Source organism: Mesoplodon bidens (genome assembly GCF_964165515.1).
Source record: "Mesoplodon bidens genome assembly, chromosome: 11".
NCBI classification, from domain to species: Eukaryota; Metazoa; Chordata; class Mammalia; order Artiodactyla; family Ziphiidae; genus Mesoplodon; species Mesoplodon bidens.
In genome coordinates, this window is record NC_138167.1 from 84,694,572 (window position 1) to 84,766,660 (window position 72,089).

A 72,089-nucleotide genomic window follows, 5' to 3' on the forward strand; every position below is an offset into this window, starting at 1 on the left:
GTCTTGAAATGTCCTTGAATTGTACTGGTTTAGGTCAGGTACCCACTCAGGAACACATGTGCAGGCTGTCTTGGGCCTGGGTCATGGCTCCACTCGAGGTAGGGATCAGAATGCCACTGAGGCCTCACAGACTGAGAGTGGGGAAAGGGTAAATCCCCAGAAGAAAATTGGAGGCTGATTCTGCAAGGAGAGGTAGGCAAAGAAAAATGATGGAATGCAATGATTAACACTACCATTGACGGCATTGGATGATTACAAGCATTGAACCAAACCCAGATTCTTTTCAAAGAATGCAGCCATTAACCAGCTTGGATAGCTGTCCTTGAACTCAGCAAATGTCTGGGTAAACACAAGGATTAGGGTTTCTACTTAGCCTTAAGGACTAGAAAAGCTAATAGAGACAGTAAAACCTGTTAAAGTAACTCTTCATTAGAGAAAATGTAAGCTTGAGTAGGCACTTGGGAAGTTGTTTGTAAGTAAAGGAAAGAAAGATTATTTTCTCTTACAAAACTGATTGATTTCTTGTTGCTTTACAAAAGGAAGTATTTGATAAAGTGACAAGATAATACACATTCAGTGTAATAGTGATGGGGGAGGTAGGAATGGAAATACAATTTAAACTAAGGTTGCTAACAAGAAAGAGATCCTTGGGACACTGCGTGGATAGGTGTTCTAATGTTAGGCATAGATAGAAAAAAACCATTTTGGACAACTGCTACTCTTATCAGGAAAAATACAACAGCCGTTTATGGTCACTTTATTTCTTACCATTTTGGGTGGGATGTTTGAGATGCTTATCAAAATGAAGTTAACTTTTGACAATATAAGTGAAGTTAGCTTTCGACAATGTCAGTTAAACCCAGATTTACTTGAAGTCATATGAGTGCGGTCTCTCTCTTTGGGTAAAAAGTGACTGAAACCCACATCAAACTAGCTTAGGCAAAAAAGAATCTATGTGGGAAGGCTCAGATAGTCCTGAGATGGCAAGGGCACACCTGGGCCTCACAGACAAGGAATCAGAGATTCAAACACCACCGAGTCTTCTCCTTTAATCCCTTATCTCTGTTTCTCGTATGCTGGCTTTATTCCTAGGAATTATGCCAAAAACAAATGGAATGTTCCACTTCTCAATTTGTCTTAGGGAGGGAGTAAGCCTCTTTGCCCAGGGCCAGTTTTTCAAATCCTGAAGAAGGACTCTCATTGGCCTGGTTTAGGTTATCTGCAAACTCAGGACCAAAACACTGTATTTTGATCAGCCCTACTTGATATGGTTACTCATCTCTAGTCCAATTTGCTAAGGCCAGGAGTTAGGACTCCCTACAAGATGTTTGTGTTAGAAAAATAAGCATTTTCCAGAAGAGGGTTGAAACGCTAGGTCAACAAAACCAGAGATGTTCACATCAAACATCCAATTTTTTCCTTAATAATAAGGGATATTAATGCCAATAAACATAATTATCACTTTAACAAGTAGAGAGTTACAATTTCAATGCTAAAGACCACACACCAAGATAAAATGCTTGGCACAGGTAGATAACCCAAACATTTCACAGGTGGTGTCAGGCTTTGCTCGCTGTCCACCCTTGTCAGATGGCCTCCCTACCCTGCTGAGATCATGTAATGTCTGTTCAAAGTCAGAGCTCTGCTCAGATTTCCTAAAATGAATCCTAACCTTAACCTCGGAGTTCTATGTGCCACTCTGGGACTCAAGATCAAATCATCTTTCACCTGCTTTTGACCTTAAGTTTCAATTCTAATAATCAGACCTCTGCTTTGCTCATCTTTACCTAAGCCAATTTTCCCCCTCTCTCCGTCCTTCCATTCTCCTACGTGACACTGCATAGCCACAGCCCTTCACAGACATGCTTCTTAAAAGGAGCAATATGCAAGATCTCGGTTTCTAAGTACCATTTTCCACTCAAAGGAAACAGGAGTCCTTAGAAATGGCTGATTCCAAAGCTAGAGGAGGGAAGTACAAGAGGAGCCTGAAACATCTTATTGTACCAGCAGATACAGAGGCGCTCAAAACTGATGGGGAATGTCAAAGAGCTTGTAGGGCTCCTTATCTTAACTGAATTCTTAGCAGTATATAAAACTATTAATCTCATCCTCCTTCTTGAAACTCTCATGTCCTCTAACTTTTCGTCATTTTCTCAATAACAGCTCCTTCTAAGAGCCTTTTCTGGGTATCTCATTTTCTGCCCACCTCATAAATACAGGTGTTCCTTGGGGTTCTGTCCTCAGCGCTTTTCTCATTCTATTCCCTCCCTGGGTGATCTTAGCTAATCCCACAGCTTCAATTATTATATAAACAATGGCTCTCAAATATACACTTCCAAGTATATTTATGTGTAGGTAGCAGAGGAGAGATAGATTTAGCACAGACAACTCCCTTAAAGCTCCAGAACCATAAGTCCATCCAATTGCCTCCTGGATATCTCCACTTAGTTAACCCACTGATATCTCTAAGATAACCTGTTAAAAACTGAAGACATTTTCGTCACCTCGTCTAGTATTCTTTATTTCTATTACCGATACTACCAACGCCTGACTGTCTAAGCAAGAAACTCTGGGGTTATTCTTAATGTCAGTGCACTTCAGCCAGAGATCACCAGAAACACATCTCTAGTTGAACAAACTGAATTTATTACTCATTGTAGTGAAGGAGGATACACAGCCTAGGGAACCTCAGGACTCAGAAAGAGAGTGTTTGAAGGAACCTATTAGAGAATTTGAGATTTGGTTGAGTGATTTGAGAGAGGGCTGAGGAAGCAGGGGTCTGCTCTAGATCAGCCACTGTTGGAAAGAAGAGGCATTTTATGATCAGCATCTCAATACATCTTATCTACAGGAAGGACGCCCCAGAGCAAGGATAGCACTATATATTGGTAAAGAAGTAGCTGTCACTCATTTTAGCCGAGAGAGGGGCGGGGCGTTTTGTGTTTTGTGGATGGCGCAGTGACCCTGTTTTTGTCTGTGCTTCGACAAAATTATCAACTGGACTTGTTTTGTCTCATGTTGTGATGGTCTCAGAATAATCTTATCTGATGCTGGTATTCTGTGAGATTCTTATGCCAACAGAAAATAACATGGCTTAACTCTGAATGCCAGGTCAGATTCTGGATGTCAACAGCTGCTTTTTTCCCCCTCTTTCTCATTCATTACTCTCTGTCATTCACGTATAAATTTCTTACCAAGTCCTCTTAACTTTACTTCCTACATATCTCTAGAATCTGTTCCCTTCTCTCCATCTTCTTTTCTGCTTCTCTAATCCAGGCCATTATCATTTGTCATCTGAATTACTACGTCAGTCACCCCACATTTCATCTTGCTCCTGTGCCAGTCCATCCTCTACCCTCCCCCAGTTAGCCAGAATGAAGTTTCTAAAAATATCATCCCTGCTTAAAATCTTCTTTTGTTATTACATTATCAGTCATGTTGCTAACATTTAAATGGTAAAATTAAAAATCACTGAGGTTAGCACTGAAATAAAACTTTTCTTTTCTCCCTAAAAGGAATTAAGAAGGGTGGAAGAATTTACTTTTACACGAGGATCAGCTGAATTTAGACACTATTTTGATACGCCTTATGACTCAATACAAATCAACAGAGTGACATGACTGCTAAAAAACAATGCATTATTGACACCATTAGCAGAAGTATATTGTCCAGAACAAGAAAATGATGTTCAGTTCAGTTCTAGGTAATACATTTTAAGACATTATTTTTAAAATATGTCCAGAAGAGGGCAACCAGGACAGGGAAACCATGTCATATGGATAATCAGAAAAAGTGGAGCTTAAAGAAAAATAGGGATATGACAAGTATTTTCTAATATCCAAAGAGCTGTCATATGTAGGAGGGACTAAATATATTTTGTATAGTTCTGAGGACAGGATCAATTCTGAGGATTACAAATCATAGGAAGATTGATTTCTACTCAGTATAAGGAAACATTTTCTAATAATTGGAACTGTTCAATGAGTTAGCTGTCTGGGAAAGGTAATGAATTCCTGGTTACTAAAAGGGTTCAAGCCAAAGCTGAATAACTGTCTGGAAAGAATGCTATAAAACAGGAGATGTCAAACCATCTGTGATAAAAGTACAGTTTTTTTAATCCATTGTGGTCCAATACTTTTATAAATTATAATAAAACTAAATTAGTAGAATGAAAAGAAAAAAATTAAAAGTACAAGCTCAAAAGTTTTATTACCTAATTCAATGAATATAAACTTAAATTTTAATAAATAGAATTAGAACAAACATAAAGGAAATTAAAAAAATGATAAAACTTGTTCATTGAACATGTACATTTAGGATTAATATAGAAAATTTCTAACTATTAACATTTTTTTGTTCAATTGTAACTGAAAAAAATTGAGTGAATTAGCAGTTTTCTAGATTAGCCCAATATATGCATACTTTGAATAAATGCCTTGCATATTAATATTTTAAAGTTTTAATATTTTAGAACACTGTGTGACAAATGAGCTTGTTTCTTTCTTGTTAAAATATCTACAACAGGGCTTCCCTGGTGGCGCAGTGGTTAAGAATCCGCCTGCCAATGCAGGAGACATGGGTTCGAGCCCTGATCCGGAAGATCCCACATGCCGTAGAGCAACTAAGCCCGTGAGCCACAACTACTGAGCCTGCGCTCTAGAGCCCGCAAGCCACAACTACTGAAGCCCGCATGCCTCGAGCCCATGCTCCACAACAAGAGAAGCCACCGCAATGAGAAGTCCGTGCACCACAACGAACAGTAGCCCCCGCTCACCACAACTAGCGAAAAGCCCGTGCGCAGCAACAAAGATCCAACGCAGCCCTAAATAAATAAATTTATTTAAAAAAAAAATTTAATCCAGGTTGGGTTGACGACAATGGTACTTTCAGGGAATGACGTACATCTAAACTACTTCTATAAGACGTTTTAATATCATTCATAAGAAAGAACTGAGTTAAAAAAAAAAAAACCTATGGCTCATACCATTAAAAAAAAAAAAGAACTGACTTTATAAAGGGATGATGATGGGAATGGAAAAGAGAGGTTTTAAAATAATTTCAGCATGCTCAAACTATTCATTTTTAACTTTTGTCCAAAATGAAGGGAGTGATCCTGCAATTTCAAATTTTATATATATTATTTTAATTCTTCATTAGTTGACAGTTAGAACAATGTATCCTGTAAGTCTATAATTAAACTTAAATCATCTTTTGATGAAATAAATGGATACCACATCTAAGAATTTACTGTCTGGACATTCTTTTAATGGAAAATAAAATTCAAAGCATTCTGTCAAATTAATAATAGTTTGATGATAACTTTTTGCAGATGTGCAACATCAAGATAATCACCTCTTCCACTGACAATTGTTAAATTATGGAACATGTAATCACAATCTGTAGAAACCCTGTTCTTCCAGGCTTCTACATTTTGTTTTTTCCCTTTGATTTTATCTTCCACTGAAAAACACCTTGCGTTCCTCCTTTGAGTGGACAAATTCTGAAGATTAAAATTCTGGAGATATCAAACAAATTAATAACTCTAGCTGGCCAATTTGTATCTAAAAAGTTGGGACCAAGCTGGTTTCTTGCAATGATGCTAAATATTCAAATATACTCAATAGAATTTTCCCCCAGATAACCATCATATCTCAGCATGAAATCATAGTTCTTTATGATGTTCCCCAATTATCACATAATAAAGAGTAATTTCAAATTTATTGCATTAGCCTTTACATAATTTATAATATTTACTAAGTCACTAGCACACTTTAATTCAGCTGATGAACTTTTTATACTAAGACTTTCTGAAAGAAAGGAGTGGTATGTTAACTTATATTCTGAGTCAAGGTCCTTAATTTAAGCAACTACTCCAGAATGTTTTCTTATCATTGCAGCTATGCATCTAATTGTATTCCTACTCAAAATTTCAAACCACATTCATTGACAATGTAATCTTTCACAGCTTTCTGTTGTTTACAGTTAGTTATGTTTGTCACAATGAAGCTGAAAAAGAGAATTCTTTGGACTTGTCTCTGATTGTCTAAGGCTGGGAGTTGGGGAGGACAGACAGCAAAAGGGGCAAGAGGTCAATCTGAGGGATGATGGAAGTGTTCTCTATCTTGCCAAAGCAATCTTAAGAAGAAAAGAGCTAGAGGAATCATGCTCCCTGATTTCAGACTATACTACAAAGCTACCGTCATCAAAAGAGCATGGTACTGGCACAAAAACAGACACATGAAACAGAACAGAGCCCAGAAATAAACCCACACGTTTATGGACAATTAATCTATAACAAAGAAGGTGAGAATATACAATGGAGAAAAGACAGTCTCTTTAACAAGTGGTGCTGGGAAAACTGGACAGCTACATGTAAAAGAATGAAGTTAGAATGTTTTCTCACACCACATACAAAAACAAACTCAAAACAGATTAAAGACTTAAACGTAAAACCAGAAATCATAAAACTCCTAGAAGAAAACATAGGCAGAATACTCTGACAGGCGCATGTAAAGATGCTCAACACTGCTAATCATCAGAGAAATGCAAATCAAAACCACAATGAGAAACCACCTCACACCTGTCAGAATGGCCATCATCAAGACCACCAATAACAAATGTTGGTGAGATTGTGGAGAAAAGGAAACTCTTGTGCACTGTTGGTGGAATATAAATTGGTACAGCCACTATGGAAAACAGTACAGTATGGAGATTCCTCAAAAAACTAAAAATTAGAACTACCATATGATCCAGCAATTCCACTCCTGGGTATATATCTGAAGAAAACAAAAACACTCCGTGGAGAAGATACACGCACCCAATGTTCATAGCAGCATTATTTACAATAGCCAAAATATGGAAGCAACTTAAGTGTTCATCAACAGGTAAATAGAAAAAGCAGATGTGGCATATATATATATATATATATATATATATATATATATATACACACACACACACAATAAAATATTACTCAGCCATAAAAAGAATCAAATTTTGCCATTTGCAACAACATGGATGGACCTGGAGGGGTAATATGCTTAGTGAAATAAGTCAGACAAAGAAATACTGTAGATTATGACTTATATGTGGAATCTAAAAAAGTAAAAGAAATGAATAACAAAACATAAACAGACTCACAGATGCAGAGAACTAGTGGTTACCAGTGGGGAGAGGGGAGTGGCAAGACAAGGGTAGGAGATTAAGAGGTAAAAACTACTATGTATAAAATAAATATGTTATGCCGCGGAGTGGCTGGGCCCGTGAGCCATGGCCGCTGAGCCTGCGCGTCCGGAGCCTGTGCCCCGCAATGGGAGAGGCCACAACAGTGAGAGGCCCGTGCACCACAAAAAATAAAAAATAAAAAAATAAATTAAAAAAAATAAATGTTACAAGGATATATAGGACAGGGAATATAACCAATATTTTATAATAACTTTAAATGGACTATAATCTATAAAAAATTTGAATCACTGTGTTGTATACTTGAAACTAATATTGTAAATCAACTATACTTCAATTTTTTTAAATGTTCTCTATCTTGATTGTGGTGGCAGTTACATCAGTGTATACATTTATCAAAGGTCATTAAACCCTATGTTTAAATATGTGCATTTTATTGTATGTAAATAATACCTCAATAAGGTGGATTTTAAAAATGGTTCGCTAAGAAACAATCTTCCCCAACTAATGTAATCCTCAGTGACTGCTTCTTTTCCTGAACTTGAATGATGGTACTCAATTCATCAGCTGATTACTTAACATCTTATTCTGGCCTCCAATTGTTAAGCAGACCATGCTGTCTTATTGTTTAGCTCTCTCCCACCCCCACCCCACCCTTAGCTAACCAGTGTGTGTGGAAAAGAGACACTATTAAAATATATGGTTTGGGCTTCCCTGGTGGCGCAGTGGTTGAGAGTCTGCCTGCCGATGCAGGGGACACGGGTTCGCGCCCCAGTCTGGGAAGATCCCACATGCCGCGGAGTGGCTAGGCCCATGAGCCATGGCCGCTGAGCCTGCGCGTCTGGAGCCTGTGCTCCGCAACGGGAGAGGCCACAACAGTGAGAGGCCCACGTACTGCAAAAAAAAAAAAATATATATATATATATATATATATATGGTTTAATTGAAGGAAATTATCAGTTATTGAGCATATCAGTGAGTGATCATTCAAGGAGAGCTGGTTTATAAGTAAAAGAAATTGTCTCAATTTCTTCTGGACATTGGGAAAGAAAACTTCAATTTCTTACTAAGAGCCAACCATACCATGTGCATTCAGCTCTGTCCTACAGACACATGATGATCTAAACGCAAAAGTAAATCAGTTAAGATTAGTGATACCTATTGTGATGGAACGGCCATCATATTTGCTGCTTCTCTTTTCAAAAGGCAGAGTCTCTTTCCCCACTCCCTGAACCTGGGATGGCCTTGTGGAAGTGATGCTGAGCCAATTCAAAGGCTTGGACTTAAGAGACTTTACAGCTTCCAGTCTTGTACCCTTGAGACCCTGAAGCCATGTGAACAAACCAGGGCTGGCTTGCTGGATAATGAGAAACACAAAGGTCCTCTTATTGCCCCAGCTGACAGCCATTCAATTGCTGTTGACATATGGATGATGCCATCCAAGACTAGCCAGTCTCATCAACCCAATTAATAACTTCAGATGTATAAGCCCAGCCTACACCAGAAGAGGACCCAAAAGAACTGTGAACTAAGTTGTCATTTTAAGCCAATGAGTTTTCGGGTAATTTGTAACTTAGCAATAGATAACAAATACTCAAGGATTCATACAAAGTTCTCTTAAAAGACAGACCAAATAATTTTAGACGCTTATCAACAAGTCATTAAATCCTTAAAAGAAACTGAAAGTGAAGGTTGAAGCTGCCACGTAAGGAATAGTTTATTTCTCCCTGGAAATATTAATCAGAAAGTAAGGTAAAGTGTCTCTGAATAGATAACTAGAATGAGTGAGGAAATAATCTAATGCTTTAATAGTAAGTGTATGATTTCAGGGGCACAGCCAGAGGAATGCTAGAGCTAGTTCACACCAACCTGTGAGATCCAATTATTAAATTTTCAGAAATTCTGTGAGCCAGTTGCTCAACCACTGGTAGATTAAATCAGCCATGATGAGTGTATTTACACCATGGAAATTGGCAAGCACTCCCAATCAGAGCCAGTTGTTAAACCTTTACTAGTATACCACTGGGCACATCTGCTATTGGAGGCAAATTTCATCAGCAGGTGTATACATACATATATACATTAAAACATCCTTAGGGTTTCCCTGGTGGCGTAGTGGTTAAGAATCCGCCTGCCAATGCAGGGGACAAGAGTTTGATCCCTGCTCCGGGAAGATCCCACATGTCATGGAGCAACTAAGCCCATGAACCACAACTACTGAGCCTGCACTCTGGAGCCGTCGAGCCCACAACTACTAAAGCCCACGCACCTAGAGCCCATGCTCCGCAACAAAAGAGGCCACCACAATGAGAAGCCTGTTTGCCGCAACTAGAGAAAGCCCGCGTGAAGTACTGAAGACCCAATGCAGCCAAAAATAAAAAATATATATAAATAAATTAATCTAAAAAAAAAAAAGACGACGACATTGGTTGGTTCTGCCATGATATATGATCTTGGGCAAGTCAATTAGTCTTGCTGAATCTGTTCCCATATCTGTAAAATCAGTCCGTGCCCAAAAACTATCTTTAAGGTTTCTTTCAGGTCTACTATTCTATCTTCTATGATCCTAATGATGGTAATTATACCTGGATGGCAATGACGGAAAAGGCCAATGGGAGCAATTCAAATGATCACAATGACCACGCTACTAACCACAAACTTGGCTATAATTCAATGCCAACTAAAGTGATGGTATAGTAGTAATTAAATGTGTTTTGGGTTATGGAGGAGGAAGAGGTGAATTCTGAGTAGAGGGGAAAGAAGAGAAGGTCTGGGCAAGATATTTTATCAATCAGGAATGAGATCTCATCTTTGAATCCACAGTGGCTTGAACTCTGTAGGTGCTTAATAAAATTTGCTGAAATGATTAGCCCCTGGATAAAACTTTAGAAAAGAAGATAAAATCCTGCTGAAATGAAGTTCTACTTGAGATTACCATGTGTAACAGTGAGATTCTGCCTCAGTTTCTCCATCTAAAAACAGGCACTCATTTTTTAAGCAACATAACAAAAATTCAGGCAATCATGGCTGTGAAGTATTTTAGGCTTCCTGCAGGAAGATGCCATATAAATGTGAGGTGATGTTACTAAATCTAACTGGATGCCTTTCTGCAGAATTAGAAAACACAGTACATACTCTTTCTGAGCATTTCTTCCCAGTGCATTTAACTGTTAAACTTTCAAAGGTTAAACAGCACATTAGAAAACAGTAAGGGGCTAATAGCTGAGCTGTAATAGGGAAAAATGTCTTTAGCACTAGAATATTTGCAAATTACTTTGGTAAAAATATTAGCAAGTAATTTTGAACTTCCGTGGAAAAAAAAATCTAAGAAATCATTCCCTTTGACTATAAGCAATGGAGATATTTATTTATGCCTTCAGCAAAAGAAATGGTTTGCTAACTTCTTGTGTTTATGCACTGATATCCAAGCTGACTCATTTCCGAATACACATCTGAAACTGGAAAAATATTCCTTGATGGAATTATCCCATCCAAAATGAAGGCACATGATGTCTTGTTTTCCTCTTTTCTTAAAAATGCTGGAATCTAATTAAGGTTGCTTCTGAGAATATGTGGAAACCACACTTTCTTTCAGGCATATCAATATCATTCCAGTACTAATGTTACTATGTGCTTAGCTGCAGGCAAATAAGAACTAGGGCATAATGTGACACAGTCTTTAAGGAACTGCTGAAAAACTATTCCCAGGAAAAACCACAGATACAAAATTCTCAAAATTCTACACAATTTCAGGAGTTTCATAGATAATCCCAACCCCAAATCCCATTTACAGAATCCTTAGGTTAAAATCTTCTGCACTAGGGCTTCCCTGGTGGCACAGTGGTTGAGAGTCCGGACGCCTGCCGATGCAGGGGACACGGGTTGGTGCCCCGGTCTGGGAAGATCCCACGTGCCGCGGAGCAGCTGGGCCCGTGAGCCATGGCCGCTGAGCCTGCGCGTCTGAGCCTGTGCTCCGCAACGGGAGAGGCCACAACAGTGAGAGGCCCGCGTACCGCAAAAAAAAAAAAATCTTCGGCACTAGAGTAATTTCTTTCACAAATCATATTAAGATGCTTGTGGTACAATGAATGTACCAGGCCATATTAGGCTCTAGGGACATGGTGGTACACATAGCCACTGAGGGTCTTTGCAAGTCATGGAGTTTACAGTCTAGTAGGGAAGATGGACATTTATCAAATAATCACACACATGCAAAAATTCCTAATTAAAAACTTTTATCAAGTATTATGGAGAAAAGAATTACATCTGACCTCTCTTCAGACACCATGCAAGGAAGAAGAGAATGAAGTGAAATATTTAAAATGCTGAGATTAAAAAATCCACCAACCTACCCTGCAATATTATCCTTCAAAAGTAAAGGATAAATACTTTCTCAAACAAAAATTGAGGGAATTTGCTGCCAGTAGATCTGCCTTGTGAAAAATGCTGAAGAAGTTCTTTAGAGAAAAGTAAAATGATATAGGTCAGAAACACAGATCTACATAAAGAAAGGAAGAGCAGTGGAGAAGGAATAAGTGAAGGTGAAATAAAAACTTTTTTTGGAACTAATTAAGACTCCACGCTCCCAATACAGGGGGCCCAGGTTCAATCCCCAGTCAAGGAACTAGATCCCACATGCATGCTGCAACTAAGAGTTTGCACGCCACAACTAAGGAGCCGGAGAGCCACAACTAAGGAGCCCACGTGCTGCAACTAAGGAGCCAGAGAGCCACAACTAAGCAGCCCACCGGGAAGCAACTAAGACCTGGCGCAACCAAACAAATAAATAAATAAAAATAATAACGATGTATTTGATTATGCATATATATGCTTGTGTATGAGAAATGAATGACAGCAATGATATAAGGGATAGAAGGGAGGAATTGGGATTATTTTGTTATTATAAGGTTCTTGCACTACCCATGAAGCAGTATAGGGTTATGGGGTAGTGCAAGGACCTTATAATAACAAAATAATCCAGCAGTAGGGGGTGGACTTGGCTTAGTTGCAAATATGTATTGCAAGCTCTATGGCAATCACTATAAAAGATCTTTAAAAAAAGAAGTATGAGAAATATGCTAAGAAAGAGAAAACAGAATCATGTAAAATTATTATTTAAAACAAAAGGCAAAAAAGAGTAGAAGACAAAATAAGAATAAAGAACATGGGCGGGCTTCCCTGGTGGCTCAGTGGTTGAGAGTCCGCCTGCCGCTGCAGGGGACACGGGTTCGTGCCCCGGTCCGGGAAGATCCCACATGCCGCGGAGCGGCTGGGCCCGTGAGCCATGGCCGCTGAGCCTGTGCGTACGGAGCCTGTGCTCCGCAACGGGAGAGGCCACAACAGTGAGAGGCCCGCGAACCGCAAAAAAAAAAAAAAAAAAAAAAAAAAAAAAGAACATGGGCGACAAATAGAGAACAGTAACAAATATGGCAGATAGTATTCCAACTGTATCAATAATCACTTTGAATGTCAATGGTCTAAATGTACTGATTAAAAGACAGACATTTTCAGAGTGGATCAGAAAACAAAACCAACTATATGCTGTCTGCAAGAAACCTATTTTAAACATAAAGACATATATAGGTTAAAAATAAAGGGATAGAAATGACAACAACAAAAAAACAAACAACCCAATCAAAAAATGGGCAGAAGACCTAAATAGACATTTCTCCAAAGAAATACAGATGGCCAACAGGCACATGAAAAGAGCTCAACATTTCTAATTATTAGAGAAACGCAAACCAAAACTACAATGAAGTACCACCTCACACTGGCCATTATCAAAAAATCTACAAACAATAAATGCTGGAGAGGGTGTGGAGAAAAGGGAACCCTTCTCCACTGTTCGTGGGAATGTAAATTGGTACAACCATTATGGAGAACAGTACAGAGGTTCCTTAAAAAACTAAAAATAGAACTACCATATCATCTAGCAATCCCACTCCTGGGCATATATCTGGGGAAAAACATAATTCGAAAAGATACATGCACCCCAATGTTTACTGCAGTACTATTTACAATAGCCAAGACATGGGAGCCACCTAAATGTCCATTGACAGAGGAACAGATAAGGAAGTTGCGGTACATATATACAATGGAATTTTATTCAGCCATAAAAAAGAATGAAATAATGCCATTTGCAGCAACATGGATGGACCTAGAGATTACCATGCTAAGTGAAGTCAGACAGAGAAAGAAGAATATCATATAATATAGCACATCTATATGTATAATCTGATTTTGAAAATGATACAAATGAACTTATTTACAAAACAGAAACAGATTCACAGATCTCAAAATCAAACTTATGGTTACCAAAGGAGAAACATGGGGGGAGGCGATAAATCAGGAGATTGGGATTAACATATACACACTACTACATATAAAATAGATAACTAACAAGGACCTACTGTATAGCACAGGGAACTCTTCTCAATATTGTGTAATAACCTATATAGGAAAAGAATCTGAAAGAGAATGGAGATATATATATATATATATATATATGTATAACTGATTCACTTTGCTGTACACCTGAAACTAACACAACATTGTAAATCAACTGTATTAGAATAAAATTTTTACAAAATGAAACAGCTTTCAATAAAGAGTATCTACCAGGATGTTAATAACAGCATTCTTCCTAACAGGGAACAAACAGAAACAACGATTATGTCTAACAGTATGGAGTTAATTAAATTATGACAATCTAGATTATAAAATAATATGAATCCATTAAGTGAGAATATTTACTGATATGGCAAGAAAATTCATGATATTAAGTGAAAAAGCAAGTTATAAAACAACATGCATAATAAATACAATTATTTTTGAAATATATTTATGCAGCAAAATAACAAGAAAGAAAGGTAGCAAAAATGTTAGTGTTATCTTTAGCTGGGGCAATTATGGGTAATTTTATTTTCTATTTATTTAGTCTCTAACTTAAAAAAATAATGATGCTTTATATTCAAGGTTAAAAAGCAACATCGGACTTCCCTGGTGGTGCAGTGGTTAGGAATCCACCTGCCAGTGCAGGGGACGCGGCTTCAATCCCTGGTCCGGGAAGATTCCACATGCTGAGGAGTGGCTGGGCCCATGTGCCACAACTACTAAGCCTGTGCTCTAGCGCCCGCGAGCCACAACTACTGAGCCCACGTGCCTATAGCCCGTGCTCCGCAACAAGAGAAGCCACCGTGAGGAGAAGTCCGTGCACTGCTACGAAGTGTAGCCCCCATCGCTGCAACTAGAGAAACCCTGTGCGCAGCATCAAAGACCCAACGCAGCCAAAGATTAATTAAAAAAAAAAAAGAAAAAGCAACGTCATTAGAAAAGTTAAGTAGCTCAATAGATACTAGTTAAGTAGATACTATGCTCCTTAAGAAGGACCCATTTTTTGTTATTGGCCTGCCAAAAAGTATAATGCCTCTCCATATGTAGTAGGGGTTCAATAAATGCTTACTGACTAGATCAATAGAATGAATACAATAACGGCCACACTTAATTTCACTAGGTCATTTACTCTACTAGTCATTCTTACCTAAAGAAATCCACATATTGGCTGTTGAATGTTAAGAGACTATCCTTTGGTTGAGGCACGTTCAAATTAAACCCTATGTGAGAGTGCCCTCTGGTGGTTTCACTGACAATGCTTTTTATGAATTTGAAGTGTGTTAATCCACATCACCAATGGAAGGAAGTATGAGAGTAAGAACCGGGCAGGAAGATTTTCATGAAGCTGAATTTATTCCATTTAAAGAACCATCAGCCTTTATGTACTTTTTAAATTTCTGAAAAAGACAAACTGACCTTTCGTAACGTGTTAGTGATAGCGGGTAACAGGTTACTCCTCTGAGGTGGGGACGCAGAGGGGAGGTGACAGTGGTGATGAAATACGCACTTATCCAGCAACTCATGAAGACCAAAATTCCAGGGACTACAGCCTTAACTACAATGTACTGTATTTCCAGAACAACCAAAACGAAGTTAACTCTCCAAAGCACTGACATGTGAGTGTGTGGTTTGGGCAGCTTACAACTGAACAATCTCTACGTAGTAGATCCTTGTACTTAGAAGAAGATTTGTTATTTAATTAATTTAGTTTTTATTCTTCCTACTTTTAATACATGGCATATCTCAATCTTTGTAAAAATTTGGATATAAATCAACCAGGAAAAAACTGTTTTCGAAGCGATGTCACCAAACACAGCCAGTTAATATTTCTCATTATCCAATTCTATCGACTTCTTTTTCCTTCGATCTTTCCCCCCAAATGAATAATATATTAATGAAAAGAGCATAAACCACTTAAAAACACTTCCTTTCAGGCTTCCCTGGTGGCACAGTGGTTGAGAGTCCCCTGCTAATGCAGGGGACACAGGTTCAAGCCCTGATCTGGGAAGATCCCACATGCCGCGGAGCAACTAGGCCCATGAGCCACAACTACTGAGCCTGCGCGTCTGGAGCCTGTGCTCCGCAATAAGAGAGGCCGCGATAGTGAGAGGCCCACGCACCGAGATGAAGAGTGGCCCCGCTTGCCACAACTAGAGAAAGCCCTCACACAGAAACGAAGACCCAACACAGCAAAAATAGATAAATTAATTAATAAAAAACTCCTACCCCCAACATCTAAAAAACCCAAACCAAAACAAAAAAAACCCACTTCCTTTCTGTAATAGAGGGTGGCCATTATTAATTATTTTCTTTACTCTTTCCTATTCACTATTCATTACATTTTACTCAACACTTGACCCTTCACCTTCCTTTATTCAAAGAACTAGATTAAGCAATAGACTTTGAATGTGAAATCATTTTTCACACCAAATTTTAAAATATCACAAATATTGCACAAGTTTGAATAAAGCACCTTTTCACCTTCTTAAGAAAGACTCCTCACCTCCTAAATAGAAATCACAGGGGCATCAATGCTATTAAGGATCATATATCAGCTGGTAGGGATAATCAACAGAATAGACTATTAACATTTTTGTAAGACTAGTTTAGTAATATTAACTTTTTTTTTTTTTTTTTTTTTTGCGGTACGCGGGCCTCTCACTGTTGTGGCCTCTCCCGTTCCGGAGCACAGGCTCCGGATGCGCAGGCTCAGCAGCCATGGCTCACGGCCTAGCCGCTCCGCGGCATGTGGGATCTTCCCGGACCGGGGCACGAACCCGCGTCCCCTGCATCGGCAGGCAGACTCTCAACCACTGCGCCACCAGGGAAGCCCTATATTAACATTTTAATCACAGAGTTGCATGTGCTCTGAAGCAAGCATAATTTTTAAGACAGCCAGAAAAAAAACCTCAAAATGAATAATATAATATTCTTTCTAGGAAAGCACATTCTTGGGTGAAAGAAAACACCTCTTGTCATAGTGATTGATGCCTTGTAAAAAAGGCTCTGGACAGTTTGGATCCTGGCTCTCCCACTTGCTAGGTAGGTAGGCTTCAAGTCACTTAGCCTTATCTGTAAAATGGGGATGATGCACTTTCTTCAAAGGACTATTGTGAGAATTTAATAATAATGTAAACTAAGGACCTAGCAGGTAGTAGAAACTGATTAAAATGTAACTAATTATTTCCTAGAGCCACAAAAACGGAAACATTGTAACATCTATTTTCTGTGTGGATCTCATGAGTTTCTTTTCAAAGGCAGTGTAAAAATCTTCAGGAGAATCATGCACGTTTTTATTAATCATACTTATACTACTAATATGGCTGATAATGTAAAAGTACTTAATCATACTAGGCACATAAAAATAAATAGTAGACCTTAATAACTCAAAAGGAAAATAAAAATAGGCTTCCGTAAATAAGAATGTGAAATCCAGAATTACTTAATATATATAAAGAAATACACATTCTAATATATGAGCAGACATTTTATTATTTTACTATGTAACATATTAGTTAATATACCCAATTGTATTTTCTCAAATGGCAAATGAGATGCAGGATAACATTTCTCTTTGATTCCTGAAAACCTCAATATCATCTGTCTTTTGGAGGATTCAGTTTCCTACGACGTCTATGATACCTTGAAAAGAAGAAAATATTTAAGATTATTTTAATAAAAGTCAACTGTTCCTGATAGAAATATCAAATTTCTATTACCCTGCTGTTTACTGGTATTCAAAAAAATCAGTGAAACCTAATACACACACACACACAGTTAGACACACCTCAGGTAGAAGATACTTCTTAATAATAAGTCACATTTTCCTGCTGTGAAAATTATCTTCTATTAATTAAGCATTTGGAAAGTCTTTTTTCAGATCTTGAGGTAGTTTCAACATGGCAATCTGGATGACTGTTCCTTAAACATTATGAACATGCAGAACGTGCTCTATTAAAGTTTTATTCAAAAGGGGATGATCAGCTCTAAATGGAGGCCTCTAAAGCTGCAAGATCATGTTTTAATAATAAAATACGATTAGTAATATGTATATGGAAAAATGTGCAATATCACAAAAATGGAAGAAATGCAAATTAAAACAGTGAGAAACGTTTTTTTTTTGCAATCACAAATATTTTAAAAATTATAATGCACAATCCAAGTATGAGTATGGTGAAGCAAGTAATATCAGACCCAACTGCTTAAAGTATTAATCAGTATAACACTTTTGAAAACCAGTGTGGCAATATTTTAAAAAGTTTTTTTTAATAATTGTAATTTTTGACCTAGTAATTCCTCTTCTGGAAATCTATCCTAAAGCAATAAGTAAGCAGTTAAAATATTAACTATTTTAATATTAAAATATTAATGAGGAAAGGGATGATACAGGATGCAAATTTATATATACAGTATGATTAAAACCATGTAAAAATTTATGCAAACTAATAAAATTTATGTATAGAAAGAAAAAGAGAAATAAAATGCATTGTTAGCAGTGACTAAGTGATTTCGCCATGGAGAATTCTTTCTTCTTCTCAACATTTCCTTATTTTCTTTATTGAGTTAAGAAAATGTCTGCATAGAGTACATTTGCTTTCGGTGATGAATTCTCTTCCAAAATTCCCTTAAGGCCAGAGTCTTGCAAGTTGATCTGAGCTAATTTTTAATTTTTTTTTGCTAGTGTGGACATTCAATGTAAAGATTTCTACACCATAAATGATAAGACATGTTCTTATGCTCTTTAGTTGTGATTAAGATGATCTGGGGGGACTTCCCTGGTGCCGCAGTGGATAAGACTCTGTGCTCCCAATGCAGGGGGCCTGGGTTCAATCCCTGGTCAGGGAACTAGATCCCACATGCATGCTGCAACTAAGAGTTTGCATGCCACAACTAAGGAGCCCACATGCCACAACTAAGGAGCCAACGTGCTGCAACTAAGGAGCCAGCAAGCCACAACTAAGGAGCCCACCTGCAGCAACTAAGACCTGGCACAACCAATTAAATAAATAAATGAACTAAAAAAAAAAAGATGATCTTCAGTATTTTTTGCTTATTTTAAGGTTTCATAAGGCAACTTTCCTATACACTGTTTTTTGATATTGATTTTTTGACAAATTGCAAAATACAGAAATTAACTTAAAAAAATGAAGCATATCTGTATATACTAACATGGAGCCCTAAGTTGTAGAATAATACCTATAGCATAATATCACTTATCTAAATAAACATTTCTACATGTGCTTATATTGGCATTGAGAAAATTATGGTTTTCTTAAGGGTTCCAGTTATGTGTCAGATAATCAAGGTTTTACTAGTGCAACAGTATCCCTGAAAGGTGTTCTCTCAAAGCAGTTAGATACCAGAATAGGGGGGTTTGGGAAGTCACAAACTTCCTGAAATTATTTATAAAAATTTTCTATATGTGTTTTTCTGGGCAGTGGATTCATAGGTTTCATCAGATTCTCAATGAAGTCTGTGGCCCTAAAAATCTAAGCATTATCCTATAAAAATGTGATTCAGCTTACAATGCTCAACCATTTTCACTACTCAAGACTGACTGAAAATGCTTGAGACCCTGATAGCCCTAAACCTAACAAAGTCAAACTCTGAAATATGCTCAATAAATGTTAAATAGCATTTACAGATTTCTTATCATGCATGAATGTCAATATATGCTATAATCACTCAGAAGCAAGCACCTGAATTTTAGGGTGCCCCTATAACTTATCATCCAAACTGGGATCCTTTAAAGAATAAAAACCCACTCTATTAATAATTAACAAAAGAGTTAAACTGAGACTGTCCCTGGCAAACCAAAACATATTGTTACCCTTCTTAAATTACACAATGACTCAGTGATATCGAAAAGATTTGTCTACAGTTCTTAGTCCAAGACAGAACTTCACCACCTGGTTCACAATGCAGCTAGATGTTCAAATGTCTCCTACTCATGGTGGTAGCTAATTTTTGTTGCCTCCATGGAAAAATATTAAAGTAGTCCTTTAAATAAAGTTGTGCAGCTATTCATACATTTATAGAGTTGCTTTATATTTCAGAAATTTAGAATTACTTTCCAGATCCTTCTTACTTTCTATCCAGACTTCTTTCAATCCTTCCATCCTTCTTTCTTTCAACATAACTTTACATTTAGTGGAGTTATGTTAGCTATTTTCTTTTTTAAGAGATATTATGAAAATCAGAATCATGTGCTCATTCATTTATTCATTCATTTTTAAATGTGTGGAGCATCTACCACATGCCAGGCACCATTTTTAGGTGCTAAGGTTTCTGTGGTACACAAAACATGACAAAATCCCCACCCTCATGGAGATTACATTCCAGTGTATTAGATAGAAAAACAAGATAAACAAGTTGACCAGGGAAGGCTTCAGTGAGTAAAAACGCAAAATAAGTAAGACAGCTATCTTTGCTGATATCAGTAGGAAAAAGTATTCTATGTAGAGTAAACAGCAGGTATAAGGGCTCTGAGGTAGAAGGAAGGGCATGTTCAAGGAACAGAAAAGAGGTCATGTGGCTGGAACAGAGTGAAGAAGGAAGAGAATAGTAGGAAATGAGGATGGAAAGGTGAAAGAGGGTCAGATCACATAGGTTCTAGTAGATAATAGTTAAGGCCTATAGCTTTTCTCTAAGTGAGATGGAAAGCTGTTGGAGGGTTTTCAACAGAAAAATTATAAGACCTAATGGAACTTTTAACAGGATTACTCTGGCTGTGTGCTAAGAACAGACCGCAGGGAAGCAAAGGCAGAAGTAGGGAGACCAGTTAGAAAGCCACTTCTATGAACCAGGCAAAAGATGGTGGCGTGTACCAGGATGATGGCAGACGGAATGGCGATAAATGGTCAAATCTGGATACATTTTGGAGATAGAGCCAACAGGATTTGCTGATAGACCAGATGTTGGGTGTGAGACACAGAGAAAAGTCAAAAATGGCACCAAGATTTCTGGCCCAAGCAGCTAGAACAATGGAACTGGCATTAACTGAGACAGGGAAGGCTGCAAAAGAAGCTGGTTTGTGAGGGACCACGAAAAGCTCAGTTAGAGACACACTAAGTTAGGGGTGTCCATTAGACAAGTAGGCCCGTGGATATACAGGTCTGGAGGTGAAGGGACAGGAAGAGATACATTTGGGAGCCAATGCAGATGGTATTTAAAGCCATGAGACTGGATGAGATCACTGTCTTAGGGAATGGGACAGAAAAGAGGAGAGAACCAAGGACTGATCCTTGGGAAACTCCAAAATTTAGAGCAGAGATAAGGGAAATGAAATGGAATCAGCAAGAGAAACCAAGATAGTATATGAACTTTGAGTACATAAAAAGAGTTTCAACAAACTTATTAAGGTTGAATTAATGAGAAAAATAATGGAAAATTCAAAGAAAACCATTAGGAACTCTGCCATATTGCTGAAATGATGTATTTTGCAAAGAATTATAATGGAAGGAATGCTCCACTGACTTTATTTTTTTCATGCCAATTGAGGAAGACTGAAAAAAGGAAAAAGAGCTTGTACACAGGTGCTGGCAAGTGAGGGCACTGATATGTCCTGCTTCCTGAGTACTGGGCAACACGAGAGGCCGACATGAGATACCTCAGGGGTTGCAGAGAAGGGCAAAACAACTCAGAATCATGTCCCCAGCAACTATTTACAGAGGAGCTATCTAATGCAAATTGCTACAGGAGTACAAAAAAATTGATTTGCATAAGGAGCACCTTTCAAAGAATATGTTCGAAGCCCCATTAGTTCAGGTAAATTATAATGCAGTGGCTAAGCTAGTCTAATTTGCTTTCATCACCTGTAATATCATCAAACAGGAAGTAGCAGGAGCCTCATGGTTACATATGCTATTTTTTTTAAATCAACCTTTGCACAACTGAATATAAAAATAGTCATTCAGGCGAAGGCAGAGAGCAGGGAACTAAAAGTTCAATTTAACCTCAAACCCAATGTCCTGGATTTCCTCACCACTAATCTCTCACACTAAAAATTCAAACAGTTCTAGTATCCAGTTTCAGTATAAAGCCTAAATCTAAGACTTTTTGAATTGCCATCCTAAAGCAAACAGGATCACCAGGATTAGGAAACAGTAATATCCAAATCATAAATTCAGTGGTAACAATTTTAACCTTTGATCTCCAGACTTGAGATAATCTAATCTCCAGTGTTTATTGCCTACTAGACTATTTCAGCATCAATTCTGTATAGTCATACTACCTATACTCTCAGTCCACCCCACCTTGGGTGAGGCCAGTAATTCAATGCAGGTAGGTTCGGGATTGGATGAGGTGGGCAACAGCCTGGGATCATAAAGCCTCTGCTGACCTTGATTCAGAATTTGATAATGAAGAACATCTTAATCCACAGGTGACCTACCTAGATAAAATGGAAATTAGGTAAATCCACATGACTTGATAGCTGAACTCTGGGAATAAAACTTCCAAGAATCACTGGGAAATTTACCAGCGGACCAACCCAAAGACTAGCATAGGGCTTCCCTGGTGGCGCAGTGGTTGAGTCCGCCTGCCGATACAGGGGACACGGGTTCGTGCCCTGGTGCGGGAGGATCCCACATGCCACAGAGCGGCTGGGCCCGTGAGCCATGGCCACTGAGCCTGCACGTCCAGAGCCTGTGCTCCGCAATGGGAGAGGCCACAGCACTGAGAGGCCCATGTACCGCAAAAAAAAAAAAAAAAAAAGACTAGCATAAAGTATGGTCTCAAAGGAAAACTGAACACCTTCAAGAAGCTGTGAAGATAATTAGGTAAGATAATATTCCATCAGACAGTAACTTAACACACATACACTGTATTAAATAAAGATATTGTATTAGAGGTCTTCTGGAAAACTACAAAACAGAAGTTGCATTCCTGATAAAGACAGAATAATCGAGAGCAAACGATGAAAACAAAAAATTACCCACAAATATAACATTAACAGATCTCTAATAACAGATATCTAATATCTAATATGTTGCATATAGTTATGCCAACAGGGGTATAGTAGCTATTCAAAGTGACTATAATCAAATTAAGTTTCATGAAAAAAGTGAGCTAAGAGCAAATGGCAGAGGAAGAGTGAAAGTCCTGAAAATCAAAACAGAAAGCACTTAAGATGACTTGACACTGAAATGAGAAGTCACATTGGATAAAAAAGCAAAATCCAACTATATTCTATTCATTAAAAAAGACCCACTTTAAACTTAAAAAAATTTTACACAACGAAGGAAACCATGAACAAAATGAAAAGACAACCCACAGAATGGGAGAAAATATTTGCAAACAATGCAACCAACAAGGGACTAATCTCCAAAATATACAAACAGCTCATGCTGCTCAATATCAAAAAGCAAAAAACCCAATCAAAAATTGGACAGAAGATCTAAATAGACATTTCTCCAAAGACAGACAAACAGATGGCCAAAAAGCACATGAAAAGATGCTCAACATCACTAATTATTAGAGAAATGTAAATCAAAATTTCACTAAGGTATCACCTCACACTGGTCAGAATGGCCATCATCAAAAAATCTACAAACAGGGCTTCCCTGGTGGCGCAGTGGTTGAGAGTCCGCCTGCCGATGCAGGGGACACGGGTTCGTGCCCCGGTCTGGGAAGATCCCACATGCCGCAGAGCGGCTAGGCCCGTGAGCCATGGCTGCTGAGCCTGCGCATCCGGAGCCTGTGCTCTGCAAGGGGAGAGGCCACAACAGTGAGAGGCCCGCCTACCGCAAAAAAAAAAAAAAAAAAATCTACAAACAATAAATGCTGGAGAGGGTGTGGAGAAAAGGGAACCCTCCCCCACTGTTCTTGGAATGTAAACTGGCACAACCATTATGGAGAACAGACAGAGGTTCCTTAAAAAACTAAAAATAGAACTACCATATCATCTAGCAATCCCACTCCTGGGCAAATATCTGGGGAAAAACGTAATTCAAAAAGATACATGCACCCCAATGTTCACTGCAGCACTATTTACAACAGCCAAGACATGGGAGCCACCTAAATGTCCATCAACAAGAGGAATGGATAAAGAAGATGTGGTACATATATACAATGGAATTTTACTCAGCCATAAAAAAGAATGAAATAATGCCATTTGCAGCAACATGGATGGACCTAGAGATTACCATGCTAAGTGAAGTAAGTCAGACACAGAAAGAATATCATATAATAGCATATCTATATGTAGAATCTAATTTTAAAAACTATACAAATGAACTTATTTACAAAACAGAAACAGACTCACAGATCTTGAAATCAAACTTATGGTTATTAAAGGGGAAACAAGTGGGAGAGTGATAAATCAGGAGATTGCAATTAACATATACACACTACTACATATAAAATAGATTGACAAGGACCTACTGTATAGCACAGGGAACTCTACTCAATATTCTGTAATAACCTATATGGGAAAAGAATCCGAAAAATCTGCACACACACACACACATAACTGATTCACTCTGCTGTACACCTGAAACGAACACAATATTGTAAGTCAACTATATTCCAATAAAAACTTTAAAACTTCAAAAATAAATAAATAAATATTATACCATGTTAAAAAAACACAACACTCTAAATATAAAGACACATGTAGGGGGCTTCCCTGGTGGCGCAGTGGTTGAGAGTCCGCCTGCCGATGCAGGGGACACGAGTTCGTGTCCCGGTCTGGGAAGATCCCACATGCCGTGGAGCGGCTGGGCCCGTGAGCCATGGCCGCTGAGCCTGCACGTCCGGATCCTGCGCTCCACAATGGGAGAGGCCACAACAGTGAGAGGCCCGCATACCGCAAAAAAAAAAAAAAAAAAAAAGACACATGTAGGTTAAAAGTAAAAGAATAGAAACAGATATATCATGCGAACCCTAATCAAAAGAAGGCTGAACAGGCTATATTAATACTAGACAAATTAGATTTCATAATAAGAAATATCAGTGGAAATAAAAAAGAACACTTCATAAAGATAAGGTGTCGATTTATCAAGAGAATATAACAATAATAAATGAATATACACCTAATAACAGAGCTTCAAAATATATGAAGACAAAACAGAACTGGGAGGAGAAACGGAAAAATTTGTGATTACAGTTGCAGATTTCAACATTCCTCTCATAATAACTGATTAAACAAACAGAAAATTAGTAAGGCTGTAGAAAACTTGAACACTACCACCAGCCAAGTAGCCCTAATTAATATTTTTAGAAAACTACCCCCAACCATGGCACAATATATATTTTCTTTTCAAATACACATTCACTAAGGCAGACAATAATCTGCGACATTAAACAAATCTCAATTAATTTAAAGACTGAAACCATACAAAGTATGTTTCGTGATCACAACAGAATTAAAGTAGAAACCAGGAACAGAAAGATATTGGAGGGACTTCCCTGGTGGTCCAGTGGGTAAGACTCTGCACTCCCAATGCAGGGGACCCAGGTACGATTCCTGCTCGGGGAACTAGATCCCACACACGTGTCGCGACTAAGTAGCCCGCATGTCACAACTAAGAGTCCACACACCATGATCCCGCAGCTAAAGATCCTGCATGCCGCAACTAAGACCCAGTGCAGCCAAAAGAAATAAGTAAATAAGCAAATTTTTAAAAAGATATTGGAAAAATTCAAAACACCTGGAAATTAACTCACTGCTAAATAACTCTTGGGTCAAAGAAGAAATCACAGGGAAATTAGAAAATAGTTTGAACTGAATGAAAAACAAAACGTATCAAAATTGCTGGGATGTAGCTAAAAGAGGGCTGAAAGGGAAATTTATAGCATTAAATGCTTAAAGAAGAGACTTCCAAACAATAAGCCTTAAGAAAGAGGAAAAAGAACAAATTAAACCCAGAATAAGCAGAAGGAATAAAATAACAGAGAGCAAAAAATTTATGAAATAAAAAACAGAGAAACAATAGAATCAATTAAACCAACAGCTGGTTCTCAAAAAGATCAAAACAACAATGCCAGGAATAAGGAATGTGAGTTCACTACAGATTATAAAAATATTAGGGCTTCCCTGGTGGCGCAGTGGTTGAGAGTCCGCCTGCCGATGCAGGGGACACGGGTTCGTGCCCCTATCCCGGAAGATCCCACATGCCGCGGAGTGGCTGGGCCCGCGAGCCATGGCCGCGGAGCCTGTGTGTCCGGAGCCTGTGCTCCGCAACGGGAGAGGCCACAGCAGTGAGAGGCCCGCGTACAGCAAAAAAAAAAAAAAAAAAAAAAAAAAAAAAAAATATTAAAAGAATGAGAAAATAGGAACAAATATACAATTTAGATGAAATGGGCAAATACCTTGATATAAACTACCAAAGTTCCCTCAAGACGAAACAAATAAACTGAATAGCCCTAGCTATTGACTACAGTAATTGGATTTGTAGTTAAAAATCCTCCCACAAAGAAAACTCCAGACTCATACAGCTTCACTGGTGAATTCTAACATTGAGAAAGAAATAATAACCATCCCACAAATACTCTTGCAAAAAAACTGAAGGGGAGGGAATACTTCTAAACTCATTCTAACATACAAGCATTACTTGATACCAAAACCAGGGAAAAATATAAAATACGGACCAATATCCCTAAAAACAAAGATGTAAAAATTCTACCCAAAATTTTAACAAATCACAACTAACAATACATTAAAAAAATAATATATCATGATCAACTGGGGTTTAGCCAAGGAATGAAAGGTTGGTTCACATTTAAAATCATTCAATTTACTCCATCATATTAAAGACTAAACAAGAAAAAGTATATGATCATCTTAAAAAATACAGGAAAAGCGTCAAACAAAATTCAACACCCATTCATGATAAAAACTCTCCATACTAGGAATAGGAGGGACCTTCTCAACCTGATAAAGGGCATCTACAAAAAGACCCATACTGGCTTCCCTGGTGGCACAGTGGTTGAGAATCCGCCTACCAATGCCTGGGACACGGGTTTGATCCCTGGTCCAGGAAGATCCCACATGCTGCAGAGCAACTAAGCCCATGCGCCACAACTACTGAGCTTGCATGCCGCAACTACTGAAGCCCGTGTGCCTAGAGCCTGTGCCCTGCAACAAGAGAAGCTACTGCAATGAGAAGCCCGCATGCCGCAACGAAGAGTAGCTAGCCCTGGCTCACTGCAACTAGAGAAAGCCCGCGCGCAGCAACGAAGACCCAACTCAGACAAAAATAAATAAATAAATAAAATTTATTAAAAAAAAAAAAAGACCCATACTGAACATCATACTTAATGTTTAGATGATTTTTTAAATTAATTAATTTATTTTTGGCTGCTTTTTAATATGTTCCTAGGAGTTTTCTGCATAGATGATCATGCCATCATTGAATAAAGACAATTTTACTTCTCCTTTTACAAACTGTATGCTTTTTATTTCTTTCTCTTGTCCTATTGCACCGCTTAGGACCTTTAGTACACTGCTGAGTATAAGTGTTGAGTGTGGACATCATTGCCCTTTTCCCAGTTTTAGTGGGTATTTAAACATTAAGTATGGGCTTCCCTGTTGGCACAGTGGCTAAGAATCCACCTGCCAATGCAGGGGACATGGGTTTGAGGCCTAGTCCAAGAAGCCAAAGCAATCTTGAGGGAAAAAAACGGAGCTGGAGGAATCAGGCTCCCGGACTTTATACTACAAAGCTACAGTAATAAAGACAATATGGTACTGGCACAAAAACAGAAATATAGATCAATGGAACAGCATAGAAAGCCGAGAGATAAACCCACACACCTATGGTCAACTGATCTATGACAAAGGAGGCAAGGGTATACAATGGAGAAAAGACAGTCTCTTCAATAAGTGGTGCTGGGAAAACAGGACAGCTACATGTAAAAAATGAAATTAGAACACTCCCTAACACCATACACAAAAATAAACTCAAAATGGATTAAAGACCTAAATGTAAGGCCAGACACTATAAAACTCTTAGAGGAAAACATAGGAAGAACACTCTATGACATAAATCACAGCAAGATCTTTTCTGACCCACCTCCTAGAGTAATGGAAATAAAAAGAAAAATAAACAAATGGGACCTGATGAGACTTCAAAGCTTTTGCACAGCAAAGGAAACTATAAACAAGATGAAAAGACAACACTCAGAATGGGAGAAAATATTTGCAAACAAATCAATGGACAAAGGATTAATCTCCAATATATAAACAGCTCATGCAGCTCAATATTAAAAAACCAAAAAACCCAATCAAAAAATGGGCAGAAGGGGCTTCTCTGGTGAATCTGCCTGCCAATGCAGGGGCACAGGTTTGAGCCCTGGTCCAGGAAGATCCCATATGCCGCAGAGCAACTAAGCCTGTGCGCTACAACTACTGAGCCTGCGCTCTGAAGTCTGCAAGCCACAACTACTGAGCCCAAGTGCCAAAACTACTGCAGCCCTCACGCCTAGAGCCCATGCTCTGCAACAAGAGAAGCCACTACAGTGAGAAGCCCGCCCACTGCAACGTAGAGTAGTCCCTGCTCGCCGCAACTAAAGAAAGCCTGCGTGCGGCAACAAAGACCCAACACAGCCAAACTAAGTAAATTAAAAAAAAAAAATGGGCAAAAGACCTAAATAGACATTTCTCCAAGGAAGACATACAGATGGCCAAGAGGCACATGAAAAGTTACTCGACATCACTAATTACTAGAGAAATGCAAATCAAAACTACAATGAGGTATCACCTCACACCAGTTACAATGGGCATCATCAGAAAATCTACAAACAACAAATGCTGGAGAGGGTGTGGAGAAAAGGGAACCCTCTTGCATTGCTGGTGGGAATGTAAATTGATACAGCCACTATGGAGAATAGTATGGAGGTTCCTTAAAAAACTAAAAACAGAATTATCATATGACCCAGCAATCCCACTACTGGGCATATACCCAGAGAAAACCATAATTCAAAAAGACACATGCACCCCAAAGACACATGCACCCCAGTGTTCACTGCAGCACTATTTGCAACAGCCAGGTCATGGAAGCAACGTAAATGCCCATCGACAGACGAATGGATAAAGAAGATGTGGTACATATATACAATGGAATATGACTCAGCCATAAAAAGGAACGAAGTTGGGTCATTTGTAGAGACATGGATGGATCTAGAGACTGGCATACAGAGTGAAGTGAGTCAGAAAGAGAAAAACAAATATCGTATATTAACGCATATATGTGGAATCTAGAAAAATGGTTCAGATGAGCCAGTCTGCAAGGCAGAAATAGAGACACAGATGTGGAGAACAAACGTACGGACACCAAGGTGGGGAAAGCTGGGGCGGGTTGGGGGGTGGGATGAATTGTGAGATTGGGATTGACATATATACATTAACATGTATAAAATAGGTAACTAATAAGAACCTGCTGTATAAAAAAAAATAAAATAAAATTGAAAAAAAATAAAAAGCTACTAGAATTATCTCAAGATCACAGGATACAATGTCAATATACAAGAATCCACTGTATTTCTACATATGAATAATAATCCACTGAAAATTTAACTTAAAAATACTATTTACAATAGCATAAAGAATACAAAATGTTTGAGATAAATTTAACAAAAAATGTACAATATTCATGCACTGCAAACTACAAAACACTGTTAAGTGATATTTTTTAAAAGACCTAAATAATGGAGAAATATACTATTTTAATCAATGGGACAATTCAGTACTGTTAAGACATCTATTTTCCTGAAATTGATCTAGAGACTGAATGCAATCTCCTTCAAAATCCCAGCAGGCTTTTTGTAGAAACGGATAAGCTGATTCTAAAAGTTATAAGAAAATGCAAAAGACCTATGACTGCTGAGACAACTTTTTAAAAAAGAACAAAATTAGAAGACTTACTCTACCTGGTTTCAAGACTTTAGTTATAATAGCCAAAACTGTGTGGTATCCCAAAGACGAACATATATTAATGGAACAAAATAGAGTCCAGGACCCACATATATGGTTTCAATAAAGGTGTTAGGGCAATTTAATGGGGAAAGATAATATTTTCAACTAGTGGTGTTGGGACAACTGGATATACATACGCAAAAAAAAAAAGATCCCCAACCTATGCCTCACACCATACATAAAAATTAAAACTTTGGGAAGAAGACATAGGAGAAAGTCTTAGTGACCTTAGGTTAGGCAAAGATTTTTTAAGTAGGATGCAAAAAGCCTGAAAAATTTGTAAACTGAACTTCACCAAAATTAAAAAACTTCTGATCTTCAAAATACACTATTAAGGACATGAAAAACCAAGCCACAGACAGGGAGAAAATACTTGCAAAACATTTGTTTCATAAAGGACTTTGATACACAAGTTTTACACCTTAATAAGAAAACGAATCTGCTTTTTAAAAAATAGGCAAGGGCTTCCCTGGTGGCGCAGTGGTTGACAGTTCGCCTGCCGATGCAGGGGACACGGGTTCATGCCCCGGTCCGGGAAGATCCCACATACCGCGGAGCGGCTAGGCCCGTGAGCCATGGCCGCTGAGCCTGCGCATCCGGAGCCTGTGCTCCGCAACAGGAGAGGCCACAACAGTGAGAGGCCCGCGTACCGCAAAAAAATAAATAAATAAATAAAATAAAAATAAAAAATAGGCAAAAGATTTGTACAGATACTTAACCAAGAAACAAACAAACAAACAAAAAACAAAAAAAACAGATGTATGTATTGCCAATAAGCACATGAAAAGATGCTCAAAATGATTAGTAATTCATTAGGGCAACATAAATTAAAACCGCAATTAAATACTACTACTCACCCAACAGAATGATTGAAATTTTAAAAACTGATGATACCAAGTGTTGAGAAGGATGTAGAGCAACTAGAACTCTCGCACTGCTAAGTGGGAATGTAAAATGGTTCAGCCACTTTAACTGTGGCTCATGAATTTAAACATGTCCTTATCACATGACCAAGTAATCCTACCCCTAGATATTTACTTAAGAGAAATAAAAACATGTCCATACAATGACTTGTACTTGAATGTTTATGCAGCTTTATTTACAGCCAAAAAACTGGAAAGAACCCAAAATGTCCAACTGGTTAATAGATAAACAAACTGTGGTCTATCCATACAAGGGAATACTACTCAGAAGTAAAAAGGGACAAACTACTGGTATACACAACAACAGGGATGAATCTTGAAAGCATTGTACATAGTGAAATAAGTCAGACACAAAAAGTTACGTACTGTATAATTCCATTTACATGAAATTCTAGAAAGGGTAAAACATGAAATTCTAGAAATCCATGAAATTCTAGAAAGTGATAGAAAGCAGAGAAGTAATTGCCCAGGGTGAGGGTTATAGGAAGGAAACTGACTGCAATAGGGCATGGAAGAACTTTCTGGAGTTATGAGAATAGTCTATATTATGATTGTAGTAGTGATTATGAAACGTAGCAGGATGCTATGGTCCTTGCCCCCCATGTCCTCAGCCTGCCTTATGTCTGTGGAAAAACTTTAGCCAAAGAATAAGTTTAATCAGAGAAGTGAGAAAATGCAGAAACAAAGGAAAACAGCCCAACAAGACTAACAGCCCAACAAGACAAGTTTAGTCATTAAGCGTAGTCAAGGACCTTCAGTTCCTCTTCAAGGGCTGTAGATAATATGCTGAGCCATGTCCTGTGAGCTGTCTTATAGATACTGAAACCCCCACCAGGAGGAAGAAGTTAATTACATGATGAGCAGACTGTAGCCATGACATAAGCTGCCACAATTCCGAGAGCTGGCCTCAAAGAAATGGGAACAAACCGACCCTGGAACTGAAGATTAACTGTACTTAAAACAATCAAGATGATGCTGGCCAGACCACTGATAACCAATTTCAAGGTGACTGTCAGAGCTGACTGTGCTGTTTTTGCATGTAGCTCCCTCCCTCTGTCTATAAAAGCTTTTGCCCACTGGTAGTCAGTGGGGGGCTCAGCCTTCGGACAGGCAGCAGTAAACCACCCCCACCCTGGGTGCCAGCCTCCAAAATAAAGCAAACTTTCCTTTCCACCAACCTTGCCTCTTTATTGGCTTTTGAGTGGCAAGTAGCTGGACCCCCATTTTCGGTAACAATTATACAACTGTATACATTTGTTAAAATGCATCGATCTGTGTACTTAAACTGGTGAATGCTTTACTTAAAACATTTTGTCAAAACTCATGAAGTTGTATACTTAAAACTGGTAAATTTGAAGTATGTAAATTATACCACAAAAGAGCCTATTTAAGAAAAGATGCTTCAGGGAGTTCCCTGGTGGTCTAGTGGTTAGGATTTGGCACTTTCACTGTCATGGCCCAGGTTCAGTCCCTGGTCGGGGAACTGAGATGCCATAAGCCAAGTGGCACAGTCAAAAAAAAAAAAAAGATGCTTCTAAAAGAATAAGAGAAAAACTATGAGTAGGAGACAATGTTAATAATTATCATTACCACATTATTACTGTACATATACTGTATGCCAGGTGCTTAACTTAAATGATTATATTTTATCTCAACAACACCAAGTGAATTAGGCATTATTATTTCTACTTTCTTTAATAGATAATAAGATTGAATAACTAGCTAGTAAGTAGCAGAGACAAGATGATTTGAGTCAGTCTGGCCTCTTTAACAAAAACTTGTACTCTCAGCAAAGTGTTCTACTTTATTGGAGTTCAAAAAGCACAAAATTGAGTATAATATGAGGTTGGGCTATTCACACAGGTAGAGTTTAACAGTGTTCATCTACGGGGAATAGGGCATTAGTAGGTATAAAAAAAGATTTTTTATTTTATACTTTAAATACTTCTGAATTGTTTAAAAATATTTCTTAAACAAGCATTTTATACCTTTCAGTAACATATTTAAAAAGATGTTATAGGGGGCTTCCCTGGTGGCGCAGTGTTAAGAACCCGCCTGCCAATGCAGGGGACGTGGGTTCGAGCCCTGGTCCGGGAAGATTCCACATGCCGTGGAGCAACTAAGCCCGTAAGCCACAACTACTGAGCCTGCGCTCTGGAGCCCGCAAGCCACAACTACTGAGCCCGTGTGCCACAACTACTGAAGTCCATGCACCTAGAGCCCGTGCTCCACAACAAGAGAAGCCATCGCAATAAGAGGACCGTGCACCAGAACAAAGAGTAGCCCCCGCTCGCTGCAACTAGAGAAGGCCCGCATACAGCAACAAAGACCAATGCAACCAAAAATAAATAAAAATAAATTTTAAAAAATGTTTAGAAAGATGTTATATATCTCTAATTACTAAATTCACAATGGGTCCCATTCTTCTGTTATAAATCTAAAATTGTTAAATATTTAGTAAAACATCCTTCTATATACTGCCTGATGTTTAAGAGGTGCTAACATCTAGAAACCAACATTTGAAAATGGCTTACATTAATCCAAAATATATATGTAGATACCAAATAAATACTTGTTGAGTATCAGTAATCACACATTAGCTTATTTAAAATTTTGAAAGATGATGCATCACAAGGATAATGCCTACAGGTTAAAATTTTCTTTATATACATAAGCTAGCATCTGGAGTTTTCCTGTTGAACTCTTTATTAGGAGAGACATTGGGATAATCAATTGTGTCTAATTACAGTCTGCTTATAACTGGAAGTGCCTAGAAATCCTGATGGGACAAGACATACCACAGAGTTTAAATTAATTAGCAGTCAAATCTAATTAGCAGTAATAAGATTAAGTAAGTAATAAGATTAAACATAGGTGGGGTACTAGGCAAAAACGTCAGGAGATAACATGTTTGGTTTTAAGACTCCCCAATGGGCTTCTTGCCTTCAGTCTTGCCCCCTTCATGTTACACATCTACAGAGGATTTTCATAACTTCAGCGATTTGGTTATGAACAAAAGATGGCAAAAAAACTGCAGCAACATGAAACATGCAGGAAAGAAACAGGTACTGAAAGCCATTATAGAAAAATTTCAAGGTGGGGCTTGAACTAAAGTATCTACCTAATGGAACAGAAATAAAAGATAAACATGAACAATGTTATGAATCATGGAAAGAAATCTTAGAATACAGCAGTGATTTAGATACGGGGCTATATAATGGTTTGCTAATTTGTTTTCCCATAACCTAACTTACAATTACAAAGAGGGAAAAACCCAGACTGCATGCATAAACAAATTGGATACTAAATAAGAAAGAAAAATCAAGGAAGGGGACATAAAACAGATGCAGAAATTGAAAGACACTTGGTGGTCAAGAGGTGAATGGATAAAGAAGATGTGATAAATACACACAATGGAATATTACTCAGCCATAAAAAAGAACAAAATTCTGCCATTTGCAGTGACGTAGATGGACCTAGATAGTATTATACATTTTTTTAAAAACTTTAGTTTTATTTATCTATTTATTTTTGGCCACGCAGTGTGGCTTGCAGGATCTTAGTTCCTGACCAGGGATTGAACTTATGCCCTCAGCAGTGAAAGCGTGAAGTCCTAACCACTGGACCACCAGGGGATTCCCAGTATTAAGTTTAGTGAAACAAGTCAGACAGAGAAAGACAAATACTCTATGTTATCACTTACATCTAAAAAGTAAAACAAACAAATGTATATAACAAAACAGAAACAGAAGACTCACATATATAGCAAACAAACTAGTGGTTTCCAGTGGGGAGAGAAAAGGGGACAGGGCAAGATACAGGTATGGGATTAAGAAACACAAATTGCTATGTATAAAATAAATAAACAAAAAGGATATATTGCACAACACAGCAAAATATAGCCATTATTTTCTATTAACTTTAAATGGAGTATAATCTATAAAAATATTCAATCACTATGTTGTACACTAATAATGTAACATTGTAGGTTGACTGTACTTCAACAAATAAATAAAAACAAATACTGTTTTACCTTAAAAAAAAAAAGGCACTACACGGGACTTCCCTGGTGGTACAGTGGTTGAGAATCTGCCTGCCAATGCAGGGGACACGGGTTCGAGCCCTGGTCCAGGAAGATCCCACATGCCGCGGAGCAACTAAGCCTGTGCGCCACAACTACTGAGCCTGTGCTCTAGAGCTCATGTGCCACAACTACTGAGCCCGTGCGCCTAGAGCCCATGCTCCACAACAAGAGAAACCACCACAATGAGAAGCTCGCTCCCGCTTGCCACAACTAGAGAAAGCCCGCATGCAGCAACGAAGACCTAACACAGACAAAAATAAATACATAAAATAAATAAATTTATTTTTTAAAAAAAGGCACTACAGTGGTCCAAAAATATCACAGATTTTTTTCCTTGGGAAATTGATACAGAAATATCACTTTTATTACAGAAAGATTATTAAGGGAGGGGCTTTTTTAAGACAGGAAAAGAAGAGCTGTGCTTTGTTATAATGAATTTAAAACTTTGGACAGTTATCTAGTTAGTAATATTCTAAGAACCATGACATTGGGAATAAGGCTGAGGAAATTAAAAAATGTATAATGGAGCAGGTTGCATGTCATCTAGATAATGAATGTAACTGAAGCTCTCAGAACAAATTTTAGCAAGACATGGAGTATAAGGCAGAGCCCTGAGGAATCTCTACTGTAACTACAGATAAGGGAGAAAGTACCTTCTAAAGAGAAACTAAAAAAGTAAACCAAGCTCCAGGTCCATACATGCACCTGCTTTCAGAACTGCTCCCCACCAGATGATCCAGAGTCTTCAGACTCAACATAACCAACAATAGGTTCATCTTCCTCACTCTCTACTGTTTCCCCGCTTGTATGAGTGGCACCACCATCCACCTGAACACCTCTGTCAGAAACTTGAGAGGTCTCCTATCTCTCTCTTTAACTTTCCCCCTTTCTGTTCCGTTGCTGGTCCTTTCATGTAGGTCTTCAACAAATTTCACCTGGACTATTGTAACAGTTTCATAGCAAGTCCCTCTGACTCCAATCTTTCCATGTATCACCTTATCCCAAATACAGAACCTACTTAAGGATTTCCTAATGCATAAACTTTGGGGATGTCAGTTTGATTCTTAGAATTTGGCAATGAAAATAAAACCTAAACTCCTCAGCACGACACAAAATCCTTCATGAGACCCTTCTTACATTCCCTCCTCATATTCTGGGTCCCATCCAAGCTGAACTACTTGCAGTTTCCCCAGCTTACTCTATGACATACTGTTCTCAGCCTGTGAAGCCTTTTCCCCATTCTGCATGGCTAACTCCTAACCATCCTTCAAATGTCAATCTCTTGATTTGTTTATTTACTCTACTATCTTCCTTCCTTGACTATAAACAACTGACAAACAACGATTGTGTTTTTGATCACTCATCACTTCAAGCAGCTCGATGATTGCATATTCATTAATTCCATAAGCATGTCCTGCCATAAATGTGCCAGCCCAGTGCTAGTTACTGGGTGAATAAAAGCAAAGTGAATAAAACAAGTGAATAAAAACAAAGTTTGCTTAAACAAACAATTTTAAAAAGCCACTTCTTGGTTTTAGTTTCTTAGTTTAGTAGGGAATAAGATAGATATGAAAGAAATAAGAATCAAAAGAAGTAAACAGGGTTTCCCTGGTGGTGCAGCGGTTGAGGGTCTGCCTGCCGATGCAGGGGACACGGGTTCGTGCCCCAGTCCGGGAGGATCCCACATGCCGCGGAGCGGCTGGGCCTGTGAGCCATGGCCGCTGAGCCTGCGCATCCGGAGCCTGTGCTCCGCAACGCGAGAGGCCACAACAGTGAGAGGCCTGCGTACCGCAAAAAAAAAAAAAAAAAAAAAAAAAAGAAGTAAACAAATTAAACTCAGAATTAGATACGAGGTAAGAATCAATGTAATAAAATGTGAGTACTGGGAAACAGAGGGGCAACTGTAGTTCCTAAAGGAACTGAAAAATATATATACTGCCCAATCATTTGCTGTACCCCAATTTTTTCTGCAATAACTCAAAATCTGTTAAATAAATGGATAGAGGGCTGAGGACAAGATCAAGTATTCATCAAGAAGATGAATAAAAACAATACATAAAATGACTACATCATGGAATGGAAAAATTTTCAAGAACTCTTGCAAAATTCCCTGAAAGCTTTGGTTAAACTCCCCCACTAAAATAAAGGAAAAGAAGTACTATTTCATTTTAGCCACTCTATATATGTAGACTTAAAAATACAATTTAATAGGTGATCATACTGGGTGTTAATTCCTTCATACAAAGTACAACCTCAGAAGTTTGTTAATAGAAGGAAAGTTATTTCTATAGTGTTCAGTGAGAGTTGAAGAAGAAAAGAAAATAGAACTTACTGTCCACGAGGATACCAACGGTGCTTAGTAGTAAAGAACATTTTGCTAAGTTGTTCTATCATGGGTCCTTGCTCTAAGTATTCACGTTTTTCTTCTAATCTGGTTTTCAGCACTAGATCATGTGTTTCTTCATAATTTTGCACAGGATCTGGCCGAGGGATAGGCTGCAAAATAATCAGCAATAAACAACATCAAAATGTAGGAATGTTAGCCAGCATCTGATTGAGTTTACAGTAAAATAATTACCACACTGAGTACTTCATTATCGTACCTAAAGGTGGGTAAATAAGTCATCAGAACAGTTTCACTTAGCTGCACTATTCATTAAAGAATCAGAATTTTTTTTTGGTCACACCATGCAGGATCTTAGTTCCCTGACCAGGGATCGAACCCGTGGCCCCTGCAGTGGAAGAACAGAGTCCTAACCACTGGATCATCAAGGAATTCCCCAGAAATATTTTTCTTCTCATATCAAGTTTTGGGTTCCCTTTCCAATAATAAAGTTCTTATTTAAAGTTATTTTCCCCCAATAATAAAGTACTTATTACTTTAGTTTCTATTTCTCAAAACTATAAATTGTGCCCATTATTATTTTTTAACTTAAAAGTTTAGTCTCTACCTTGCATACCATTAAAGTGAGATACAATGAAAAACCTTTAATAGAAAATGATATTTCTTATATCCAAAAGAAGCAGGAAATTTTTCAATGTTTTCATTTTAGGTGCCTGAAATGCCATCAAATGATGCTTTATGGTAATTCGAGTAGTTTTTTCCCCCAAAGACATTAATTACTAAAAAAAACTCATCTCCTCCCAACACATGAGTGATATAACATATGCCCATCAGCAACGCTGGCTGACTAAAGCCCTTAAAAATCAGTGTCTTGGGCCTCCCTGGTGGCGCAGTGGTTGAGAGTCCGCCTGCCAATGCAGGGGATACGGGTTCGTGCCCCGGTCTGGGAGGATCCCACATGCCGCGGAGCGGCTGGGCCCGTGAGCCATGGCCGCTGAGCCTGCGCGTCCGGAGCCTGTGCTCCACAACGGGAGAGGCCACAACAGTGAGAGGCCCGCATACCGCAAAAAAAAAAAAAAAAAAAAAAAAAAAAAAAAAAATCAGTGTCTTGGAAAGTCAAGCTACCTATATTTTAAATATTAAGTGATAACATATGTAACACGAGACTGTAACATTGCCTTGCTTTACAAATACCATAGATATGTATTACAACACAATGAAAACCTGAATTTACCATCAAAAAGGAAACAATTCGGGCTTCCCTGGTGGCGCAGTGGGTGGGAGTCCGCCTGCTGATGCAGGGGACGCGGGTTCGTGCCCCCGGTCCGGGAGGGTCCCGCGTGCCGTGGAGTGGCTGGGCCCGTGGGCCATGGCCGCTGAGCCTGCGCATCCGGAGCCTGTGCTCCGCAACGGGAGAGGCCACAGCGGTGAGAGGCCCGCGTACCGCAAAAAAAAAAAAAAAAAAAAAAAAGGAAACAATTCAAACACAGATGTCTTCTTTACATTCACACACTATTAATGACAACCGCTACATTCTACCACTGTACTGAATGTTACAGCATGGACTCATATTTATTTAGTTTATGTACATGAAAAAATAAAACCTCTTTAAAAGGCAATACATAGGTACATGATGGTGGCACAACTGACTAAGTACTATAGAGATGCAAATTAACAAAGATATTAGTGAGAAATAGAACAGGAGCCAAGTCAGAGCCTTGTCACAGAGTGCAGAATGAATTCTAGAAGGAATAACAAACATTATAAATAAAGCAAGGTAGGTAAAAACATACAATAAGCAGGTGATCTTAAAAAATGGATCTCGAGAAATCACATTATGAAAAGCTTTCAAAGTTAGATTTAAGTGTAACAATTTGATTTAAGTAGAAATAAGGAATCACTTCCTTAGTGTGGGAGGGAATAAGGAGAAAGTATAGTAAAGAGGTTAAGAACTGGGCTTTGGTCAATAACTACTATCTCTGTGACCTTGGAATAGTTATTTAAGCTCTTAATCTCCCTTTCATAAAATCTAAGGAGTAATTATCTACCTAATAAGGGTTTGATGAGGATTAAGTGAAATGATAACATGCTGAGCTGTCCCTCGTACTCTTTGAGTTCAATAATGGTAGGTAGCTGTAACGTTTATTTTAAGGCCTCAAACAAGAAAACAGTGATATAAATTTATTTAAAGAAAAAGTGCTCCTTAGACATTTTAAGTAATTTTATATGATCATCTCTTACATGTAGAGTGAAATATTAATATTTGTGTCTTTGCAAGTTACTATCAGACTCTGAGGTATACTAGCAAATGCTAGATTAGAGCCTATAGTTTTCTCTCTTTTAGGTTACTCTACTTGTTGCTAAAGATCAAATGTTTTAACTACTATCAAACAGTTATTTTCAAGTGTTAATAAATGTTCATTGTCTCTCTTCCTATTCCCAACAGGCTCAATTCTAATATATCACAAATTCTCTCTGCTTTGTATTTCTTTTCCAGGCACACAGATAAAAGACATTGGAATTAATGGCTTCTTAGAAGTCTAAACCAAAAGCCTCTGCAGACTCAGAACTGATTTTTAGGTTGTATTTGATCTCCTTGATCAAACTTCAAAGAAAGGGTACATGAATATTTCAGTAAAAAGTAAAAACTAAAACAAAACTGAATGTCAACTTTAAAAAAAACATTCAGAACTGTCATCCTGAATTTCCCTTGTTTTTCTTAAGAATTTTCAAATTTGACTTTTGAAATTTTCCACTAAATCAACCACTAAAAAGAATTTCGAGTACTTACATTTTTACTTTATTTTTCCAAATCATTATTTCTTGCCCCTGGTTTAAAATCTTTATCTTCCTAAACTAGAAATCCTAAATTCTAGAAAAGTATTTTTAGTTGTAATAAAACACATACCTAGCCGAAACAGAAAGAAGGATCTTTTTACCTGGATTCATGGAAAATAATTGACATCTTTTAGATTCAAATGTAAATTACCAGAAAACCAAAGACACAAATCATCTTAACTTTCCTAAAGCCAGTGTCAGTAGGTATTTCTACTTATGACCAGGATCTCTGTATGCAATATGCTTTCCAGGGCCTAGAGAATGAAAGGGCCCACTAGAGTTGCAGCTCCTTCCTTGAGAAAAGAAGAAAATCAAATCTAAATTTTAAGTCACCTTTAAATATAGTTATTTAATGTTATGTACTATCTTCATGAAATTTGTAAATCTGATTCAAAAGGAACATATTTTAACAGTAACATGTTTTCGAGAATGTTTCTTATTGTAAATAAAGTCCAATCTATAATTTATTACTTTAGGAACAAAAAATTTCCATGCTTCTCCATGTAAATATCTCTTAGCCTTAAAACAGAAAACTCTTAAGCATGAAGAGAGAGGGCCAAATTTATTTATTTAATCAACAATATTTATTGTGCACCTACCAAGTACAGGTATTATTCCAGGTGCTGAGGATATAGCAAGGAACAAAACAGACAAGCCCTTGTCCTCACGGAGCTTACATTTTAATGGAGGGAGACAGACAGAAAAGCAAGAAAATATCCAGTGCGCCAGAAATGATAAATGCTATTAAGAAAAGCAAAGCAAAGTGAAGGACAATAGGGATTCCAGGGGCAGGGGTACTATTTTAAATGTAGTGGCAAGGAGGGTCTCTAGGTAACAAATATGGAAAGATCTAAAGGAAAGGGAATAAACTATGAGGATTTCTGGGGGAAAAGCATTCCAGGCAGAGGAAGCAGTAACTATAAAGGCCCTGAGGCAGGAGCTTCCTAAGTGCGTACTTTAAAGAACAGCATGGAGGCCAGTGGGGTAGCAGTAGAGTGATTCGTGTGAGCTGACAGGAGTGATCTCCTAGACTAGAGAGAGGAATACTGAGGACCTGGGAGAGGAGACAACTGATACAACAAAGGGAGTTCAACAGAAAAAGAGGCAGGGAGGGGCTTCCCTGGTGGCGCAGTGGTTGAGAGTCCGCCTGCCAATGCAGGGGACACGAGTTCGTGCCCTGGTCCAGGAAGATCCCACATGCCGCGGAGCGGCTGGGCCCGTGAGCCATGGCCGCTGAGCCTGCACGTCCGGAGCCTGTGCTCCGCAACGGGAGAGGCCACAACAGTGAGAGGCCCGCGTACCACAAAAAAAAAAAAAAAAAGCAAGAGGCAGGGAGATGGGTATGTATGCAAGGGAGTGATTATGATGATGACCATGGAATCTATGCTGGGTAAGGAAAGAAGTGAGAATGTACAAGATACATGAAGGACTGTGAACAAGTGGTTCGATCAACTGATGCAGGTCTTAATGAGGGGATGAATAATTCCTGAAGCTGGGAAACTAGGGGGAGTTGGTAGTAAGCTAGTGGAATTCTTAAAAATCTATATTGGGAGGAAGGAGGAGGAGTTATTTGTGATTAAAACATCTCTAGGGTACAACCACAGGAGTGGGGCTCCACTCCCATGCAGAAAAAAGATCAAAAAGTTAAGAGGCTGGGGTAGTAGACACATCATCTACATGGACGCTGAAATAACAAAGAATTAGGACACAGTGTTGGAGAGTGTGAGAGTACATCTAAAATCTTCAAAGAAGAGTGGGGGGATGGGGGCACGTGAGGGTGAGGAGAAGTGAAATGCGTGATGACAGGTAACAGCAAAAGAAAAAAGATAAGTAGATGGTATGGTTTAACGATACAAACTACAAAGCTAGAAATTGTTATGGAGGAGGAAAGATGATCTGGATATGACAGTGAAGAGCCACAGGGACTCCTATTCCATCTCTATGCTCAGTAGTAAAAGGGTTTAAGAGAGAAAAGCACAACTACTTAAGAGTGCTAGGGAAGCAATGACACCAGAGTACAGCTAAGTTTCTGTTAGAGTCAGAAGGTTTCAACATTCTGGAAGAAGTTAAGGTTATGAGAGACTTTAATGATGACAGTAAGTTCTAAAAGTACAATGGAAAAGTTTTGAGAGTTGGGAAAGACAGGAAAAGCATCAGATTCAGGGATGCAAAGAGCCATATGGGGATGAGAGTTTGGATACTGAGAAATGACCACACAGTCCTGGGCTTCTTAGTATAAACTGCTAAAACAAGGATAAAGCACGTAACCAGAAATATAACAAAAAATAACAATGTAAGAAGGCACAATATAGTATGAGCTAGAGGTTTACAGGCCAAAAGTCAGTGACTTACTCCTATTTTCTACACACTGTCCAAAGAAATGAAACAAAAAAGGAATACTGGAATATTGCCTACGGTATCTAGCTAGAATACAAAGCAGGCAGACAAAATGGTGAGGTTGTAAAAAGGGAATACAAACTAGTAAAATAACATTAATTTGTTTTGTCAAACCGGTACTCTGGCCCTAATCATGATTCTTAAAAATAGGTATCACTAGATGCATCATGTGAAGAATTATTTTCTCCTCAAAAAGCAAATCAAACATTACGGAATATAGTAGAAGAGGGCTTAAAGAAATACGAGGAAGCTATTCATATATAAAATAATAAAAAGACTTGGGTCAAGTTAAATTATATTAAAAATAAAAACAAAAACTCCTTTATCTAGTGCTGGCTTTTGAAGAAATATGGCAAAAATTAAACTAGGCCCCTTAAAATATATGCCCATGTTGGCCCGTTAGAAAAAAATAACCAGGGGCTTCCCTGGTGGTGCAGTGATTGAGAATCTGCCTGCCAATGCAGGAGACGCGGGTTCGAGCCCTGATCCGGGAAGATCCTACATGCCGCAGAGCAACTAAGCCTGTGAGCCACAACTACTGAGCCCGTGAGCCACAACTACTGAGCCCACGAGCCACAACTACTGAAGCCCACATGCCTAGAGCCCATGCTCCACAACAAGAGAAGCCACCGCCATGAGAAGCCTGCACACCACAATGAAGAGTAGCCCCCACTCACCACAACTAGAGAAAAGCCCGTGCACAGCAACGAAGACCCAACGCAGCCAAAAATAAATAAATAAATAAATTTATTTTTTTAAAAAAAGCAAAAGAAAAAACTAACCGAAAAAAGAAGAAATTCACCAAACATTAAAAGGATTATCAAAACCAACACAATATAAAAGTTATGAAACAGTACACTAAAATACAAACTTTTCATAATTTATTAGAATGCAATATATAGTAAGTAGTATGGGACAATGTGTTTTTTCTTTGTTTGTTTGTTTTTTGCGGTACGCGGGCCTCTCACTGTTGCGGTCTCTCCCGTTGCGGAGCACAGGCTCCGGACGCGCAGGCTCAGAGGCCATGGCTCATGGGCCTAGCCGCTCCGCAGCATGTGGGATCTTCCCAGGCCGGGGCATGAACCCGTGTCCCCTGCATCGGCAGGCAGACTCTCAACCACTGCGCCACCAGGGAAGCCCGGGACAATGTGTTTTTAAAATTTATACTAGGTGTGTTTGATCCCTAGTCAGAAATCTACCAAATTTTAGACCAGAAAACTTATGCTGTAATTGTGTTTAAATGTTTCACTTTGTGTACTGAAAAAAACCTTTAGAGAAAAATGATGAAAAGAAATAAGAGAAAAATCAAAACAGTAAAATAAAAAAGCCAAAAGATCTGAACCAAATAAAGAAAATCAAACAATTCTCTTCTCTTTGGATACTGTAAAGAAGGGTGAATGGTCCAACAACAAATTTAAACTTCCAAGAGACTTTCTTATACATACTTTTGTGTGTTCATACGGAATGTCCACAGAAGGGTGATAGCATACTATCGTCCTGCCGTCAGATGTCAAAGCAAGCTCGACTTTGCTAAAAAAAAAAAAAGAATGTTTTAGAAACAGAGTTATACTGTATTCAAGGCAAAATGATTATTAGAGCCAAAATCTGTTAATCACAAATCCCTGAAGAATAAATGCCATCATGTCACTGGACTGGCAAACCAGGGCACCCATATGACAGGGGACGACTCATACCATCCCACAAAATATGTCAGCTTAACTACCACAACAAACCTTTACTGCATTACCCACTATTTAATCTAAATTATTCTTCAAATTATTTGTTTTGTTAACGTTACTTGTTTTCTTAACCTTTGGAAGAGATCTTCATGTTCATTCATCACTATTAATAGACCTTCTTTTCCTTATCTAAAAGCTACCTTCAAAAAGCTGTAAGGAGATTACTTAAATTATTAAAGCCGAAGATCAGCAAAATACATAATCTTCCAGGTAAAGGATCACCTGAATTTCCAATCATAAAGATTGTAGCTGAGCACTTTTTCTAGATCAGCATTTCTCCAAGCGCCTTTGGCATAATACAAAACACGTCATATAAGACGCAATCTTTTCAGGTTCAAAAGTGCTACCTATTTCCTAGTCTTATTTCATCACTATCCTAACACTTACTAAATTTACAATTAAAACTGGTGTCAAGAGGGAAGAAAATATATTTTTACTAAAATTCACAATAAAAACAATGTAACTTAAGAAAACATGTTGTAGTTTCTGCACATAAGACGCTGCTGTAAGATAAAGGACAATATTTCATTCATACGTTAGTCCTAGTTCTTAGCATACTGACTAGAATAAGTACCAAATAAATTGTGGTTGAATTAAATATCTGTAATTTAGGATTATTCAATGTTAACAAAAGATAAGATAAATAACTGCTTAAGCTAACAGATATGAACCCTAAGAGAAAACCATAAAAAGTATTTAGCTTTTCCAAAAAGCTAAAGAATGTTTCAGGAAGAAAAGACAGCATTTCTATCAGCAAGTCTGTCTTACAACAAATGAAGTATTCACTGAAACACAATGATAATGATTTTTATTTAAACCATTTATAAGCCCAGACACTGGGTAAATAAGATTACTGAAATAATGTTTAAAAACAAAATTAAAGAAAGAATAATCAGAAAAGAAAGCAGAAAATACCAAAACAAGAAATAAAATTAAATCATTTCAGATAGCGCTAACAAACTTTTTTTTTCAATTGGATTTCAATACATACCAGTTATAGTCATCTGGAAGAGAAGAATACGTAGTTTTATGACAAACACAATATAAGGCTCCATCTGCAAAAACCCCAAACAGTAAGATGGATTTAGTTAATTTGAGCGTATGTCCTCACACCAATGTAAAGAAAGCTAGTTTTACTCATTCAACCACTATCTACTGTATTCACTATGAAACAGGGCTACACATGGAGCTAGGGGTTCAACAAGATCCAGTCCCTGACCTCAAAAAGGGTGCAAGTCTGGTGAGAGAGAGACAAGTAAACAAACAATTCCAATATAAAGATAAGCCCTGCTAGGAAGGGTAAGCATTGGGAGTGAAAGGGACACATGGACAGAGTACAGAACAGGAGTGTACAGGTTCAAGAATGCTCTTCCGGTGGAGATGATGTTTAAGGTGTTCTGAAGGATGACGGAGTAAGCTGGAGTTGTTAGGGGATGAGTACAGTGTTCCTTGCAGAGGGAATAAAAAGTGCCAGGACCAGAGGAAAGAAAGAACATAAAGTTTCTGAGTGTTCTAAAAACTTTGGTGTTGGGAATTCCCTGGTGGTCCGGTGGTTAGGACTCAGCACTTTCACTGCTGGGGTCTGGGTTCAATCCCTGCTTGGGGAACTAAGATCCGCAAGCCGCGCGGCTCAGCCAAATAAATAAATAAATAATAAAATAAAATAAAAACTTTAGTGTGACTGGAGTGCATAGTTCATAAAGGGCGAGTGTTTACGTAATAAAATACAAAATAAACTGTTCAAAATCAACTTTTCTTGATCAAAATGCAACATTTCAAAGCATATTTTCCGTTTCTAGAATACCTGCACATTCAAGAGCCATAACTACTTTTTTTTTAAGTTTGTGAACGGTCCCTCTATGTTCAGAGAAATTATGTTCTTTTAAATATAAAGAAAAAACGTAAATGTAGCTCAGTATGGTTAAAAAAAAAATTCTGAATATATCTTGGCTAAAACCAAGGATCAGCTTCTCTCAGCTGAGCCACTTGCTCCTCAGTGTGGAATGCCATCCCCACTTTGTTCAAACACCACTCATCTTCCAAGGGTCTAATGCTACCCTTCCATGAAATCCTTTCCCCCCTTCCTGCCCTACATCCCCCGTCACAGAAAGAGTTGTCTATTTTACATGTCCCACAACCAACACTCCACATGACAATGCTATGCCATCACTGTGTCCTTTGTAATGCATCAGTTATTTGTATGTATCAAAGCTGTCTAAACAAAGATGTGTTTTCCATCTTTGTAAACTCTCCTTTCCCCAAGGATTGCATATACTTAGAGGTCTAAATATAAATTCTTACTCCAAGGCATTAAAAGTACCTTAACAAAATTCATTAGTATCATGAAAGATTACTCAGCAAAATGTCAACCCCAAAATTCTATTGATGTAAAGATAACAAGATACAAAGAATTAGAAATATAACCTCATCTTTCAAAAGATTTATTAATTTTCAATGATCTGTGCTCATACAGAAGAGCATTTATTAATCATTTACACATATTTTATTTTCTTGTTTGACACTGTTGGGGATCTTCTTAATTATGTATGGATTAATATTAGAAACAGTTTGTATTCTCTGAATACACCAGCTAAGTGGTGTACACGTTTGCTGAAAGAAACAGGGTTGGGTGGCAGAGGCAGGAGAGACAGAATTTACCATTCTTAACTAGGCAGGAGGGAAAACTCAAGACAGCAGTATTTAGTTCAACAGGAAACTGCAAAATTTGTACTCTGCACTAACTTAGACGTTTGTTTGTACCCTCATGACATACATCACACACTACCACATCATATTCCAGGTACTGTTTCCACAGGTGTCTGTTTCAACTACAAGTCTAAGTAAGCTCCTTAAGGCCAGGAATCTCACCTTGTTCATTACTATGTCCCCTATAGTTCCTACTAATAAAGAAGAGATTGCCAAACTGCCTCTAAAATGTTAATTTCTGCAGAATTAATACTTGAAAAATGCATTTGACATTTTATCAAGAGAAAAATTCTAGATATGCTTAAATATCAGAGGTTCTAAATGCATAATTAGAACGGATGCCAAAGTTAACATTAATCAATCCATATCAACTCAATGTGCCGAAAAGAATTTCAATGAGAGTCAGCTCTCCACAACTCACAAGCTTTTCTTGTTTTACATATATATATTTATACACACACACATTTAATTGCATTTTGACATAATTTATAAAAGCTGGTAGTCCCACTTCATTTTCAAATGTTGAATATTTTAAATTACAACAACAAAGGCAGTGTAGCAGAACATATATTGGGAAGACATAGGTTTTGATCAGAGCTCTAATTTACCAGATATGCAACTCTGGTTGAGCTTCTGAGGGCAAGAGAACTCAAGTTCCTTCATCTTCAGAAAGAGAATAATGCCATGTGATAGGTAAGTTATTGTAAAATTCAAAGTTGTAAAGACCAAATGACTTAATATGCTTAAAAGCTATAAAATTCCCACACTGACTGTATATTTTGGAAGGTTTTAAATTTAAATGCTCCTTCAGCTGTAAAATTCCCACATTGACTGTATATTTTGGAAGGTCTTAAATGTTCCTTCTGGAATACAGGGAGGCCTTTTTATCTGTGCTCATTGAACTTTCCAATCACAGTTTTGCTTTGCCTCTAATCTTAATGTCCTTCCTTTTCATATAAAATATCAATAGTAATGGTAATAATACTTTACCTTCAATAGTAATAATAGAAATTGTGTAGAACAAGAGGCTTAAGGATGCAAGAAGTTAGGTAGTCACTAATTACTAGGATGACTGAGTGATAATGGAATAATTTTCTGGGGTAACCCAAATTCATTCTTCACTAATCAGATATTTTGACAACTGCGATTCACTGAGATCCATTCAACAAACATTTATTTATCACCTAACATGTATGAGAGGCACTGAGGACACCAACATAGACACTGTACAAATTTACAATCTAGTTGGTAAAGTACACACAGGCAATTTTAACTTATCCAGGGGCAGATAAACTGGTTTGCAGATTAACCTAAGGGAGGACAAGTTGCTGTTTCAGGACATGAGCTAGGTAAGAACTGATGACGTCTGAGTTCCCATCAGCCTTGGGGCTGAGTTCCTATCAGGGCAAAAGGGAAACTAAGCAGCAGAGGTCTCTCACCCAATTCTCAACAACAACAAAAAATGCTCCTAGGTAATCAAGAGCTAACTACAGTTTTGTTTTCACTATGATTTTGGTGTATACCTACAGTCTCTTGGCAATCTCCTCTGTTTACTTAATTATACTTTCATTTATACAGCTTTTTACCCTAGTCTTCAAACAACTCTTTTCCTCTTAATTCAATAAAAATGTTCAATTACAAATGGTAGTCAATACGAAACATGAAGGAAGCAATTAAGGTCAGGCAGAAATGTTGGCTGGGGCTTCCCTGGTGGCGCAGTGGTTGAGAGTCCGCCTGCTGATGCAGGGGACATGGGTTCGTGCCCCGGTCCGGGAAGATCCCACATGCCGCGGAGCGGCTGGGCCCGTGAGCCATGGCCGCTGAGCCTGCGCGTCCGGAGCCTGTGCGCCGCAACGGGAGAGGCCACGGCAGTGAGAGGCCCGCGTACCGCAAAAAAAAAAAAAAAAAAAAAAGTTGGCTGAATAAACATGAATAAGCAAACCTATTGTAGCCTTCTAACCATGCCTTCTTTACAAATGGGAGAATGCAGTTCACAGAGGAAAAGTAAAGTGAAAAGAAGGTTGGTCAGGAAATAAGATTTTAATAGACCATTTATATAGATCAATGTTTTGACTATCAAACATGTATTAATAGGCTTTGAAGAAAATATGTGACTATGTTTCTTCAGAAAAGAAAGGAATAAATTACATTTTTTCTTAAATTACACAGAAAAAACACAAAAGAACACACGAAAATAGTAACAATAATCACCCTGAAGATGGAATTGTAAATCTGCCCTTTGCTAATTTTAAGAACTACTAAAAAAACAGTATGTGAAAATATAAATATAAGTGATTCAAACTAGAAAAAGTTCCTCTTTATCAATCCCTCCCTTGCCCTTGGTTAAATCCCACTTGTGGTCTACAGAGATAATTTATTTGGTCCACATCTTTTACTCTGCATTTATACATATATACACACACACATATATGGTCGATCATCTTTTAAATGCACAATGAGATCATACGGTATATATAGTGTTCTATGACATACTTTTTCCCCCTTCTATACAGAGATCTTTCCACGTTACACTCCTGTACAATAGCAGGCATACACAATAACTAAATTAAATGTTCTTCAATGAACATGTATTACTATAAATTTCAAAAAGTTTAAAACTTTTTAAACATTGGACTTCCCTGGTGGTCCAGTGGATAAGACTCCGCACTCCCAATGCAGGAGGCCGGAGTTCGATCCCTAATCAGGGAACTTGATCCCACATGCGTGCCAAAACGAAGATCTGGCACAGCCCAAATAAATAAATAAATATTAAAAAAACCACACTTTTTAAACATTAAAAAACTCACTTACTTTGAATTGGAAATAAATGTTTCAAGATAGTTCTGCTTGATATAGCCCGTTTTAGTGCTGCCAACGCCATGGTGAACCAAGATGCTTATCAGTTGGTATGAAAGATGATTTGAAGAGAAAGTGCTTTTAAAATCTGCTTCTAAAAAAAAAAAAGAAAACTGCTTCTAGGTATACCTATGTTCACCCCTGTATAAGAGATAAAGAAAAATCAGTGTTACCTATGATAAATTAAAGTGACACAATACACTGAACACTACAAAACAGGATCACTACCGAGAACTACAGTGGCCTAACAGAACTTTTAAACAACTTTCCATTTCCAGGCAATACGGTATAAAGAGCAACATCATCAAAATGTACAGTAAGATCAGAAACCCAAGAACTATGTCCATTACTATTTCTCTTAAATGCAAACTTCTCAACACCTAGTGTAGTTCTTTCAGTGAGTGCTCAGCCAATGTGTAATTACTCTTAGAAACAGTCACTCACACGTGCTACACAGAGCATTCTCCTCCTTTCATAAAGCAAATGTGTCGGTGTACAACCTCCCAGGTACCATACACAAGATTTTATCACATCTCTTAAAGGAGTATTCTGTTTCTGATTAAATGGAATATTAAACAAGAAGGCCTAGCCTTGGCTTATTAAATACTGACTTGGAAAAACACATATAAACACCCAAAGTCCCAAATAAAATTTCACCCTCTTATATAAGCTTTTTAACTTTCCAAGGTGCTTCCACTACCATTCATTTTACTCTCATCCTAATCATAAGAGGCATCTTTATTTTGATTCATGAAGAAACTAAGGTACAAAATTTAAATAAATTGCTTCCAAGAACTTCAGAGTCAATCCCTTACAAACTGGAAAAGTTTGGGCAAGTCATTAACGAAGCAACCCTCAGTTCCTTCCACAGTAAAATGGGGGAAAACAACCACAAGCTCCAGGTCTGTTGTGAATAAATGACATACATCACTTGTTTTCAATTGGGCTCGATGACTATTCCCCTCCCACCACCCCCCGCACAGTGATAAAAGCGTACTTCATCAGTCTTAGTCGCTGAACCATGCAGGCTGATTCCTTGCACTGTCGGTACATTAGCACTGCCGTCCCTGAGTACCTACAGTGTGCCTCCTACACTTTACGACCCATTTTCCTATACATTATATGCTCCCTCACAAGTCTGTGAAGTAGGCGTCTCCATTTAAAACACTAAGAATCGAGGCTCCGAAAGCTCAAACGGTTTACCTGCCACTTTACCGCTGCTTAATAGGTACTATGGGTGTGACGCAAGCCCACAGCTTCTAACCACGAAATGAGAAACAAAACACTTTAGAGGACGTTAGGTCCCCTCTGTCCGAGACCCAGAGGTCACATTATTCACCCCAGAGAGAGAATTCAGAGGGTAAACCCCGTGGCCCGGAATTCCACGCTGGAGCAATAGAGGACTGCGGAGAGTCTGGGAGGGACTGAGGCTTGAGGAACAGGCTACCAGAACCAGACTCCACGGCAAGCGCGCGGCCACACGCCGGCCCTTCTGCAGGACGGACCGAGTCTGGTAATGCCAGAGGCTTTATCTTGCCGCAAACGACAGGCAGGGGACCTCGACAGCTGCCTATAAACTTTCTGGGCCTGCCCAGCTCTTAGGGACTCCTAGACGGGAGAAGGAGAGGGAAATGTTTACCTTGACTGCGACTCACCGCGAGCCCGCCATCTTACCTCAACCCGGGCCCTTAGAGACACCGCTCCACGCGCCTTCCTGGCTCGCGGGGCACTCTGGGAAATGTAGTCTCCGCGGGAAAGAGCCCCGGGTGCCGTGGGTAAGGCGGGGATCCATCCAACGTGCGCCCGCGTTTAGTTGCAGCAGTTTGCTTGCAGCTTTACCGGCGCTACCCAAAAAAACCAAATTCACTGTCCCCACACATATCCTTAGAAAGTAACGAACACTATTTTTTAAAGTTTATACTAATAATTAGAGCAACTTGAGATCCCTTCTTGGATGAGTTAGGTTTCCCAGGGGAAGAGGCATTTCAGGGAAGTACTGAAGCGGGGTGGGGTTGGATTTGACGTTTGAAATGGGGAAGCATGGGACAGCCTTTAAGCTATGTTCTGAGAACTGTGCTAACCGGCACAGTTATTCATTATGGGAGGAGGACGTGCAGGATCCTGGACCTCGCCATGTATCTTAGAGGGAAGAAAAGGCCCCTGGGCCTGAGCACTTTCTGTTCTCATTGCCAGCAGTGGTCTTCTCTCACTGCTTCTCATGACCACTGCCTTAGTTTATGCAGCTCTTGCTCAAATATCATTTCAGAGAGGACCACATCATTAAAATAGCTTCACCCGCCCTTGTCCCATTGCCCTCCTTTATTTTTTTCAAAACATTTACCATTATATGACATTATATTTTCATTTGTTTCCTTGTTTAATGTCTGTCTCTTATGCCAGAATTCAAGATCCATGTAGGCCGAGAGGGACAGGTATGTTCTATACGGTATACAAATCTAATATCTAGAACTGTGCTTGGCCTCATCGTAGGCCTCCAATATTTGTTGAATGAATAAAACAATTAAATAACACTGCATGTATTCAAGATAGTAGGTGATTGACTGATAAAGCCGAGTTTCACCTGGGAATTCCTTTCCTCCATGATCTGCAGAATTTCGGATTTATGTACATTTTTCTGAAAAGGATTCATAGCTTTTAACATGTAATCAAGGGGGTTAATCAACCTCTCAAAAATTTAAGGGCCATAGTCCTGAAGTAGTCCTTAATATCGAAAATAAGTGAATGTAAGTTCACTTACATTCACAGCATAAATGTGGACTGCTGTGATGTCTCTCCTCACTTCCCACAGAATATCAGTCTGGTTCTGCTGCTTATCTTTGCTCCTATGGAAGCTCACATTGAGGACCCATCTCTGTCCTTTCGAATCTTGTCCATCCTTCAAAGCCACCCCGTAATGTCTTTCTGGACTATGCTGTAGGAAGAGACAGAGAGGAGAAACATATTTGAATAAACTATCAGCTGGACTTGTCAAACATTCAGTGTGCAAAGCAGAAGAGGGACGGATCAAAGATGATTCCACAGGACACGTCTTGATGGCTGTGAGTAGAGTGGGGACCACTGACCAACAGGGAGACTCAGTGCAGCCAGGAAAATTTCACAAAGCTGAGACCAGGAAAGAAACCAGCCATGTGCATGCGAAAGAGAGCAGAGACAGCTCTAGGCTGAGGGAACAATTTAAAAGTCTAAAAGGGGGTGGAAACAGCTTATCATATGCTGGAGTATAGTGTGGAGGAGAGCAGCAGGAGATGGGGTAAGGGGCAGGTCATGTTGGGCTTTATAGGCCTTGGTGGTAATAAAATGGAATTAGGACACAGATCCATTTGTGTAGATATTATTTTAATACAGTAGGGCATCACTGAAGGGTGTTAACACAAAAGAAGTGACACGATATGATTTATTTTTTAAAAAAAGATTACTCCGGCTGCACTGTGCAGAGCAGTTTGGAGAGAGGCAAGACTGCAAGCAAGTCTAATGAGGCTAATGCTGCACAGCAGTCAAGTTTAGAGATGGTGATGATGACGTGATGGATGGCAGCAACAGTGGGCATGGAGAGAAAGGAAAGGAGTCCAGATATAGTGTAAAAGTACAGAAATGATAACTGAACATGATGATGGATTGATTAGCTGTGGGAATTGAGAGAGTGGAAAGACACTTCAGGTGATGCCTTGATGACTGGCTTGAAGGTGGGTGGTTCATGAGATAGGGAAGACTGAAAGAGGAACAGATCTGGGGGGTCTGATGAAGGTGGAAATAAATAATTCCATTTGGGAGTTGTTGAGTGTGAGATAACTCTGAGATATCCAAGTAGACCTATAAAATGAGGCAGGTAGTTGGACAAATGTGTCTGGAAAATAGCAGTTGGGCTAGATGTAGATTTAAAAACCATGGGAATGTTGAGTGCACATAAGGAGTGAGTGCAGAAAAAAAGGAAAAGGACCCAGAACTTGGCCCCAGAGAATTCCAACATTTAGCAGTCCAGTGGAGGAGGACAGCCATCCAGCACCTCTCAGAAGTGGCAGGGAGAGAGGCAGTATGAAAACCAAGAGACTGCAATATGAGAGTAGCTAAGAGAGGTATGTCAGGAAGAGTTTCATAACTTTAGAGTTCAGTGCCAGCAAGTTTAAAGCTATAATTTCCTAAACTACAAACTTCAAGTACCAGTTAATAATTTACATTGTCCTACATAAAAGCAGTTCAAATTCATGCTAGTAAAATGACAAAACAGACAAAATTGTAGAACTTTGGAGTTGGTTTCAAATGGCTTCAGTTGAAAAGGGGATTGACTTTTTTTTCTTCTCTAACTTTGCAGAATAAAGTCACTTTTTATAAAATCAGAGATTGAAGACTCCAGAGCAATCTAACTGCCAAGCCATTAGAGAAAATCTTTCTAAAAACTTTTTCAAAAATTATTACATAAAACTGGCCCTAGGGGCTGGAGGGCAGGGATTGAAAAAAAAATTGGCTCTGGTTTTGAGCACTTACTATGTATCAGACATTGTTCTTCAAATGCTTTACATGTATTGTTTTTGTCTGTTCCTTCTGATAGCTCTAGGAGTTGGGTATAATTATTGTGACTGTCATTATACAATGAAGTAACAGAAGCACAGATAGGTTAAATAACTTGTTCAAAGTCATGCAAGTTACAAGTGGTGAAACTGTGATTTGAACCCAGGAATCACCCATGAGCTTAAAACCACTGAGGTAGACTAGGCCATGCTCATTTCCAAATAGAAAATGTAGATTAAAAAAGTACTAACACCGGGAATTCCCTGGTGGTCCAGTGATTAGGACTCTGCACTTCCACTGCTGTGGCCCCGGGTTCAGTCCCTGGTTGGGGCGGTGGGGGGGGGACGAAGATCCAACAAGCTGTGCAGTGTGGCCAAAACAAAAAAAGTGCTAACACAGATTTTAAAAACAAAACCCAAGAGATAATCACTGCTAATATTTTGATGTAAAACCTTTCACTTTTATCTCTTTGTATATCTATATTATGATAATAGCTAACATTTACTGGACACATGATGTGTACTATTTTAAAGCCCTTGGCCAGTGATGGAGCTGAGATGTGAACCAGCCAGCCTGATTCTCCTTCAGTCTCCCTCTCTTTCACACAAACACATTATATTTAGGTTTTCTTTTATTACTGTTAATATACATATACAGATAAACATGCATGCACAATAGATTTTCTTTCTTAATATATCTTTTTTCCCACTTAACGGTGTATCATGAACATCTTTCCTCTGAATAGCTTAAATATTGTCGGTTTCAAACTGCAAGCCTCCTAGAAATCATCAGGACTTAATTTAGATTATTAAAGATCCTCACACTATAGTCTAAAGTTATTTCATTATTAGATGCTTTCCTGCGACTCCTAAATTTTAAATTTATTCTACTTTGTTCATTCATTCAACAACTATTTATTGAGCACTTATTAGATGTACCAAACACCAGAGCAACAGTTTATGTCTTCAGAGATTATACATCAAGTGGGGATGACAGACAGTTAATGTATAATTGTGTAATTAATTATTTTATTATCATTGTCCTGAGTGCTCAGAGGGAAAAAAATGCCACGGAGCATATAACTAGTCTGTTGGTGTCTGACTAGTCTATTAGGGTTAGGAGAGGCTCCCCTGAGGATATGAATTTAAGCAGAAATCTGAAGGAAGGGTAGAAGTTATAAAGATGAAGAGTACAAGAGAGAACAGCCTGAGTGAGGGCCCTAAGGTAGGAAGTAGTATGATTCTTACAAGAAACAAAAATAAGGTCAATGTGACTAGAATACAGAGTGCTAGCAAAAACAATGAGGCTGGTGACAAAGGCAGATCTATTTTATATTTTTAAGAACTATTTCACATTTGGCAGGTAATGCTTATAAAGGGCTTCCTGGAAGACCACATATATTTGAAACTTGTCCAAAATAACAAGACCCCGTTTTGCTAGTATGCATTGAGTATTGTCCTTAAGAAGTGTTTGTTTTGCCTTGTGAAGATTAATTGCACACCTTTAATCACATTGATAAATAATCTCACCAGAAACTGTGAGAAATTTACAGCAGAAACTGTTATTCCCCTATAGCTATTTCTCCCTTTCTTCCATGTTAATAGAACCCCTAATCTTCTACTGAGTGTATGTCCAGTCTGAATTTAAAAATCTACATTTCCCAGCCTCCCTTGCAAGCATAGATGTAGTCATGTGACTAAGTGCTGGCCAATGAGATGTAAGCAAATGTGTCTTGCAGCAGCTTTGCTCTCTTCCTTAAAGATAGCTGGTGGGCACTCTTTGCCCCTTACTCCATCCTTTCTCCAGGAGAGTGGATGTTATGGTCACTATCTTAGAACACTAGCATTTAGAGGGCCTAGACTTAGGAATGATGGAGTAGTCAGCTGGAAGGAGTCTGGGTTTTTGATAACTTTGTGCACCAGATCTCCTAGTTCCTGCACTTCCTACTTAGGGATTTTTACAAGAGAGAGGTAAACTTTTATCTTGTTTAACTCAGTGTTACTTTGAGCCTCTTTTCTAATAGTGGAACCCAATCCTCACTGAAATGACAGAATGAAAATAGTTCAAATCACAAATGATTCAAGAAAAATGTATCTAAAGGATTAGTACTGATTAAAATGTAAGGGCCTTGGACTTCCCTGGTGGCACAGTGGTTAAGAATCTGCCTGCCAATGCAGGGGACACGGGTTCAAGCCCTGGGTCTCCTGACCCAAAGAGATTACTTATTTCTTTGGCATTAAAATATATATTTTGACCAGGTGACCTTGCCAGGAGCAACCCAGGGTAATAATTACTCTGACTTCCCCATCCTTTCCCTCTCTAATCTCCTGCAAGGGCTTCTCATTGGCCCAAACCAAACAGAAACCAGAGGTGAAGGAACCCCCTCCATATAGTGTAGTCTTTTCAAGTCAGCTTCCTGGGCAGAGAGCAGAGTGGACAAGATGAAGAGTGGATTTGGAGGAACAAAAGGGAGGTTCCTGGCACTATGTCAGAATAAGTGTCCTTAGGACGCCTTTGGTATTCTGACTGTAAAGCCAGAGATTGGTTTAGTAATCCAATTGGATGTTATTTAAATATAAACAGGGTGACCCTCCCATACTGATAGAAAGTGAAAAGAATTCTGAATAGCTTCCAGCAGTAAATACCTTTATTGAATATGTTGATAAATAAGTGAAACAACTTGGGTAGGAGGTTAGAAACTCAAATCACACTGGTTTGGTAAAATGTATAATGTGAATTTAGGTGACATGGGTGGTGAGACCACTCCATTTGGAGAGTATGGACTGGAATTCCTATTGGCACAGCAACCATAAAAGAGGGCTCTGCTTCTACTTTCAGGTCATATAGAAGAAGGCCCTGGAAGACTGCACTTCCAGACCTCACCCTCACAACCAACCTGGAAGGCACCCCAAACTGCTTGTGTAGGTTACCCCAGGTTACTTGGGGGTTACTTGTTTCCTTGGGTGTAAGTGACTTTTAGCTCTATAAAGATTTTGAATTAAATGTAGAAATGATGATGTAAATCAAACCCACTGAGTAGTATTATTTTCCAGTTAGCATTGAGAATATAACACACAAACGTGTATTCTATGTTTATATTTAAGTATTTAGAATATATAAGAGAATTTGGACTGTTAAATTTGCTGTTAGATAGCTTTTTGATTCTAATTTTTAAAAACTTTTTATTACAGAAAATTTCAAACACATACAAAATTAGAAAGAAAAGTATAATAAACCACCATGTACCCCTCATTCAGCTTCAACAATGATCAGCTTATGGGCAATTTTGTTTCATCTATACTCCCACCATTGGGGACTTCCCTGGTGGTGCAGTGGCTAAGAATCCGCCTGCCAATGCGGGGGACATGGGTTCGAGCCCTGGTCCGGGAAGATCCCACATGCTGTGGAGCAACTAAGCCCGTGTGCCACAACTACAAAGCCTGTGCTCTAGAGCCCGCGAGCCACAACTACTGAGCCCATGTGCCACAACTACTGAAGCCCACGCGTCTATAGCCTGTGCTCTACAACAAGAGAAGCCACCGCAGTGAGAAGCACGCGCACCGCAACCAAGAGTAGCCCCCACTCGCCACAAGTAGAGAAAGCCCTCATGCAGCAACAAATACCCAACACAGCCAAAAATAAATAAATAAATAAGTAAATGTATACTCCCACAATGTTCCTTCTCCTATAGCATTTTGAAGCAAATTTCAAGTAGCCTATTATTTCATCTATAAATATCTCAGTAAAAAAATGCTAAAAGATAAGGCCTCCTTTCTTCTACCATAACCACAATATTACACAACTGAAAAAAAAAGACGATGATTATTTAACATCATTAAATATCCAGTCAACATGCAACTTTCCAAATGGCTCAAGAATGTCATATTTTCTATTTAGTTTGTTTGTTTGAATCAGATCCAAATTAGATCCTCACCTTTCGACTGATTAATATAATTTTTAAGTGTCTTTAACTTATAAGTTCCTTCTCCATTTGTCTTTCTCTTTTTTCCTTGTACTTATTTGTTAAAGAAACCAGGTGTTTTTCCTGTAGAGATTCCCACAATCTGGGCTTTGCTGAGTACATTCTGGAGCAAACTTTAACATGTTCCTAAGTCCCTTGTGTTTTCTGTAAATTGTGATTCCAATTTGAACTTGTCATTAGGTGACTGATTTAGGTTTATGATTCTGTGTTGAAGGGTGTGAAAGAATTATATTGTTTGGAAGCAGTATTACAATACTTAATAGAAGACTCACTGTATTAAACATTTTTTTTCATTTATGAGAATTATTTAGGTGCTTGGGAATGTTTATCTGTCAAAATTGACGGGCTGGAAAAGAAAACTGAATATGTTAAATTTACAAGTGCAATTTAAAATGTTTAAATGTAGGTAATTTACTTTTATGAAAAATTCCCTTAAAAGAGTTTTATTTTAGTTGCTAGTCTTATAAACAGAATAATAAGATTTGTAAACTGAATTTGACAGCTTAAGGAAAAACTAGACTTTACTGTCACTACAGTAAATTGAATGTTAATTAAAAACTAATCTGTGAAATATCTCCTTGTGCAGGAAAACTGCCTCAAAGACACCAAAAATACTCTTGTCAGCATAAAGATGTTTTTGCCCTCCTCTCTCAAAAATTATACTCAAACAACAAGGAGAACAAGATGGGAAAGTCAAGAGATGCAGGAATGGCTCCTGACTTATCAGAGCAGAGGAAAGTTAAGCATGCAGGTTGTACCAAGGCTCAAGGAATTGGTAGCACCATATATTCAGGAAGAGGGAGTGAGGAAGGGGCTGAAAACTGATGGAATATTTGAAGGTCAGTGTAAGGTGCAGTTAGACCCAAGACTCCCATACACGCCAGCCCATCCTGGTCAGAAATGGGAATCTGAATCTGAGAAGCTCTAGACTCGGGCACACATACCTGGAGGAGGGCAAGGGAGAAGCATCCAACAGGAAACTGACCAGGTGAGTCCCCAGGCTCCCTTCCTTGCCCACCTCCAGAATGCCAGCATCCTCTGGTCTGCAGCCTTCCCTGTGACTATATGAAACACCTGATACCCTCCCAATAAATTCTGTATCTGTTTGTTAGTCTGAATCAGCTTCTATGCCTGCACCCAGGAACCCTGACTAAAATAACATTTCACACTTACCTTGTATTAATGTCATTAATATATATTTGCATCCATTCTCCCCCAGGGTAATTCCATGTCTGGTTTGGCTCATCATTTTCCCTGCAGAAACTAATATTGTGCCTAGCACTTAGCAGGCTCTTACTAAATGTTTATTGAATAACTGAGTGAATAACACCTTCCCTGTGTCTTACATATACTCTTCACTGTATCTTATGTGGTATCTCAATTACAGAACTTATCACATCAAATATATTAATTTGTTTAAATGTCTGTCTCCCCTATAAGAACATAAGTTCAAGATCAAAGATCCTATCTTGCTCATTTAAAAAAAAACATCTCCTAGGGAAGGTGTGGTACATAATAGGTAGGGAATGAAGGAAGGCAGGAAGGAGGGGATATGTGCTAAGCATTGTGTTACTGCTGGACACACAGCAAATAAGAATATGGGTGGGTAAAAAGGCAACACGACATCAGTGACAAGGCAACAAGATGTGAAAATGATGATGTTAGAGAGAGCATATGTATGATGGCTCACAGGATATTCAAAGCAACGATGAGATTGTCCAGACTGTGGGCTGAGGTTGCCTTTGGGGAACTGAGATAGAAAGTAAGCAGTAGTTTAAGAAAATGTCAGGTGGTTTTGTGATTAGAAGGTGAGAGGAGTAAGTTTTCTAATTGGTGAATTTAAAATAATGAGCTGGGTCCTCTCAGCCTTGTCTCCTTCCCTCCTTTCTTTTTCTCCCTCCCTCCCTGTTCCCTCTCTTTTCCTTTCTCCCTTCTATTTCTTTCTCTCCTTCTTCCTTCCTCCCCCCCCTTTTTTTTTTAAAGTAGTCTGTCTTCTGCTCTCATGCATGGGCATCTGCTCTGTCTTGGCTTAAGGGGCCTGCAGTTGTCTGGCTGTGCTAAGCGACTGGGTGGCTGTGCTTGCAACTGGGGAGCTGGTGGGAGGACTATTAATAAGCCCAAATGACTGCCCACTTAGAACTGTTTTCTCCAATCAGCTTCACTGGTAATGAAGGCAACATTTTGGTCTCCATCTCTTTCAATTGGTTATAATTTCAGAAGTGGAAATTGGGTGTTATTTATTGGCCTCCTCAAAACCCAGCAATCTGGAATACTGAACACCTGGGCCAACTTAAACTCCAACTATCTGGAATATCTAACACTTGGATCAAGAGAATTAGAACAGACAAGAGGAAAGATGGGTATTGGGCCAACAGGAATTAGAAAAACAGGAACAAGAAATATATAATTCCACAAATATGTATAAAATAGATAACTAATAACCTGCTGTATAAAAAATAAAATTCAAAAAAATATAAAGGAAATGTGTAAGTCAAGGTTGCTCTTGGAACCGTTTTGTTTTCTTGAGCAGTATGGGACATATGGGACAGTGACTCTCAAGCTTTGGACCCTTCAGTGGTGCCGGGGGAGCTTGTTAAAATCACAGATGCATAGGGCCTGGGACTTGCATACGGAAGACCTTGGGTGGGTCTCCTGCAGCTGTATGTTTAACCAGCCTAGGAGGTGGTTAGCACTCCAAAGTTTGAAAACCTCTGCTTCAGAGGATATCAGATCCCAAATCATTGTACTCAGAAGCAAAACGAAGTTTTCAAAACATTTCTAATCATACTGGAAGCAGGTGGGCAGTTTTCTGCAGAAAGCAAGAGACACAAGTGAGAAGCATATGAGAAATCAGTAGGACTGGAGAGAGATTGGTGATGGTGGGGAGGAAGAAAGGTGATGGGAGTATACTGACAAGAAGCTTGGGCAGGGCACACCAGCTGGGAGGAAGTGGGGGAACAGTTTAGGCTGGATAGGCTGAGTAAGCACTTCACAGCTGGAGTCACAGAGCGACTGGAGCCCAAGGACATGGAATGTAAACAGTTCTCTTGGGAACCTGAATGGGTGACACACAGAGGCATGGGAACGAGCCTTGCTTTCAGAGTTCCTGTTCCATCCAGGCTTCTGGCCAAGCCTTGAGTCACCATCCTCTGGAATCCTGTTTCCACTGGGAACTGGCACAAAGAGAGGAATACCCCCCTTCCTCTACCTTTATAGAAACATCGCAGAATCAGTGATGGGCTTTGCAGAATGCCTCCAGTGGTACATGCACTTAAAGCTCTCTGCGGATGAGATAACATTCAAAAACGCTTTGTAAAGCATGAAGCGCTAAACAAAGGTCAGCCTTATTACTCCAGTTCTCTTGGGTGTCTTCTTTCCAGAGTCCTCCCACTTTGAGATAGTGCTCCTATGACCCTGGGTGACCCTGCCCAGATCCTTCTCACAGGCTGGCATTGTGTTGGTTAACCGTTGGTAAGTCCTCAGCTATTTATGTTGAAGTCATGAACGTGAGGTAGCAGGTGTTTTTCGGGTTTTTTTTTCTTTTTAAAAATCAGTGCGCAGCCTTTTCACCCTGCCCACCCACTTCTTCCGAGTCAGTGTTCAGGAACCCTCTTCTCACAGATACTTCTGCTTGATAGCCCACGGAAGCTGTCCTATGCTGCAAGAAACAATATGGGTATTGCAAACAAATACATCTCCATGAAGACTATTGCTCATAATGGAAACAGGACTTCTATTAAAGGTGACTGATCTATCATTTTCCAAACTATTCTATTTTGTCTCTGCAAAGTATGAGAGAGTTTGTGAAAAAAGCTCTGTTGTCTTCCAGGAAGTCAAGTTGAAAAGTTTAGGGATGAACATAAACATCCTGTGTTTCACTTATGGATCATGAATTTAAGGCAACCATTCTCAAACAGGTGTTTATCTTCATCCTGCACTCATGCATTCATTCCCTTGACCAGTACTTTTTTTTTTTTTTTTTTTTTTTTTGCGGTACGTGGGCCTCTCACTGTCGCGGCCTCTCCCGCTGCAGAGCACAGGCTCCAGACGCTCAGGCTCAGCGGCCATAGGCTCACAGGCCCAGCTGCTCCACGGCATGTGGGATCTTCCCGGACCAGGGCACGAACCCATGTCCCCTGCATCGGCAGGCGGACTCTTAAGCACTGCGCCACCGGGGAAGCCCTTGACCAGTACTTTTTGAGAGCTCTCATGTTGTAGGCCTTGAGCTAGGCCCCAGGGATCGAGGGGTGCCCAAGATGGAAGAGATCCATGGCTCTCAGGAGCTCAGGTATAAATGTCTTAAGATACTACCTGCAGGGTAAACAGTACTTATGCATCTGCTATTATAGGACCAAAGTAGTGAAACTGAAATATTTGTGGGTAGGGGGTGGGGAAGGAACAGGAGGCACTAAATATTATTCTGGGGAGTAAGATTTGCATAGATCAGGATTCCTCTAATTTCTTCAACACAGTGTTCTTGGGCCCTCTTTCTTATATTATAATGCAAAGGCACTTGGAGTTTGAGTCCTGAAAGGAGCAAAGCCTGGAAAAAAATTAATGGCCAAGAATGAGGCCTGATGAAGAGCCAAAAAAAGATTAACTAGCTAAGAGTTCTGCCTAGCACTGTTCAGTTTAGTGAAGCTATTTGGTCACTCTTATTTATTCCATACCATGGACCAGAAACTTTTGAATTTTGAGTGTATGATATAATTCTTTTTTTTCTTTTTCTTTTTTTAAATTATTTTTTTCTTTTTTTTCCCCTTTAGTTGTATGATATCATTCTTTGTCAGCATGTAAAGAGCATTGAACACCTTTTAGATTAGACTTTTGAAATTAGTGAATTGGATTATTTTATGTTTTGAATAGGTAACACATTCATACAGCTCAAAATCCAAAAGGTACAAGAGTATAAAGTAAAAAGTCTGTTTTACCTCTATTCTTCAGCTGTCTAACACCCCTGCCTTGAAGGAATTAGTTTTGTGGTTATCTTTATTTTAACCATATTTTATGGGTATAGTAAGTAGGATTCTTAACCAGCTTTCTAACCTGAGAATAAACACTACATCTCAGCCATGTGGCAACATGTCCTTCTAGAATATATCCTGTTCTACAGGACTTACATGAATCAGAAGTTCGGATTTTATTTTCCAGATGCATATAGTGTGAGTTGTTCTCAAGGAGGAAAAGAATGGGAAAAGACATTAAAAATTATGTATTTATCTAAGAGAATTTCATGCCATCAAACGAATCTCTGCCAAACAAGGTTATACTGTCAAATTTTAAAAATCTGGTTTCCTAAAGAAAACTATACCTGGTTCTTATCAAGATTATGAAAATAATACCTTCTAAGTACTTAATATATATTGAAACTTCACAACAAGAACATGAAGTACACTTTATAGGTGAAAAAAACGAAGGTCAGACAAGCTAAGCAAATTCTAAGTTTTCAAATCTAGGCAGGGCTTCGGGGTCCTCACTCTTAATCTGCAGGATATTCACTATCTATTCCAATAGAGAATAGCCAAAAGAAGGCACACAGCAACAATTTTTGTTGTTTATTCAAAATCTTTTGTTCTCAAATTTTAGGATCTATCAAAATTACCCGTGATGTTTACATGCAGAGTCCCAGGCCTCAGCAATGAACTAGAAAATTAGAATCTCTGGGAAGGGCTCCAGGAATGCTTATTTTAACCAGCATTGCAGGTGATTGTAAGCATGGTGGCTTGTAAGCATACTGTGATAAATACACCTGTGGCAGCTTGTGTTTTTCGAAGTTGGTCACAACCGTATCTTGTATCACACATACCCAGCTAGTTTCCAGAATCTTGGGCTCTTCTTTCAAGAGAGGGGGTCCATGTCCCCTACTTTTCAAACTGGGTGGGCTTTTGTGAAGAGTCAACCAATAGGTTATGGTGGGAGTGATGCTACGTGACTTCCAAGGTTGGGTCGAAAAAGGTGACTCAGCTTCCACTTTTGCCTGCTAGAACACTCGTTCTTGGAACCCAGCCACCATGCAGTGAGGAAGCCCAAGTTGCTCCAGGGAGAGGCCCACTTGGAGAGGAACTAACAGTCTGTACCAACTTGCCTGCTATATGAGCCATCCTAGAAGTGGTTCTGGTCGCAGTCAAGCTGCCCAGGCTGACACAGCATGGAGCAGCGATGTGCCTTTCCTGCCAAGCCCTGCCTAAACTGCAGATTCAAGAGCTAAACAAATGATTATTGTTCTTTTAAGCACTAAATTGGAGCTGAATTGTTATGCAAGAGCTAACTGGACTAGTACCCTTCTAACCCCATATTCACTCTGCCTTTCTTCCTATCAGGGTGGGTTCTGGACCCTCTCTAAAATATTCTGGAAGTATCTTTCTCCAATGTCATTTACTTTCCCAGATTCTTCTAAATACAGAACCACTCATTTCAGACTTTTGGTTATTTGAAGTTCTCATTATTACCTCTGAGGCTTGGTTTCTCATCTAAAAAGCAACAGTAATAAGAAAGCATACCTTATATACTTTATCATTAAATGAGATAATCCATGTAATCATTTAGCATCGTGCTAATGATAATGTTTTCTCTTATTACTCTTACTAGGTTTCTTGCATTCATATTCTCCATTTCTTTAATGCACTTTTTTTTTTCTCTTATAGCTCAATGCCATTTCACAGTCTTTTTTCTAGGCCTGGCATGCTCTCCCCACCAGGTCAGTTAGATTCTTACTCATCCTTTAGGATGCCACTTCTCATTTGAGAAGCCTTCTCTGACTTCTCAAGCAATTAATGCCTCTCGTGCTCAAATAGCACCTTGGAGGACTCTCTATTATGGCCCTTAACACACTGGATTGTAATTATTGTTCACTAGTCTCTCTTCTCCGCTGGACTCTAAGTTCCTGGAAGGCAGGGTCAGCCTCTTTTTTGTTTTGAGTTTTGGCCACCTGGCGCGGACTGCGGGATCTTAATGCCCCGACCAGCGACTGGACCCGGCCGCAGCAATCAAAGCCCCGAGACCTAACCACTTGACCGCCAGGGAATCCCCTAGGGTCAGCCTCTTTGTATTCTCATCCACTAACACAGCATCTGGCACATCTTTATTCACCAACTACTGTCTGTGCTACTGTGCTAGGAAACACGGTGGCTAAGGAGTTAAGGGGTCCACGTTTTGGCAGACCTGCGTGGGAAGCAAACAGCTCCATTTCCCTCATAACCTTGGAAAAAGTGAATGTCTCCGAGCCTCATTTGTAAAGTGGAGGAAGCACTTTGCTCTGACGATAAAGTAAAATAATTCTCGCAAAAAGCCCATTACAGAGCAAGCAATCAATCATCAGGATGTTAGGAAATGCTTCCCCAACAATCCCATTTCCGGGCACCCTCACTCTAATCCTCCTTTAGGGCCCCGCACTCTAAAGGTAATCCCTCTTTTAGGGATTACACTGGGATCTCTAATCCTCTCCTGGGTCATTCCTCCAGCTCTCCAATCCGCGAGTCAACCACGAGGGCCAGGCGTTCAGAGGCCATTCTTCTTCCCCGCCCCCAACTCTCTCCAAACCCTTTAAGCTTTCCCGGGTCTAAGGGGTGTGTCAAAGACACCCGATTTATGCGAAATTTAAACCTCAAAATTCTGGCTAGGCTTTTCCTAGATAACTTTCGAGACCCACAGTTGGGAGCTTTGCTACTGACTTTTGGTCTTCCCCTACTTGTGAGGAAGGAGCTCGCGGATCAACTTGACCTCAGTCGTTCGGCCAGCGCCAGCCCCGACCGCGCGCCCTGCAGTAGCGTTGAATGAACGAACGAACGAACGAATGAATGAATGGGCTACGTCTGCGGCCGGGCCTCTGTTTCGTCGCCCATTGGCGCGGGCGTGGCCGCGGATAAGAGGCCTGCTGGTCGCAGACCACTCAGTCCCACCAGCGCGCAGCAGGACCGGCCACTAGCGACGGGGATCTGCGCTGCTCCGCGCCGTTCCGCGCCGCCTCTCCCAAGTCCCTGCCCCGCCGCGGCGCGTCACTTCCGCCACCCCCAGGCCGCGGCTGGGGCGGGGAGCGCGGGGGAGGGGGCCAGGATCGAGGGAAGCCCGCCCGCGCCCTAGCAGGGACTACATTTCCCGGGGGGCCTCGGCGCGGCGGCGGCGGGCGCGGCAACGTTCCCCGGAAGTGGAGCCCGGGACTTCCACTCGTGCGTGAGGCGAGCGGAGCCGGAGACGAGACCAGAGGCCGAACTCGGGATCTGACAAGATGGCCGGGCTGCCCCGCAGGATTATCAAGGTAACAGCCCGGGCCCGCCTCCGGCTACCCGCTCTGCTCTTGCCCTCTCGGCGGACCGGGCGGAGCGGCCCCTCGTTTCCTCCGGCCCGCGGCCCGCGCTGGGAGGCCCGCGGCAGCGCGGAGAGGGTCTGGCCGCGGCGGCGAGGGAAGTCGGGCGCTGGGGAGGGGGCGCCGGGGAGACTTCCGGCCGCAGTGGGGCAGCCCGGCAGCGGGGATTGGGGGCTCCCAGGCGGTCGGCCCGCGAGCGGGGAAGGCCTGGCCCGCGCCCTGACGGAGGGTGGGGCCGCGGGCTTGCGGGGCTCTGGTCTTGGGAGCGGGCCTCCGCGGCCTCTCAGACCACCCCCGAGCGGAGGCCGCGGGCGCGCGGGAATCGCGGCGGGGCCCGGACTCTAGGCGGGGGTTGTGGCCCGACACGGCCCCTCGGCCTCGGATCCGTGTCTCGGCCCGGGCGGGAGCGCAGGGGTGCGGCAGCTGCAGGTTCAGAATGAATGAACCGGGAGGGTGAGGCCGGGCGGGGCCCTGTGCCACGGGAGGCGGCTCCGGGAGCGCCGCGCGTCCTGCAGCCGCCGGCACATGCTCAGCCCTTGCTGCAGGGGTTCGGGGGACGTGGGGGCTCCGTGCCCCGCCGCCCTCGCTTCCGCGATCTCCTCCTCTTTTTAAAATGCGTTTCCGTTCGTTATCTCCGCGAAGTAAGTTTACTCTAGTTGGCAAACTCTTTTAGGACTGTTTCTGTTTAGAGGAAATAGTTCTAACACGAGACCGAGCGGGGATTGGGGGAGGGGGTGCAGTACAGGTACGGGGGACCTTGTGAAACCTTTTGCCTCTCGATTTTGTGCGCTTTAAATTATCAATACCATTTTTCAGCTCTTCATGAATATGGACAAGTACCAGTGGAACCACGAAAAATTCATCTTGGTTTTGTAAACTCTTTACATAAATATCAAGTCCTCAGACGTGAAATGTTTCTTGCAGTCCACGAAGACAAAACCTTTAGGGCTTTTTTGTCAGTTTTAGTGAAGGAAATTAGTTGAACCTCTGTGTTGCTCAGTATGCGAGTTAAAGTGTCTGAATTGCAGCATCATTTTGTTTGCTGTAACTCTGAACGTGTATTTAATCTAGTTTGCCCTTAAAGTTTTGGGGGAGATGCATGCGAAGTGATTGAAGGATGGTGTATTGTGTAGTGCGATTGCAATGAAATATATCTGAGATGGGGGTGTCTCTGACCTAAAGGTGCTTAATTTAGAGAAATCAGACGTGTTTTGTAAAGTAGCAAGTTTTAGCAAGGAGAGAAGTAGAACAGATTGTCATTGTGCGCTGGAGTCTAATGATGTGAACCTTCATAGTGTTGTGTAAAACAAAACCTTCATTTGTTGTGTTAAAGATTTGTCTGCTACTGCGTCCAAGGCAGTTTAATGGCTGTGTGTTGGAGGGTACTTAACAATGTGGTTGTAATACGATCACATGGCCCCAGTGGTCATGTTTATTGAGGCCCCACTTGAAAATGAGGGGTGGAAGATAGAGCTATACATCAGATATCCTTGGATTTTTATTTACTGTTATTCAGGTTATCGACTAAGTACCTAGTACACATTGACATTCAAGATAATTCTCCAAAATACATAATGAATTAAAGACTTTACATATATTTTTCCATTTTTGCTTGATGCTGGAGATATTCTGCAATAATATGAAAGTCTTAGATGGAAAAATAAATTCTGTGGGACCTTGTATATAAACTTACAGATATGACCTGAAGCTATAAGTTGAAGTCCTCATAATTCAGTTCATTTGGCACAGAATAATTTAGTTTACATCAGGCTTTTGCATTTTGCTATTTAAAACAAGACAGTGATAACTCTTAATTTTACTGTCTTGTTGATAACATCTCTCTAATGAAAGGTCCCTTGATTTGGGTATTATCTTGTAAGAGTTCGGTGGTTTTACTTTAATGCCATTTATAGCATTTTTTCCTAGTGCCCATGCTTATATTATATAGGCTTTTCCATAATCTGTGAAAATGTTTATTTTTTTATCAGAATTAAAAAAAAGCTTGTCTCTTCTCTGTCAACTACAGTACAAGGTTCTGTGTGGAATATAATAGTGGTGGCAGTGGAATATAATGGGGTAGCACTACTGTTCTGAATGATGGGCATGTACCATCTCTCATTGGACAGTGTGATGCTTTCTACCTCAAAATGGGCATTATTTACATTTGCAAAATTCTTCAACCACTTGGTACCTGCAGAAGTCTTGTGAAGTAGACAATACATTATATAGGCTAGAAACCCATTCAAAGGACTTTCCTAGGGTCTTAAAACTGGCAGGAGGCAGAACTTGGATCTTGACCCAGTGTGACCTTCCCCTGCCTCTTGTTATTATGAAATGACGTAATATATGTCAAAGTACCTTAACAACTGTAATCATACATATAAAGATGATTTTTTGAATTACTATTCACCCAGTTGCTATCCCACTCAGATTCCCATTTCTAATCGAGTAGCAAATTCTTTGGGCTCTATTTTTCAAATTATATCCTGAATCAGACACATTTCCCTATCTCTCTGAAACCACTGTTCAGTTCCATCATTTGTTACCTGGCATACTGTATTGATCTCCTTTTAAACAGCAGCTAGTGTTACTTTTAAAAACATAGATCTTGTTACTTCCCTGCTCAGAACTCCACAGAGGTTCTGCAGCACACTGAAAATCTTGACTTTTTTCCCTCCTAGCTACAAGGCCCTCCATCCATCTGGGATCTGCCTACCTCTGAGATCATCTCCCACACTTCTCCCCTTGGGTCGCTCCATTGCAGCCACACTGTTGCTCTGCTGTACCCTGAACAATAAGAGGCTATGCATGTTCCAGTCACAGGGCTTTCCTCCTGTTTATTGCGTTGCTTGCTTTGTCATAATGTTCAGTTCTTGGCTCACATGTCATATTCTCAGAGAGGTTTACCTTAACTGTCCTAAAACACAGTCCTCCCTCCTCCCCCATGGTTGCTCTTTAGCCCCTATTTCGTCTCTTCTGTATAGCACATATCATTACTCAAAGTTATATTATTTACTGTTTATCTCTACTCCCACTAAAGCTCCATGAAAGCAGGAATTCTTGGATGACTTGGGCATTGCTCAAATGCCTAGAACACATAATCTGCAAATCTAATGTCTCGGCCCTGAAATACTGATTGAATGAATGAATGAGCTTCAGTCTCTTTGAAAGAAAGTTTCAGGAGAGTTATTCTATATAATTTGACATTGTTACTGCTCAGTAGATTCTATCTGAATCTGTGCCTGAGCTAAAAGTTTCTAATTCTACCCATAAATTCATTACAAACAAAACAAATCAATCTTTTATTTTGTTGACTAGGAAATACATAGAGCACCTTTGAAAGGTTCTAAAGGGTACATAGAGGAAAATTAAGACTCATCTGTCCTTCAGCATTCCAGTTTCCCTCCCCAGACAGCCACAACTTTTATTGTATATTATTCCCCAAAGACCAGAGAGACTTAGTGCATATATGTCAGGCCTATCCCCCTCCTCCCCAAGTAAATGCTGTACTTGATTCCTCCCCTTGCCCCCACCTATGTCTTCGAGGTGACTCATTTTCTAAAGAGCTGTTTTGTGGAACCTTGTGGTTAGGCCTTAATTTAACTAATTGCATATTGATAACTATTAGATTGTTCCCCATATTTTGCTATACAAACAGTGCTGTAATGAATGGTTTTATATATAGTGATATTTTGCACATGTATGAGTTATACTGAATCTTGGCAGTTACGTGTTTAGCTAGAATTATAGGATTTTTTTTCCTCTTTTTTCCTGGGCAAAACCTCTTTTAGTTTCTAAAAGTGACAGAGCAATTATAGCTTAAAGTCACATAAGTTGAAAGCCACCTAAAATAAGAGATCCTCCTTAATCTATCTGTCATAAAGAACCGGAGTATTTTGCGAACAAATAAATGAAATCTGTAGTTGTGGCTTGGTCAAAAACAGATTTATTTCAGCTTTACATGTTACACTGACAAAATGACATTCCTTTAATTTTCTTCTCAAAATTAATCATGAAGTCAATAAAATATAGGCTTAGGAAACAGTTAACTTACTCAAGCAGTTGACTTATTTGATTAAAACCTAGCAAACCAACCTTCTGAAATTAGAATTTCGCCAGTCTTCCCTACAATTTATTTTCTGTTTGGTGAGGTTTAGTTTCAAACTCTTGAAAACCTGTAATGAGCTGACCGAGTCTTGAGTTCTGTTTTTTACTTTAATAATTTTTATTTTTAAAAATACATATTTTTAAAATTATAGTTTATTTATAATAAATTTATTTTATTTATTTATCTTTGGCTGCGTTGGGTCTTTGTTGCTGCACTCAGGCTCTCTCTAGTGGTGAGCGGGGGCTACTCTTTGTTGCGGTGCGCAGGCTTCTCATTGTGGTGGCTTCTCTTGTTGCAGAGCACAGGCTATAGGCGTGTGGGCTTCAGTAGTTGTGGTGCATGGGCTTAATTGCTCCGCGGCATGTGGGATCTTCCTGGACCAGGGCTTGAACCCGTGTTACCTGCGTTGGCAGGAGGATTCTTTTTTTTTTTTTTTAAGATGTTGGGGGTAGGAGTTTATTAATTAATTAATTAATTTTTGCTGTGTTGGGTCTTTGTTTCTGTGCGAGGGCTTCCCCTAGTTGCGGCAAGCGGGGACCACTCTTCATCGCGGTGCGCGGGCCTCTCACTCCTGCGGCCTCTCTCGTTGCGGAGCACAAGCTCCAGACGCGCAGGCTCAGTAGTTGTGGCTCACAGGCCCAGTTGCTCTGCGGCATGTGGGATCTTCCCAGACCAGGGCTCGAACCCGTGTCCCCTGCATTGGCAGGCAGATTCTCAACCACTGCGCCACCAGGGAAGCCCGGCAGGAGGATTATTAACCACTGTACCACCAGGGAAGTCCCTCTTATCACCATTTAAAAGCCACTCATTTGATATGTATTTTAGTACATAAGTAAGAAAAGCAATTCAGAAAACTGACCCTTTTTTTAAGCCCCGAGAATCTTTGGCTCATAATGTTTTTTCCCTCATGAAAACTTACCATGATGAAGATGGACTTGTTATAAATCTTTTTTTTTTTTTTTTTTTTTACGGTACGTGGGCCTCTCACTGTTGTGGTCTCTCCCGTTGCGGAGCACAGGCTCCGGACGCGCAGGCTCAGCGACCATGGCCCACGGACCCAGCCGCTCCACGGCATGTGGGATCCTCCCGGACCGGGGCACGAACCCGCGTCCCCTGCATTGGCAGGCGGACTCTCAACCACTGCGCCACCAGGGAAGCCCTCTGTTATAAATCTTAATTAAAACATTCTTAGGAAGCAGATAAACTCATATAGTAAAAACCTGAGTAGAAACAGTGTAGTTTTTAGCTCTTTTGGTTGTTGTCCCAATTTAATAATTTTCTGACCTTCTTCCTAGTACAGTAAACCATATTTGCATATGACTTCTGGGGATTCAGATTCTTGACAAGCATATTTGTGAATCCCCTTGGTCTCCACGGATTCCAGGTTAAGAATCCCTGAACTACTTTTGGTAGTGATTAAACTTTCAGGCTATATGGATATTGTTTAATATACTACCTAATGTTTTGATTATGGAATGTAGGCATAACTGAAAGTAGGTTAAAAATCGAGTCGAGTGTTGTTTTTTAAGCACTTCTTTGTCAAGCACTTTCTTCAGATTGATCAGCTCTCACACAATAGAAATTGAAATTTGTCCAATTCTTAAGTACTTCCTGAGTATCCAGCATGCTAAATAATGATATCAGAAATATTATGCATTTGCTTTGTAGAAATTGAGTTTTTTCCCACACTTGTGATGACTTACAGCCATATACAGTAGAGAACACTCTCCTTTTCCTTCTCTGATGAGGAGACTGTAGGCCAAAGAAATTGGATGACTAAGATTCCTGGCCT

At 39.6% G+C, this 72,089-nt stretch overlaps 2 protein-coding genes across 5 annotated transcripts in view; one reads left to right on the top strand and one right to left on the bottom strand.

Moving 5' to 3' along the window:
- Window positions 1–17,040: 17,040 nt before the first annotated feature.
- Window positions 17,041–51,076, bottom strand: MRPL42 (mitochondrial ribosomal protein L42). 4 transcript variants are annotated; one of them, XM_081249757.1, is made up of 6 exons: window positions 51,053–51,076; window positions 49,334–49,472; window positions 44,808–44,871; window positions 43,523–43,607; window positions 36,831–36,994; window positions 17,041–17,217 (listed from the first exon to the last, which is right to left on the bottom strand). In XM_081249757.1, exons 2-6 carry the CDS (start codon window positions 49,401–49,403, stop codon window positions 17,172–17,174), a joined length of 429 nt encoding a protein of 142 aa, XP_081105883.1. In that variant the 5' UTR covers window positions 49,404–49,472; window positions 51,053–51,076; the 3' UTR covers window positions 17,041–17,171. The 4 variants fall into 4 exon arrangements, with proteins under 4 accessions (XP_081105883.1, XP_081105881.1, XP_081105882.1 ...); XM_081249755.1 differs by having other exon boundaries at window positions 49,334–49,519; XM_081249756.1 differs by having other exon boundaries at window positions 51,018–51,071.
- Window positions 51,077–65,864: 14,788 nt separating this feature from the next.
- Window positions 65,865–72,089, top strand: part of UBE2N (ubiquitin conjugating enzyme E2 N) — a 42,036-nt gene continuing 35,811 nt past the window's right edge. Inside the window, exon 1 of the mRNA XM_081247865.1 lies at window positions 65,865–66,141. Within this exon, the coding sequence (XP_081103991.1) occupies window positions 66,112–66,141 (30 nt within the window). The 5' untranslated portion in view covers window positions 65,865–66,111. The remainder of the gene's footprint in view (window positions 66,142–72,089) is intronic.

Coding starts and splice junctions, on each gene's coding strand:
- MRPL42 (XM_081249757.1), bottom strand. CDS start 49,403: ATGGCGTTGGCAGCACTAAAACGGGCTATATCAAGCAGAACTATCTTG. Junction 36,995..43,522: donor TTCCGTATGAACACACAAAA/GTATGTATAAGA, acceptor ATTATTTTGCAG/CCTATCCCTCGGCCAGATCC. Junction 17,218..36,830: donor CGTTGGTATCCTCGTGGACA/GTAAGTTCTATT, acceptor CTTCTTTTCAAG/GTATCATAGACGTCGTAGGA.